Raw genomic sequence first — 72089 nt, 5'->3', positions numbered from 1 at the left:
TGTGAACACAAATAGATACAGTGCATTTGGAAGTAGTAACTCATGATGAAAATGTGGAGTGATAATTCTTTTTGTTGTGGTTCTCTCCCTTTCTAGAGTTGATGGTTTCTCCTTTTTTTAAGTCAGCTATGATGGAAACTTATGCACTTGATAGGATACTAAATTTTAGCTATGGAAACTGAAAAGTGAATAGAGTATTGGATTCAATGAAACCTATCTTTTTTGTTGTTGTTGTTTCAGTACTTAGGAATTCATGATCAAGTGAAATTCTTTTTTTTCCCCAAGTGAAAATTTGTGAAATTCTGTTAATCATAAACAGGTCTGTGCAAGTTTTAGATTGAAGTGGAATTCAGAAATAATCCACTGCTTAAAACTGTTGTGATACCCATACTGAGTAGTCAGAGAACCAGGTCTAGCTGACTCTTACCATGTGTGCTGGGGATGCATGCATTTCTTATGTTAAGGACATTTAAAAAGGTAATTTAGCCACCTTTGTGTACTAATTATAAATTATTCTTATCTACTCATTAAATCAGGGTGGGGCAACATACCTTCAAGTTGGTAATACTTATATAATCTACATGTTTTTTTACAGTAACAAAACTGCTCTGAGAAGACACGATTTATAATTCATACTTTTCACTAATTCAGTTCAGCCCTAGGCAATTCATTTTTTATTTGTAGGCATTACCATATTGAGAGGAAGTAAGAAATACAAGGACTAGCTTTAAAAAGTATTAGCTTTGAATCTATAGGGAGACAGTTACGTGGTTCAGAGTGTATTAAGTAGTAATAGTGTGCTTCAGAGGAAGAGAGCAGCTGGTCTTGTTGTAAGTTGTTGGAGGGAGTTGAAGGCTGAATCGTAGTCTGGTTAGCATGGTGTCATGCCAAAGATGACCTCAAGACTGTCACTTACAGGAAGAGAAGAGTCATTGCATCTGGAGACAGCAATTTTTCACTTTGTGATATCTTATGACAGGTTTCTAACTGAGAGTTTGAAAATGAATGTTTTTACAACATTAAGGAATTGACAGATATTACATGTAAATTCACTCTCATTATTCTTTCTGTGCACATAGATGTGCATGTTTGTGTACATTTGTAAGATGAAGACTGAAAGAGGCCTAATAGTCATGCCTTTTTGCTAATAAAAATGGGATAAGACTCTTAGCTGTTCTGGAGAGACCCAAGTTCCATGGATATGGGATGTGGCCTTTCCTATCCAAAGTAGGAGGGACCCTGCTTCTTACTGTTGAAGTTCACAGAATGTAGAAGTGAGGCAGTTGTCTCAAAAATGGAAAGACAGTTCAGATTATGAAAAAAAAAAAAGAGGGGCAAGAAAATACCAAAGGTGTTTCTGGAGTGTGTTGGAAGGAGTCAAGCGTTTTTTTTCCCCCAGCTCAGCTCTGGCTTATGGTGGTGCCTGGGATTGAACTTGGGACCTGGGAGCCTCAAGCATGAGAGTCTCTTTGCATACTCAATATATATATATATATTCTTCATTCCAGTGAGAATTCTGAGACTCAGTTCTATCAGGAAGAACTGAATAAGTAGTCTTTCCATGATTATTTCATTAGATGCAGAGAAAGCCTTTGACAAAATACAACATCCCTTTATGATAAAAACACTACAAAAAATGGGAATAGATAGAAAATTCCTTGATACGTGGAGTCTATATATAGCAACCTACTGCCAACATCATACTCAATGGTGAAAAACTGGAAGCATTTCCCCTCAGATCAGGTACTAGACAGGGCTGCCCACTATTGCCATTACTATTCAACATAGAGTTGGATGTTGTTGCCATAGCAATCAGGCAGGAGCAAGGAATTAAAGGGATACAGATTAGAAGAGAAGTCAAACTCTCACTATTTGCAGATAACATCATAGTATACATAAGAAATCCCTAAATAATCCAGCAGGAAGCTCTTGGAAATTATCAGGCAATATAGCAAGGTGTCAGGCTATAAAACGAACACATAAAAAGTCAGTGGCATTCCTCTATGCAAACACTAAGTTAGAAGAAATTGAGATCCAGAAATCAATTCCTTTTACTATAGCAACAAAAATAATAAAATATCTAGGAATAAACCTAACAAAAGAAGTGAAAGACTTATATACTGAAAGTCATGAGTCACTATTCAAGGAAATAGAAAAAGACAGAAAGAAGTTGAAAGATAGTCCATGTTCATGGGTTGGAAGAATTGACATAATCAAAATGAATATACTACCCAGAGCCATACACAAATGTAATGCAATACCCATCAAGATCCCACCTATTTTTTTAGAATATAAAAAAAGCTATAATTGCCAAAACAGTCCTGAGAAGAAAGAACAGAACTGGAGAGATCACATTCCTAGATCTCAAACTGTATTATAGGGCCATTATAATCAAAACTGCTTGGTACTGGAACATTAATAGACATACTGAGCAGTGAAATAGAACTGAGAGACCAGAAGTAAGTCCCCACACCTAGGTACATCTAATTTTTGACAATGGTGGTGCTCAGACTATTAAATGGGGAAAGGAGAGTTTCCTCAACAAATGATGTTGGAAAAATTAGGTTGAAACATGCAGAAGAATGAAACTGAACCATTACATTTCACCAAACACAGAAGTAAATCCCCAATGGATCAGGACTTGGCTGTTATACCAGAGAATATAAAATACTTAGAGGAAAATATTGGAAGAACTCTCTTCTGTTTAAATTTTAAAGGCATCTTCAATGATACAAGTCCAATTACAAAGAAGACTAAAACAAAAACAAACAAATGGGACTATAACTATATCAAATTAAAAAAAGCTTCTGCACAGGAAAAAAACAAGCAAGCAAGTAAGCAAACAAAAAACACCACCCAAAGAGGACCTTTTACAGAATGGTAGATGATCTTTATATGCCACACATCAGACAGGAGGTTAATAACCAAAATATATAAAAAGCTCACCAAATTCAGCAAAAACCAAAACAAACAAAATCAATCAAACAAACAAAAATGACCCCATCCAAAAATGGGGAGAGGATATGAACAGAATATTCATCACTGAAGAGAGCCAAAAGGCCAACAAGAAAATTCTCCAAATCACTGACTGTTAGAGAAATGCAAATAAGACAACAATGAGATACCATTTCACTCCTGTGAGAGTGTCATACTTCAGAAAATGTAGCAGCAACAAATGCTGGAGAGGTTGTGGGGACAAAGAAATCCCCCTGCACTGCTGGTGGGAATGTAAATTAGTCCAACTCCTATGAAGAGCAGTCTGGAGAACTCTCAAAGCTAGAAGTACAAGGCTGAATGCACAAGAACCTGGGTTCAAGCCCCTAGTCCCCATCTGCAGGGGGAAAGGTTCACAATTGTGTTGTATGCTTTACATTAGGTTGTTCTAGCTCTCCCCCTGCCAAGAAAATTGGATCAGTCCTGCTAGTTTCGCGGGCCGCTTGGCCCCGCCACAAGGAACCCCGAGGGGGTTCCAGAGTTCCAGAGTTCGAGAGTGCTTGGTGCCGTCACGGGGGAAAGAGGCAGCAGAGTTCTGTTTGGTGATTAGTTTGGTTTAGTTTATGAATCGTCGTTCCTGAATAAAGAAATACAGCTTCCCTGCCCAGCCGTGTGTCTGGTCGTCTCTGTTACCCGCCCGTGAAGCTAGCCCGGCCAGCTGGAGCCACCGAATTTTAACAACAAATGGCACTCAACGTGGGGCAGAGACTGCATCAGAATAACTCCTCAGCAACACAATTGGTGAAGCAGGGCTGAAAATATCTCTCTGTCTCTTTTCCTCACCCCTCCCCTCTCAATTTCTCTATCCAACAAATAAATAAATAAATATAAAGAAATTTTTTAAAAAAGAAAGAAAGCTAGAGGTGGACCTACCCTATGACCCTGCAGTTCCTCTCCTGGGGATATATCTTAAGGAACCCAACACACCCATCCAAAAGGATCTGTATACACATATATTCTTGGCAGCACAATTTGTAATAGCCAAAACCTGGAAGCAACCCAGGTGTCCAACAGCAGATGAGTGGCTGAGCAAGTTGTGGCCTATATACAGAATGGAATACTACTCAACTATTAAAAATGGTGAATTCACCTTCTTTACCCCATCTTGGATAGAGCTTGAGTATATCATGTAAAGTGAGATAAGTCAGAAACAGAGGGATGAATATGGGATGATCTTACAGCCAGCAGTTGAAAAACAAGATCAGAAGAGTAAACACATAGCAGAACTTGGACTGGAGTTGGTGTATTGCACCAAAGTAAAGGACTCTGGGGTGGCAGGGAGGGTTCAGGTCCTGGAACAGGATGGAAAAGGAGGACCTAGTGGGGGTTGCATTGTGGCATGGAAAACTGATAAATATTATGCACGTACGAACTATTGTATTTTACTGTAGACTGTAAACCATTAATCCCCCCAGTCAAGGAAAAAAAAATTAAGTATTTTGCTGAAGTTCTGTATCCTCTCTATAATCTGTATCTCACCAAAACAAAAGACCATGTCTTTTCCCCTTTCTTTAACACTTCGTTTAGTTTTTGACCATGAAAGTTACGATATGACCTTTTTTTTGAACAAATGAATAAACAGACAAAAGGAAGTATAAATGGATATTCCAATCTTCTACCTCTATATATCTTCTAGAGTTCTTTCTGAGAGATTTTAACTCTTCTTATTTACTTGTTATTATTTTGCACTTGGGTTGTCACTAAGGCTTCCCCATTAATTCTGCTGCTTCTGGAGGCCATCTTCCCCCTCTTTTCTTTTCTTTCTTTCTTTCTTTCTTTCTTTCTTTCTTTCTTTCTTTCTTTCTTTCTTTCTTTCTTTCTTATTTGTGAAAACAGAAAGAAATGGAGGGGGGAGGGGGAGAGGGAGAGAGAGAGAGGAGAGAGAGAGAGATATTTATCACTGCTTGCTGCTTGTGAACCCCTCTTCTACCTTTGTGAGAATCAGGGACTTGAACCTGGGTCCTTTTATACAGGGCATGATCTACTGGGGATACCACCACCCAGCCCTGAGATTCTAACTCTTTTTATAATATTTATTTATTTATTTATTTAATTTTTTTGTATTTATTTATTCTCTTTTGTTGCCCTTGTTTAATATTTATTTACTATTTATTCCCTTTTATTGCCCTTGTTGTTGTAGCCTTGTGGTTATTATTTTTGTTGCTGATGTTGTTCATTGTTGGAGAGGATAGAGAGAAATGGAGAGAGGAGGGGAAGACAGAGAGGGGGAGAGAAAGATAGACACCTGCACCCCTGCTTCACTGTTTGTGAAGCAATTCCCCTGCAGGTGGGGAGCCGGGGGGGCTCGAACCGAGATCCTTATGCTGGTCCTTGCGCTTTGCGCCACCTGTGCTTAACAAGCTGCGCTACCGCCCGCCTCCCAATTCTAGCTTTTAATTCGGAATGGGATTAGATAATATCAGTAAAATCAGTTTAATGTATTGTTCTTCTAAATTCTGCCTTTAGAAGTATAAGGCATTGATAGCCCCCCACCCCATCCTCTTTCTCTGTTTGAATGTATGTAAGCCATGTAGGTGGTGGAGTCATTCTGAATATTGTTGTGAAGAACTTGGCATTCCAGTCGGAAGCACCAGGTGTGTGCAGCAGCCTTTACAGGATTCTTTCTTAATTAAATTTGGTTCTGTCTTTGTTGTGTTTCACAAACCTAGGGAGAAAATGTATTAAAAAAATATGTATGAACTTACAGTTCAAACCTGGAGGAAATGAGTTCAAAGACAGCACATCAGGCTGTGGTGGTTTGAACATCTTTCAACTCCCTCCCAGTTACGTAACCTAAGGATACAGTGGGGCTGCAACCTAACCCCAAGTCCGTCTTCCCCAGACAGAGGTCGTTTCATAAAATCCTCTCAGGCCCTTCTTCTCAAGTTCTTCATACACTTTTCACTAGAAAAAAGAAATCATTCATATCTAACAAAGGGTCTTGGATTCTTTCGATAGTTTCCATTATAAGTTTTTGGCACAGCTATCACCTTCAGCTCAAGTTACTTTTGTGATCCTCCTTCTTTCATCTGCTGAAAATGGATTATTTCCTTATTAGCTTGAAACCGTTACTGTTCAGTGTGAGTATGAACAATGCTACCTTATGAACAATGCCACCTCTGGCCTATTCCTGAAAACCCATGCCTTCTGAGAAACTCCTCTTTCAAACCAGCTCTCCTGGGCTAGCAGATGACTCACCTGGTAGAATACACACATCACCCTGTGAGTTTGAGCCACCATGTGGGAGTGTCTGCAGGGGGATGTTTCACAAGTAGTGAAGCAGTGCAGCGGTGCATCTCCTCTCTGTGTGTCTCTCCCCCTCTCTACCTTTTTGTCCCTCATCTTCTCTCTAGAGGAAATAAAAATGGCTGCCAGAATGGTGGAGTCTTGCAGGTACCCAGTCCTTGCTGGAAAAAATATATATACCCCCCAAAAAACAAAACAAAACAAAACAAAAAACAAAACAAGTCTTGTGGTGGGAGTCAGGCTGTAGGGCAGTGGTTAAGCGTAGGTGGTGCAAAGCACAAGGACTGGCGTAAGGATCCCGGTTCAAGTACCCGGCTCCCACCTGCAGGGGAGTCGCTTCACAGACAGTGAAGCAGGTCTGCAAGTGTCTATCTTTCTCTTCCCCTCTCTGTCTCCCCCTCCCCTCTCCATTTCTCTCTATTCTATCCAGCAATGAAGACATCAATAACAACAACAATAACTACAACAATAAAACAAGGGCAATAAAAAGAGAAAATAAATAAATAAATAAATTTAATAAAAAACGTTTTGTAGTCCGGGAGGTGCACAGTGATAAAGCTATGCACTCTCAAGAATTTGATTCCCGGCAGTACATGTACGAGAGTGATGTCTGGTTCTTCCTCTCTCCTCCTATCCTTCTCATAAATAAATAAAATCTTTTAAAAAAAAGTCTCCAGTATTCCCGAGTGTGAGATGTCAGCATGATATCTGGAAAAGGCTGTTTATCTCCAATAGCATTCCTGATCTCTGTCGAGAAAGTTGAGCACTGACAGGTAGTTTGGGAAACAACAGAGAAGTTTCAGAGAAGTCTTGTGGGCCTGCCTCACTCAAGATACCTGAGTATCAGGAACTTGAAAAGGAGGTCCAAGAGGTAGGTCTCCACAGTCTATATATTATGTTTTAACCAGAATTCATCTGCTTTGAACAGTTTAATTACTAAAATTCAGTTTTTTCGTTCATTGAAAAAAAAAAGTCTCACTTGTAAATATTTTAGATATCATGATCACAGGCTATCTGAGATTTGAAACACTTCTTGAACTACTTAAGTCCAATCCATGATTATTATTCAAGGATCTGTGAATTCGGGTGAGAAAAATTACACTTTTGTGTTCACTGAGTTAGAACTGAAATTTGTCATTAAAATATTTTGGTTAGAGGGAAGTTACACTTATGTCAGCAATACCCATGACCGTGTCACCAAAAAGAAATCACAGCTATTTCTATAGCACGTAGCAGTTTTTGAAGATAAGCTATTTACATTTACCACTGTTTTTTTGAATTCTGGTAGTTGCAGTCTCTCCACTAGAGCTTGCTCTTTGGTGATGAATAACTGAGCACTTACATGATGACAACACAGTGCTTTAGATATATTGATGATTATATTTCTTTTCTTTTTTTTTAAATTAAAATTTTATTGCCAACAAGACTATTGCTAGAATTCAGTGTGCCTGCATGATGAATCCACCACTCTTGGAAACCCTAATTTTTTTCCTTTACTTTTTGGATAGAGGTGGAGAAAATTGAGAAGAAAATAAGAGAGAGAGAGAGAGAGAGAGAGAGAGAGAGAGAAGAGAGAGGAGACACCTGCAGCACTGCTTCACTGCTCATGAAGCTTCCCCCCTGCAGGTAGGGAGTGAGTGCTTCCAAGATCTCACACATGGTAATGTGTGCTCCACTTCTTGGCCCTTGATGATTAAATTTCAGTATTAGTTTCTTTGCTAGTTAAATGCATTTTCTTTTACGCTTCAAAAAACAGTGGAATTGTGAGAAAATATTCATAGGCTTTACCAGAATGTTGAATTGGGTTCATAGCATAAAAGGATTAAATGGCCCTGACAGTTATTTCATGTTTGTACTTTTTGGTTGTAGTGGCTAATGAATTATGATACTAAGTGAAAAGTCTTTGATTTTTAAGTCAGAATGTCTAGAGCTTAACCAACACAATGATTGCCACCTCAACATGCTTCACTTCAGACTGTGTCCAGAGACTTCACATGTGGAATGACAACCCTTCAACTTCATTACTCGGGTGAGACCTTTCCTTTCATAGTATACTCTAATGTCATCTCAGGTGGTTCACTTTCTAACAAAGTCCCCAAACCTAAATATACACCAGGTTCTGTGAGAGAGAGCATATGTTCACACGTATCCGTAAACTACTGCAAAATATATACCTGAAAGCAGAAGTACACTAGAGTTTGCAGTGAGTACCCCCCTAACACTTCCTCTCCACTATTCCAAGCTTTGGGTCCATGATTGCTCAACAATTTGTTTGGCTTTGTATGTTAACTCTCTTTTCAGTCACCAGGTTCCAGATGTCATCAGGATGCCGGCCAGGCTTCCCTGGACTGAAGACCCCACCAATGTGCCCTGGAGCTCTGCTTCCCTAGAGACCCACCCTACTAGGGAAAGAGAGAGGCATACTGGGAGTATGGACCAACCGGTCAACGCCCATGTTCAGCGGGGACCCACATAGTCAACGACTGCCACCTCTCCAGATTCAAAGGAGGTCTCGAAACTTTACATCAGGCTCAACCTGACGCTGTTGACTGGCTACGGAAGAAGGGCAAACGCTAGAAGAAGAAGCGGGGAAGCAATTACAGAAGCCAGACTTTCTACCTTCTGCAACCCACAATGACCCTGGGTCCATGCTCCCAGAGGGATAGAGAATGGGAAAGCTATCAGGGGAGGGGGTGGGAAATGGAGATTGGGTGGTGGGAATTGTGTGGAATTATATCCCTCCTACCCTATGGTTTTGTTAATTAATCCTTTCTTAAATAAAAAAGAAAAAAAAAAAAAGAATGTCTAGAGCTAAGGCCCAGCTTCCTCACCTGGCTCCAAAAGAGAAAGTCTTACTATTTTCCCTTCTTATGAAGAAACAAGACCTAGTCCATGGGATTGTTGGGAAACCCAGTAATTCACAGAAGAGCTCCCAATCTCTGCTTTCCCTGCTCATGTCTTTGACTGTAAACATGCATGAATATTTTAAAAAATATTTTATTTGTTTATTTTTCCCGGTTTTGTTGTTGTCATTACTGTTATTATTGCCTTTGTTGTTGTTGGATAGGACAGAGAGAAATCAAGAGAGGAGGGGAAGACAGAGAGGAGGAGAGAAAGACAGACACCTGTAGACCTGCTTCACCGCCCGTGAAGCGATTCCTCCTTCAAGTGGGGAGCTGGGGGCTGGAACCCAGATCCTTAATTTGTTCCCTGCGCTTTGCATCATCCTTAACCTGCTACACTACAGCCTAACCCGCTTGCATGAATGTTTATTTTCTAAAATAAAATATCTGTGCTCTTCCACTCTGGATTACAGCATGTCATCCTGTTCCTCATCACAGAATGACCCTTGTACACTTGGTGACTACACCATACTTATTATTCTAATTCAGCCACAGAGAATCTTTGATATTTCTTGGCAAGATAATTTACTGTTTCTCTTTAGATCTTTGCTCACACAGTTGTTTGAGCTTGAGATATCTGCTCTATTTCTTTTTTTTTTTTTAATTCAGAAAATCCCTACTCACATCGTGAGCCCTGTCTCTCTAGTTTTCCTGCACCCATCAACAAACCCTTACACCTAGGCACTCCTAGGCTAACACGTTAACATGTTCGTTAACATGTTCACACGTGATAGATCAATTCATTTTATTTCATGTCTCATCTTACATTATGCTTTTTTCAAATTCCTAGTAGAAATTTTGTGTTTGGTAGGAAGCTTGCACACTTGCAAGAACATATTGATATTACAATCTTATTTTCATTATTTTTCTTTTATTTTGAAATTCCAGATACCACTGAAAGCCATCAAACATAACAAGATACATGGCAAGTTCTCGAGAACGGAGGAGAGGGGACTTTTCTGAGGATGGCCATTTTCCCTGAGAAGTTTCAGTTGACTTTCCCCTTCTGGAAGACATTTGCAATAAAGTCTTCACCTCTTCCTTTCCTTTTCGACCCCATAGATTTTTCCAAGGCAAGAAGGAGGCTGCCAGACTAATGCAAAACCAAGAAGGGAGAGATTTTTCTCTCCTGGACTGCTCTTGGGTTCAGATTCTTACTTCATAGAGGTGGTTCACTGACCGGTCCCTGGCTGATGATCACATTGTTCTGTGCCTCATCCAGCTGGGCTTTCCATACGCACAGAGCTGATGGCAGAAGGGCTACTGGGCAGACCTCTGGGGTGTGGAAGGGTGACAATGAGCTTTGTATTGTGAACCTTGTCATAAACCTTGTCTGAGCTGTACTATCTACATTTTATAGAGGAGGAAACAGAGATTCAGAAGAGCTGTTCACCTTGCTCAGATTCCAGAGGTGGCCCTGGAATTTGAACCCAGGTCAACAGGACTCCACAATCCTTTTTCTTTTCTTTTCTTTTCTTTCTTTTTCTTTTTCTTTTTCTTTTTTGCCTCCAGGGTTATTGCTGGGGCTCAGGGCCTGCACTATGAGCCACTGCTCCTATGGCCTTTTTTTCTTTCTTCTTTTCTTTCTTTCTTTCTTTCTTTCTTTCTTTCTTTCTTTCTTTCTTTCTTCCTTCCTGTCTGTCTGTCTGTCTGTCTGTCTGTCTTTCTTTCTTCTCTTTTTCTTTTTTTTTTGATAGGACAGAGAGCAATTGAGAGGTGAGGGGGAAGATAGCTAGAGAAAGACAGACACCTGCAGACCTGCTTCACTGCTTGTGAAGTGACCCCCCTGCAGGTGGGGAGCCGGGGGCTCCAACCAGGATCCTTGAATGGGTCCTTGCTCTTCACACTATATGCACTTAATCCTGTGACCCCCCCCCCCAGCCCTCACAACCCTTTTTCTTTGAGGCTACTTCATTCATTTAATTAGAGGGAGATAGAGTGAGGGTGAGAGAGCACAAAGCACTATTCTGCCATCCCTGAAGTTTAGCTTGATTTGTCTTTGGTGCTTTCATGTGGTGCTGGACCTGCCCCACACCAGGGAAGTACACCTCTGCTGAGCCACCTGACCACCCACTAGGCTCATTTTAAAGATAACTATTATCTGCTTTTTTTTTTATTTAAGAAAGGATTAATGAACAAAAACATAAGGTAGGAGGGGTACTACCTATTATCTGCTTTTACCAGAGGATCCTTAAAAGGATTCTTTAAAAAAAAAAATCTTCCAGACTGTGTCCAGAGACGTCAGGCATGGATTGTCAACCCTTCAGCTTCATTACCCAGGTAAGACCTTTCCTTTCATAGGATGCTATAATTCCATTTCAGGAGGTTCACTTCCTAACAAAGTCCCAAAGCCTAGATACAGACTAGGTCCCATGAGATAGGGCATATGTTCACATGTATCCATAAATTAGGGCAAAATATATACTTGAAAGCAAAAGTGCACAATAGTCTGCAGTGAGTCAGTATATGCAGCAAGTACAAAGACCTAAAAAGACACAATAAAGTTCCTAATGAAATAGAGTCTACTTAGACTTAGATACCCGCCTCACCTACTTCCTATTATACTTCCCTCACTCACTCCAAAGCTAACCTTATCAAAGTAAGGACTGCAAAAGCTGAATAAGGGCAAGAGACTGGCATACTTTAAAGATGACTCATTAGTCACTATTAGGCCACCCCATCAGCTGGGGCCCTAGTCAGAGAGTCCTGAGATTCCCAAACAGACACGATGGGCCTAGGCCTTGAATAAATCCCTCTCTCCATTGTTACTGGTCATCTCTATCAGGAATAACACGGTAGACCCCTTTGTGAGCCCCATACGATCTTTCCCTCAACCTCGATCAACAACAGCACAGAATGTTCCATCCTCTGAAGGGAAGCTGGACAATATACTCTGTGTTCCACCTGAGGAAGATGGGTCCTGAAATTAGGGCAGCATTTAAAATTCCTACTCATGACCACAGAATGTGAGCTCAGATCTACTGGGATCACATAGGCTCCTAAACTGAATATGGGCCCCAGATCATATCAAATCAGTGGGGTTTACAATAAACAATATTTATACCCCTTTCCCATATTTGGGAGCTACTCTCTTCCCTGATCCAGCTTTCTGGTCCTTTTTCCAGCCATGACATCATCTCCCCAGACAATAACTTGGGTTCATCTGCATATCAGATATCAGGCTCAGAAACAAACAAACAAACAAACAAAAAAACAATTCCCACCACCGGAACTCCGTATCCCATCCCCTCTCTTGATATGGAGTTCTGGCGGTGGGAATTGTGTGGAGTTGCACCCCTCTTATCCTATGGTTTTTGCCAGTGTTTCCTTTTTATAAATAGAAATTAAAAAAATATTTCTTTGATAAATTAAGGATTATAGGAAGCCATTTATAATATATTATTATCTTATTGGCTTATAAAATGCTGTCACACAATCACTCTCCATTTATAAACAAAGAAGGGGCGGGTAACAGAGTGGTTAAGTGACTTGCCCAAGGGGGAGATTTGTTCACTCATAAAGATGGGCCTGAACTTTTTCTACTTTGCATTCTGACTTCAAAGGCAGAAAACATATGCTCAAGGGGGAGATCTCACTAAATTTCATGTCAGATTGTCCTCTTGCTAATTTAATCCTGTCATTCCTAGTTATATCCCTCTGGAAATCCATCACCAATACTTTCTCTTTTGATATTTGTAAGCTAAAAACATTCCCTGCACCAACCACCACCCTCCTTCACAAACAAACAACTCAACATGCTCCCCTCAAGTACATACCACACATCCCACCCCAGTCTGGTCCTCTGACCACTCAGCTTCCCTTCCAGTTAGAATTTATTCAGAGCCTTCCCTTCTAGAAGGAAGGGAGAAGGGAGGTGGCTATCTTTGTCTGTGTGGTCATGTCCCAATTAGAGCCAAGGGCTCCCCAAAGAGGGAGGATTATTTGAGTTTCATAAATGCTGCCCTCCAAAAACCCACTCGACATTAATGTTTCATGGCCAGTCTCTTCAAGGCCAGGGCTGGAACATTCAGCTGTGAGGGTGTTTATATTTGTGGAACTCTCTTGAACATTTGCTGCGGGTTTCAAACAGCTGCTATGCTGATGCTCTGGGGAGAAGAAGATCATGAATATTCAGGTGAAGCCACCAGAATGAACAGCCGTTAATAGAATAAATGCCTAAACAGTTGTGTAAGGCTTATTAAGACCTATTGGGGCTGAGATAATAAATTCCCACTTTGACATGCTGCTACTATACTTTTGGACCACCTCTTCCGAACTGAAGGGAAAAAAAAAAAAAAAAAAAACACCACGATGTTCGTTCTCTGAGCAAACACAAAGAAACACCTGGAAGCCTTGGCAAGGGGATCAGATTTGGCAGAGATCTTCTCGTGAACCCGTGCATCCTCGGGAAAATGAGGTGCTCTTCATTGTTTCTGTTGTCAAGGTTATCTCAGTCTACTACAGGGCGGAGTGGGCAGCACTCTCAAACTGGAAGAAAAAAAAATCTGTCCCAACTCCATCACACTCCTTGTCTGAGAGCCCACACCAACCTCTGAGGCCCCAAGAGCAACCCTCAGCATCCTGACTGCTAGCGTCTACCGCCTGGGACCTCTCCTGTAAGCCCCTTCCCACCAAATATACATAGACACCGGGCTCTTTTCCCGTCTGCTCTGTAAACTCGTGGCGGGAACACGATGCAAAGATCGCAAATGTAAAAGTGACCTTTCCAAGTGGCAACACCTGGTGTGTTAAAACGTCCATTGCCGACTGGGTTGGAAATACATACGCCCTGAATGTGGAGAGTGCGGAGAGATGGTGACAAGGAGTTGTTTTCTCCTTTGGATGTTAGCTGTCACATTGTGTTAGACCCAGTCAGACTGCTTGGTTCTGGCACCCAGAAAGATAAAAACATGCACCCACACCCGGGAGAAATGGAGGCAATCCACCAGGTTTGTATCTAGAGGCAGGCACAGTAATATTTGATCAGGAACCTGCTGTCAATTCAGATAAAGGGCATTTGATTTCAAATAAAGGCGACTAACTTAATGAAGGCAACATGAACCTTATAAGAACCATACTTTGCTCTTCCAAAGCTGTCAGGGAGAGCTCACTCACACTAGGCTACTTTACTTCTTTTCTTTCCCTGCTGCTGAAGATACTATGAAACCTTGCTGAAGACTCTGGGTCATCAGAAGTTTGGGAAATAACACAACAGAGGAATGCAGAGCTCGCAGTGTGGTTTGTAGGCGTTTTATGTTTTTGGATAATACAGATCTGAAGTTGAGTACCTCTCTTTCACTCATGCGTGTTATTCCTTTGGCGTTGTGGTATAATTGCCTCCGTGTGATGCAGGTATTTTTTTTTTTTTTTTACCTTCTAACAAGGTGATTCGGAGGATTAAAACTATGTAATCCACCTGGTAAAGGAATTCACGGTTATTCCTCAATTAGTACTATGTATTCATTCAGTAAATCACTCATTTCACAGTTGAACCTCAGTTTACTTTTCTTCCTCCCTGTTTCTTCTAACAATGATTTGGACAGGGTTAGCTTTGGGAAAAAAAAAATTCCCTTGTAAAGTGAAGATTAACTTCTTTTTTAGGAAATTTCAGATGCCTTCTTTCCTTTGACAAACTGGTGAAATCAACAATTTGCTTAAAAGCCAGGCAGATGAAAAGGAAAACATCTTAGGGGCTCCTTTCCATCAGTCCTCTGTACCCTACTCTCTATCACAGTTATGGGTGACCTGGTTATCAATATAAGAACCAAATCTGTTTCAGAACCTTTTGTTTCATGGTCAGAGTTCCGGAGGAAAGAACAGATGGAATACATTAATTAGTCAAAGCACGCTTAACTGGAAGGATATATATATATATATATATATATATATATATACACATTTTCCCCAAGACTGGCCAAAGGATTGGGGGAACATGCAAGGTACAAGGTAGCAGAAGTGCCTCAGGGAGTCTGAGGGTGAGGACTAGGCATAGCTCTGTATTTTGAATAAAGATCTGTGGGTTTTTATTCCCATTAAGAAGTAAGTCAGGAGGGGTCTGACAGCCAGTGCTTTTTTTTTTTCTTTCCCAGAGATGGGTCAGAGAGTAACCCTGAAAATCTGTCTGAATGACAAAACTCTTTCAGAAGAAGGGGTAAGAAGCCTTTCTTTTCATGTGTTCTCAATAGGGAGGAGGCAGACATTTGTCTGTAATTATGCCTCCTGGCAGGGTTTGGATAGGGTTGGTTGATGCCTTTAAGAAACTGCTGGCAAAGCCTGCTTGGCCAACAGTGGGGGCCTGGCTCAGACAAGCCAGATCAGCACACCATTTCTCTTTCCTTCCCTTTTATTATTTATATTAAAAAATTATTTATCCCCTTTTGTTGCCCTTGTTGTTTTATTGTTGTAGTTATTATTGTTGTTGTTATTGATGTTATTGTTGTTGGATAGAACAGAGAGAAATGGAGAGAGGAGGGGAAGACAGAGAGGGGGAGAGAAAGACAGACACCTGCAGACTTGCTTCACCGCCTGTGAAGCGACTCTTCTGCAGGTGAGGAACCAGGGGCTCCAACCGGGACCCTTACACGCCAGTCCTTGCGCTTTGTGCCATCTGCACTTAACCTGCTGTGCTATCTTCCAACTCCCTTTCCTTCTCTTTTAAACTACACATGATTACAGGCTGATAGTCGACACTGACCATCATGTTCTGAGTTCTGATTTGAAAATGTTCTGAACTTGGAGGTCTCTCTGAACACAGTTTTGATTTTATTACACAACAGGTGTGCCCTTGGGCACATCTATACAGATCAGGAGACCCATCTCAGGCCTGGAATTGTGCGTTTGAGGCATTGACTGTACCTGCCCTCCCAATCTGGAGTCTCTGCCATTTGAAGCTAAACAACCATTTTGCTATTACTCTGAACAAAGAGTAAACAACACATGCTTTATTTTCCAACTCTGGAGAAGAAGAGTGATTTCCAATGAAAGCTTATACCAATTGGGGCCCCTCTTTTTTTTTTTCCAAGAGGGTTTGGGAATGAGTGATTTTTTTTTTCTTTCAGTCAGAAGCAGGGAATGCAGTAAATTGGATGTAGACACATAATAACCAATACAGGAAGGGACAGCAGAAATGATGGTGCCTAACCTACCAATACCAGTGAGGAAACTGGAGCTCAGAGGCTAAGTGATTGCTCCTGTGTTAAGGTAGACAGTACTAGAGCCAAAATTACCATTGTAAACAGGCTAATTCCCATGGGCTGAGAACGTCTTAGCTACATAGGATTTTATTACTCCAGTAAGCTTTCTCTTATCCAAGTGAAAAAACAAGGGGTTGGGACAGTGTAGATGACTCACTCAAGACCACTAAGTAGAGGACTTTTGTGTTAGTCTGATTCCAAAACTGAGTCCTTCCACATTGTACGTCTTCACCCATTTCTCACTGCTCCCTGTTGGTATGCTTCTAAGACCCCTTCTGTTTCATTGGTTTAATCCCCCCCTACTTAACACTGTATTCTATTTACATAACCACTGTTAACTAAGCACCGCCCTGCCTGCAGGGCATTGGTTTAATCCCCACTGGTTCATGATGTCTTTTTGCTCCGCCCCCTCTCGTAGTCACCCTGATTTCCACCACTGTCTTTTCACGCCACCCTCTCTATGTCACATCCTGTTTCCACCCTACTTGGCGAGTATATATATAAGGAAAGGATTGTGATTAGAGATAGCTTAGCTTAGATTGTGCTGCGTTCCACATGAATAAAGACTGAAATGCGTACCACTCAGCCATGAGTCCCTGGTCGTCTGTCTCCCACCCGTGAAGCTAGCCTGGCAACTCCCTACAGGAGAATAAACATCCATGAGTCCAAAAGGTGGATCCTTGCTCCCAAGTGACAACAGTGAGATTAAACCTCCTATTATTAAGTTGCCTAAGTGGATCCAGTGAGAGAGTAGGGAAAATGGGATGCAGATCACTAAACTGAACTTCATAGCAAGTGAGCCTATACCACTTGCTTAATCTCTTGTGATCTTTGACAAAAAAAAAAAAAAATCCTGACTTTGCAGTTGTGGTTAGAGGTAATTTAAAATATGTTCCAGATGTGACTAGAGGCTGGTGAGCTGGTCTGCGGGCATGAGGAAGCTGTGCCATGTGTGTGCTAGCACCCAGGGCTGGCTCAGGAAGTGGGTCTATCAGCTGGAAAGGTAACAAGCTTCCTTTTGCCTCTGGCCAGAGGAAGGAGAAGGGAGGGCACCCAGCTGCTGGTTTGAGTTGGGTGGCTGGGGAGGAGAGAGCAAGTCCTCTCCCCCTAAAAGAAATTATATATATATATATATTTAAAAGTGCAGTCTAATTCTTTTTTCTCTTTTTTTTTTCTGTGCAGCATGGCAAAGGATGTCTGATTTTTGGAATTAGGTAGACTTGGGTCTATACTTTACCATCCAGGCTGGTACTTGTCCCTTAATTTGATAAAAGTTTAATTCTTGTAAGCCTCAGTATACTCATCTGTAAAATAGGGAGTGATATTGGTCTTTTAGGTCTATGATGAACCATGGAGTAAATATGCAAAGACTCTAGGGCATAACATATTGGCTATTCAGTTTTCATTTGGGGACAGTAATAATAATTGAATGAATAATATAAGTTTCCTGCAATAGTGCACCCGTCAATGTTGCCCTTCTTTCCTTCTATTTATTCTCTCTCTGTATCTTCTTTCACCCACTCATCCTTTCTTCCTCCCTCCCTCCCTTCCTTCCGTCACTCTTTCTGAAGGTGGATCCCAAGGAATAGCCTTAGATTGTTCAGACTGGAGGTTATGGAGGGGAGGTAGCAGAAACTACAGGGAAAGGAACTTTGGGGAAGACAAGGAGACTTCCAAGAATGACCTAGAAAAGTTTTTTTATTTTTATTTTTATTTATTTTTTTTGCTTTGTGGTATGAAGGCTACTGTTATATCATAACTGAGAAGCCTTTGTAAAAGTATGTATTGCACTATGATGCTTTTGGTGTATGGGCTTTGATACCATCAATAATAATTTTGGAATAATAATAGCTCACAGTGATTTAATTACATTCAACTTTTTTTTCCATGATCTTTGTATCAGGTTATTCTATATTCCCTCTCCCTCTCCCTCTCCCTCTCCCTCTCCCTCTCCCTCTCCCTCTCCCTCTCCCTCTCCCTCTCCCTCTCCCTCTCCCTCTCCCTCTCTCTGCCTCCAGGGTTATTGCTGGGGCTTGGTGTCTGCACTATGAATTTTTCCCATTTTATTGGATAGGACAGAGAGACATTGAGAGAGAGAGGGGGGAGAAAGAGAGGGGGGAGAGAAAGATAAGAGTCTTGCTTCACCACTTCTGAAGCAATCCCCCTGCAGATGGGGAGTCAGGGCTCGAACTGGGATCTTTGCACTAGTCCTTGCGGTTAGTACTATGTGTGCTTAACCCGCTATACCACAGCTAGAATCTCCAGGTTATTTCCTAGAATGCTGAATTTATGGGATCTATGAAAGCACTCATCAACTGATATGTAGGGTTACCTTTCTTTGGAATTCAGAGAGATTTTTCTCTCAGTAAGATTTATACACTTTTCCCATATTTGGGAGTTACTCTCTTTCCTGATCCAGCTTTCTGGTCCTTTTTCAGCCATGATATCATCTCCCCAGACAATAACTTGGGTCCACCTGCATAACAAATGTCAGGCTCAGGAAAAAACTAGTATAGTCATGGGCCCTTTGGAATATAACTAAAATAGGTCTACAAAACAGAGACTCCCCAACTCTTCATCTGCACTATTCTAGCCTTTAGGTTCATGATGAGTCAACAATTTGTTTGGCTTTATATGTTAACTCTTTTTTCAGCCACCAGGTTCTAGATGCTACCATAATGCCAACCAGACTTCTCTGGACAGACAACCCCACCAGTGTGTCCTGGAGCCCCACTTCCTCAGAGCCCTGCCCCACTAGGGAAAGAGAGTGGCAGGCTGGGAGTATGGATCGACTTGTCAATGCCCATGTTCAGTGGGAAAGCAATTAAAGAAGCCAGACCTTCCACCTTCTGCATCCCACAATGACCCTGGGTCCATACTCCCAGAGGGATAAAGAATAGGGAAGCTATCAGGAGAGGGGATATGCAGTTCTGGTGGTAGGAATTGTGTGGAGTTGTACCCCTCTTATCCTATGGTTTTTGTCAATGTTTCCTTTTTATAAATAAAATTTTTAAAAACAGATTCAAGAGTGGGTTAAAATTGGCAGTTGTCTGTATGGTGAAGTTGTCTGTAAGGTGAAGTGTAGGTTGGCCAGCTCAAATATGGAACATCTGAAACTTTCTAAGTGAAGGGCAACATTTTCTGCAGTGACACATGGAGTTTGTTTAATACTTTAGTACCCAGAGGATAAAAGTTCAGCTTGTCTGTGATGGTAGTGAATTGATTATCAAATCCTGCTCTCTGGGTGTCTGGAGAGGGGGTCTGCATAGGTTGGAGAATTTTAGAGAAGTCTGGGCTAAGGGTTCTAACTCTGCCACTTGCCTTCTTGTAACTGTCCTCAGGTCTTTTAGTCTGCTGTGTCCCTCTGCCTTCAATGGAAGTCAACCTGGCCACAAGTGGAGCCGTTGGGAAGTGCTAGTAGGTTGTGATGAAAGAATATGATAAACTATAAAACGTGACGTGAATATACAGTATGATAAAGCTCTGTGCTCAGTATTGACTCCCAGACTTTCCTGTGGAGTGAACCTGGGCACCTCCCATGAGAGCTGTCTGAGTCTCAGCTTCTCTGAAGGGGAACAGCAGTATCTGAAGAGCGACACTGGTAAAAGTGTTTCATAACTGATATCTCACTATAAACATAAAGGTTTACTGCAACTTATTTTATTGCTTATGAATTCTAGTATTAAACTCACATAGATAAAGAGAAAATGAAGCCCTTATATTAAACACCACAGAGGCCAGAGAGCCTTTTAATGGCTTAGAACACTCATTTCCAGTAAGAGGAAGAATGTAACCCTTTCTGAAATGAAACACTCTTACAAACCATTTTATATGGATTTAGTTTTACTATGTGGTAGCTGGACAGAGTTCTTCTGTGGATCACACATGACTCACCCCACAAGATTTTCCAACAACAGTGAAAAGTTACAGCTATTTGATTTCCCCAATAAAGAGTTATTAGCAGTAATAATCCTGGAGTATATTAAGTTAGGTGCTGCAATCCCTGTTCTCAAGGGAGGCCCAGGATTGAGTATAGTAAACACTTCACAACAACTCACAGGCTAAATAAGACAGACACAGAGGCACAGGACATTGAGCCCTGACTGTGGCTACCTTGCTGTGTCAGTCCACAAGCCTGTGACTTGGTCATTCCAGCCAGGGTACTGTAGACCTGAACTTACATGGCCAGTTGGATAAAAGGTCCCTCAACCCCCTGAACACATGTCTCAAGCCAAACAAACCATCTTTTCCTTTATTCCCTGTGTAGTGGCAACATCCTCTCTCTAGCAGAAACTTAACATTTCAGCATCACAATTGACACAGTTCCCTCAATTTCTGAAGCTAATGAATACTCATTGCCAACCCCCTAGCCAGTCTTTGGCATTTGTCACTGCCTTGCCTTGCCTTGCCTTGCCTTGCCTTGCCTTGCCTTGCCTTGCCTTGCCTTGCCTTGCCTTGCCTTGCCTTGCCTTGCCTTGCCTTGCCTTGCCTTCCCTTGCCTTGCCTTCCCTTCCCTTGCCTTGCCTTCCCTTCCCTTGCCTTGCCTTCCCTTCCCTTGCCTTGCCTTCCCTTCCCTTGTCTTGCCTTCCCTTCCCTTCCCTTCCCTTCCCTTGTCTTGCCTTCCCTTCCCTTGTCTTGCCTTCCCTTCCCTTCCCTTCCCTTCCCTTCCCTTCCCTTCCCTTCCCTTCCCTTCCCTTCCCTTCCCTTCCCTTCCCTTCCCTTCCCTTCTCTTCTCTTCTCCTCCCTTCCTTCCCTTCCCTTCCCTTCCCTTCCCTTCCCTTCCCTTCCCTTCCCTTCCCTTCCCTTCCCTTCCCTTCCCTTCCCTTCCGTTTTCTTTCCTTCCCTTCCATAGATAACACGTTGCCTGCCTGCCTTCTTTCTTTCTTCCATCCCATCTTTCCTGCCTTCCATTGTTCATGCAAATTTTTTTTTTATACATATCACACCTCTGCCCCTACTCCCAGGAGAACCAAAACTCTCTTCAAATGAACCAAAATGTCTCTTCAAAGAAAAGACCCTAAACTGGGGGGTAAATGTCTTTTTTTTTCCACCTATATGCCTACAGAACTTTCTGTAATTTATTTTTTTTTAATTTCTTTAATGAAGGATTAATGGTTTACAGTCTATAGTAAAATACAATAGTTTGTTTATGCATAACATTTCCACATAACAATAAAACCTCCACTAGGTCCTCCTCTGCCATCATGCTTCAGGACTTGAACCCTTTCCCCCATACTCCAAAGTCTTTTACTTTGGTGCAATACACCAACTCCAGTCCAAATTCTGCTTAGTGTTTTCCCTTCTGATCTTGTTTTGCAACTTCTGCCTATGAGTGAGATCATCCCATATTAATCCTTATGTTTCTGACTTATCTCACTTAACATGATATCTTTGAGATCCATCCAAGAAGGTGGATTCACCATGAACCTGAGGCTTTGGAGCCTCAGGAATAAAAGTTTCTTTGCATAGCTTATTTTAACCCTTATTACCCTTGAAATATAAATGTCACAGGTAGGGGGCAACATAAAAGATATCTCAGAGAATTCTCTCTAAAGCATATTATCCCATACTATTCTTTACCATAGAATCTCATTATTTCCTTATAATAGAGTTAACTTTTATATATTTCACTTGTACACACTGGTTGTTTAATACTTGCCTGACCTGCTACACTACAAATTCTCTTTGGGCTTAGATGCATCTGTGTCTGTTAGTCACCAGTGCTTATCAAATGTGCCTGTTTCACAGTATATGTTAAATAATTAATAACTAAACAAACAAACAAAAGAATGAAATATCTGCAACCCTATTTAAGTTGTCAACTTCTTGTGGATGTCTTTGCATTTCACCATTCCTTTGAACAAAGTTCTGAAAGTTGGAGTCCAACCAACAATAACTACCTTAGTTTTTTTTTTTTTTTCTAAATTAGATTTTAATTATAGGTATTTCTTTCTACCAAGCAAGGAAACTTCTGTGGTTGATTGCTTGTTGACCTCTGGGTTTGTTCATGAAAGAAAAGTTAGGGAAAAGCACAAGGCTCGATAGTATTTTCTTGCAACCTAGTTGGTTTTCAAATAAGAAGTTCTCAACATTGTTTCTGTCCCCCACAAAATAGTATTTTCATGGAAATAATATCAACAAAGTGGATGTGAGCAGTAGAAAGATAATTAACAAATTTCTGACATGAGTCTGTTTATACTGCTACTGTCAAGGGTAATTATGTTAGCTTAAGAAATAACTTTTGCTTACTTCTAAGTGTTCACAAATGAAAATGTCAGACATGGATTCTGGCTCTGAAATTAACACATGTAGAAATTTCTGTACGTGCCTTTGTTATGAATGACTCATAACTTTAACAAGGGCATGGCATACTTTATTTGTAAATTAACTGATCAGACAAATTGTTCAACCATTCATCTATTTGTTTATTATATTTTGTTCTTTCATTTTTCATTCACTCAATTGTTTGTTCACTTGACAATGACCAGAGTGGTGATGGTGCATTTCCTCGAGTAAAGACTGTGCACAAAAGTACAACATATGTGCCAGTACCAACCCTGGTGTGTGCTTAGAATGTTTAAAAGAATCATGAAAGACTTCAAGGAGAAGTCAATATGAAAACAAATTTTTTCCTTTGATGAATAAAGAGAAAGTCAGACTCCACTCAGGAAGTTTATATTGCCTTCCCTTATTGGGTTGATTTGGTCACCAATCATATTATGTATGCATATTGTATTTATATGTATTGATAAATACCCAGGTGAAAAGAGGGTACAGTTACAGTCTGGCCTTTAAATTTGTGAGTTGATTTATCCAGAGGAGGTGGGTGTCCCTGGGAGCACCCAACTCAGATCACAGACATAGAGAACAGATCCTTAACATGCTTCCATGAAGACCTAAATTGTTAATTTTCAATTCTCTTGGATTTTCTGCCTTGGTTTGCATCATGTCCTCTCTCCCTCTCTTTTCCCTCATTGACTTGATACTCTGAACATAATTTAAACTTGACCGTGGTATTTAAGTAGGTGGTGTCAACTTGAGTATGTTGTTCCACAGAGAGCATGGTCAAGTTTTCCATTAATTCAGTTCACTAGTGAAGATCAATAAGATTGGGGAGAACGAGGATGACTGATGTAAAATTTGAAATTGGGTTATTAATTTGGAGGCAGGTTAATGAAGAGAAAGTTTAGGAGCACAGATGCAATCCAACTACTTTATCAGCTGTTAATCTCCTTCATTCCCCTGACACCTGATTGGTGATCAGTGTTCTCAATCTCATTTCTTAAACATCTCAACTCTGTCTCTCCCTTCTCATCATATGTACAGTATTTATGTGTATTTAGGTCTTTATTATTCTGTTACATTGTTATTTGATAGAAATAACTTGAGATGGGAGGGGAAGATAGAGACAGAGAGACACTGAAGCCCTGCTTCACCACTCATAAAGCTTTCCCCCTGCAGGTGGGGACCATGGGCTTGTCTCTGGGTCCTTGTGCACTTAACCAGGTGTGCCACCACCTGCCCCCTATGACTCTATAAATTCATAACAAAGTCATTTCATTATTCTAGCACTTTACTTTTACCTCCTTTACTGAACCCATAAAGATATTGCCAAACACAAATTAGAGTAGGTTAGTCTAATTTTTACTATACTTTCAATGACTACCAATGTCTTTTAGAACAAAATCTAATCTTTGTAGTCTGGATTCCTGTCTACCTCTGTCTTCACCCCTCATTTCTCTGCCTCCCATTCTTGCTTCAATAATGTTGCTGATGTTCTTTTAATTCTTTCACATAGCTGTCTCTATGGCTGCTGTTCATTGCTACTTGTTCTGAGGGTTGGGACATGTGCCATTTGGGGAATTTTTTTTTTTTCCCTCCAGGGTTATTGCTGGGGCCCGGTGCCTGCTCTACAAATCCATTGCTCCTGGAGGCCATTTTCCCCCTTTTTGTTGCCCTTGTTGTTGTATTTATTGTTATTATTTTCATTGCTGTTATTGTTGCTGGATAGGACAGAGAGAAATCAAGAGAGGAGGCAAGCCAGAGATGGGGAGAGAAAGACAGACACCTGCAGATCCGCTTCACCGCCAGTGAAAGGACCCCCCTGCAGGTAGGGAACCGGGGGCTAGAACAGAGATCCTTGTGTGGGTCCTTGTGCTTTGTGCCATGTGCGCTTAACTCACTGTGCTACCGCCCGACTCCCTGAGGAATTTTTACTAGGTTCCCCCTTTCTGAGTTCTCATAGTACATTAGTTGAATCATAATTTCTGGAATGACTCCAGGAATCTGTATGTTTAAAAACTAGTTTTCTACTTATTTCCTGTGAACTATAGGTAGGCTCTACAATGACATGAGGTACCTTAGAAGGATAATTGTCTCATTTTTCTGGAAGGTCTAGAAGATTATTTGTGAGTTGAAGTTGGTGATACCAGGCATGTTAGTCTGAGTTTCTCACCACCTAAGTAGCAAATATTTAGAATAGCACAGGGGATAAACCCTCAATAAAATTTGCTGAAATGAATGGGTCCAAACATTTTACTCATGGAAAAAAATAATAATAATAACACAGGTAAGTGACGTGAAGCGTTTGCTCTTTATATGTTTAGAAACAACTGCTTGATTTACATAACCAAAAAGTTAGACCAGGTTGAAAATTTGTTTTGAACTTAAATTTCCTTTCATATGTTCAAATAATACCATGATTTGAAGCCTTTAATTTTCTTCTCTAACTTTTTTATAGAAGCCACATTTTTTGAGCATTACAAACTGCAAATAAAGATATATTCCTTGAAGTGCACTTCAAGTTGACCTGAAAAAGGGAAAAAGGGCTTGAAATTGAGGAACCACAGTTATAATTACCTTAATCAATTTGCAAAACACTCACTAGGAAGGAGGATGCAAAGTTATATAAACACGGCATGTACAACATAAACAATTTATTTCATTTGGCAGAAGATATCTTTAGGGAGGGTAGGAGAGGGGCTTGTTTCTCTCTCTGGTTTGGCATATTTTATCTTGAGCATTTTACAAAGCACTGGTATTTCTGAGAATATAGTTCTGTCCACCTTGACACTTTCCTGTCCAGGCTTTTCCTTCCTAATAAATAAACTACAAGCATCAGAAAGAATCAAGAAATCCTTGTCAGGTTAGGGAATTCCTTAACAACATGAAATAAGAGGGCTTTCTGGATTTTATTACTGGACTTTGCAGAAGGTTGCTTTGATTCCTACTGAATATACTTTTAAAAAGTTGGATACTTAGGCAATTATTTTTTTAAACTATCTGATTTTAACACATCTTAATGATTTTTGTATTTAAAGAAGATGATTAAATGTTGGGATGCTTCTAAGACCCCTTCTGTTTCATTGGTTTAATCCCCCCTGCTTAACACTGTATTTTATTTACATAACCACTGTATTCTATTTATATAACCACTACAGGGCATTGGTTTAATCCCCACTGGTTCATGATGTGTTTCTGCTCCGCCACCTCTTGTAGTACACCCTGATTTGCACCAGTCACTTTTTGCTCCACCCTCTCTGCGTCACATCCTGTTTCTGCCCTACTTGGCGAGTATATATAGGATTGTGTTTTTTAGTTTAGTTTAGGTTTTAGTTTAGTTTTAGCATAGCTTGGTGTAGACTGTGCTGCGTCCTGCATGAATAAAGAGATACTGTGTACAACCCAGCCATGAGTCCCTGGTCGTCTATTACCCACCCATGAAGCCAGCCTGGCAATTAAAATGCTGTCTTCACCTAATTTGGTGTCCAGGTCTATAGAACAATTGTATTGCTAAATATCATCTTCTTGCAAAAGGATCCCTTCCTTTAGGGAGGAGGGATCATTATGTATTGTGAGTTGAACAGTGACTCCCCCAAGTCCGTGTCTATGTTGAACCTGTGTATATGATCCTATTTAGGAATGAGTCTTTGCAGTTGTAATTAACAGATTTTTTCCAAAAACAGAGGCAGAGAGAAATTGAGAGGAAAGGAAGAATGGGGCCAGGGAGAGAGAGAGAGCAAAAGAAATACCAGCAGCACTATTACTTATGACTCTTCTCCTCTGCAGTTGGGGACCTGGGGCTTGAGGGGTCTTACACATGGTAAGTGCTCCATGGCTTGCCCTTAGCTGAAGAATTTTAATGCGAGTCATTCATGATTTCTCAGGGTAGACACTAAATCCAGTGGCAAATATCTTCTTAGACAAGAAGACAGACATAGAGGAGAAGAGGACATGAAGACAGAAGCAGAGATTGGAGTGATGCTTTTACCAGGCAGCAAGCATCTAGTGCTGTCAGCTAAGTCACCAGAAGCTGGGAGAAAGACCTATATGAGACTGTGCCCTCAGAGTCTGTAGCCAGAACTAGCCCTGCTGATAAGACAACTTGACTTCAGACTTTTGACCTCCAGAATTATGAGAAAATGTATTTTCATTGTTTGAAGTCATTCAGATTGTGGCGATTTTTTAGAACAGCTCTAGGAAACAAGTACACTATGCTTCAAATCCTATGTCTTCAGTTACTGCCACCCCAGTTTCCTCTAAGACATAGGAAGAAGCGAGAGGTCTCCTGCTGTAATGTTCTGAAGTGCTTTCTGTCTCTAATGGTTCATTATTCTGTAAGTTAAGTGAGTTCCTTATTATCCACTTATTTATTTATTTATTTATTATTATTATTTGCTTCCAGGGTTATAGTGGGTCCCAGTGCCTGCATTATGAATCCACGGCTCCTGGCAGCCATTCCCCCCCCCTTTTTTTTTTCCTTTGTGGTTGTATTTATTGTTACTGTTTTTTCATTGCTGTGGTTGTTGCTGATAGGACAGAGAGAAATCCAGAGAGGAGGGGAAGACAGAGAGGGGGAGAGAAAGACAGACACCTGCAGACCTGCTTCACCTCTCGAGAAGCGACCCCTGGCTCAAACCGGGATCTTTACACCAGTCCTTGTGCTTTGCGCCATGTGCACTTAACAAGCTGTGCTACTGTGCAGCCTCCTCCCATTATTTATTTTATTTACTTACTGTCTTGCAGTGCCAGGGTTCAAAGCCAGGACCTCATGTGCTCTGTTGCTGAGTGACAACCTTGGTTAGTGGATAACTTTTTGTCTTTGCATCTTTCATAGTTTTTTTTTTTTTTTGCAAATCATTAATGCTTAACGAATTATGGGAGGCAGGATAACATACTTATTGGGAGAAGAGAACTCAGAATTAAAAAGATCTACTTAGCCCTGGGTCCTGTAGTTGCTCCTAGCTTTTGTTTCTGCACCACAGTAAATTATAGTGTAGGCCAAGTGAATTTATATGCTCTAGGGACCTAGCTGAGTGCCTAGTACATAGACTATATCTCAGAAATGACAGATAGTAGTGGACTGAATTGCAGAAAGGCAAAATTTTAGTATCCTAACAGTTGGTACTAATTTAGCAACCTCTTATCTCCCAAGGAGTATTGTCCAAATAGTTGAATCTGAATATATATATTCCAGTAAGGGAGATAAAGAGAGAGCAAAACAAAGAGGTAGAGAATTGTAGGAGGGGTGGTGGTGGTTGAGCTGGAGAGGTAGAGGAAGTTGAGCTAGTGTAAAGGAAAGGAATGAACTGTAACAAGACTGAGTGAAGTGATGTTGAAATCTGCCAGTGAGATAGTCTAGACTTTTCCATTTAATGCTGAGCTCGAGGTTGTGGACATTGTGTTTCTGTGACATCACTTCTTCCCCTTTCTTCCCTACCTGCAGAAATTTCTTGCAAAATAAATAAATAAATAAATAAATAAATAAATAAATAATCGACGGCACTTATAAATGCTTTGCCTGGAGTTTGAAACCAATAGAAATGATCTCTGTCATGAACCTGTGGACACAGGCCTTAGCCAAGAAAGCACTTATAAATGGCACTTGGAGACCAGGATGGCTGTGAGAACACAGTCCCTTCAAGAATCCACAGAAATCTTCAGACTCCAACAGCAAAGGGATTCACATTGATTGTGCAGAGCCGAGGTAACCTTACTGCGGTTTTGTTTAGCTTTGTTGCCTTACGGTCATTCTTCTGCACATGATAAATGCTCAGCAGAAAATTCTGAATAACCCAGGAGAACAATAAAAGAGCATATCTATGTGACTCAGACTCTAATTATATAGGGATTTGCTGAAGGGAGAGACCCCATGAGCTGAGGGTCGGCAGAAAGGCTTTGTTAAAAGGTGTCACTTCTGATGTTTTAGAGACCTGACCCAGTAGTGAGTTTTCTGTTGTCAGAGGGCTGTGGCACACACAAAGAGAATGTTAGTGTAGCTATCCAGCTCTGCCCCCTCTAAGGACTTTGGATACTTTTTGGTTTGGACATGGACACAAATAGACTGTAGTCAGAAAAGGATCAGGTTGTTGCCTTAGGTAAGGGAAGAAAGATACATGAAATCATTCTGTAGAGGATTGAAGGATGCTAGGGGGCCAGGTGCAGGTGGTCTGTAAAGGATCAAGAGGAGGGAGATTGTAAAGAGGTAGTGTATGTAGAGAGGATGGGATTGAGCCACAGAATGGCCCATTTGCTCGTTGCCTAGGCAAGGGCACCTTGGACGCCTCTCAGTTGGAAGATATTATCTCCAGATGGAGTCTTCTGCCTGCTGGCAAAGTCAACAGCATTATTTGGTAATATTTTGATGTGCTGTTTATAGGAAGGGGGGATTATTGACATGTCTTTGACATCATACACAGACAACCCTTACTTTTTCTTCTGAAAGGGGACTAGGGTGATGAAGATGGTAAAACTTGGAAAGACATTCAGGGACATAGATCTGACAGGCCCGAGCAGGTGCCCAACACCGTGTGTCCTGGCTGGAACATCCAGGCCCAGGCTCTATTTGCATTCAGTCTGCATCGCTCCTTGGTGAAGCTGGACTCTCTTGTCCTGCTGAGAAATCTGGCAAAAGCTCCAGACGAGGGGTGACAATCAACGAGAAAACACTGCAGAGGGCAGGAATGGGAGGGGAAAGCTTCGGGAGAATTACCCTGGGCTTTCCTGTCATACATCTGCCTGCTCATCTTCTCCATTTGGGAAACAACAACTTGAGCAAAGCCAAGCACAGAGGTTCACATTATTTTAGTGACCTCTGGGAAAAAAATAAAAATAAAAACACTCGCCTGTTGTTACTCAGAAATCTGTTCCGTCTCCATGCTGGGCAGCATTTATTTTAAGCCTTTAGCTTCCCGACATAGTCACAAGTTCATTCCATTCTCTCTCTCCCTCTCTCCCTCCCTCTCCCTTCCTCTCTCTCTCTCTCTCTCCCCCCTCTCTCCCCTTCTCTCTTTCTCTATCCCTCTCTCTCTCATTCTCTTTCTCTCTCTCTCCCCCTCTCCCCCCTCCCCTCTCTTTTTCTCTCTCCCTCTCACATGAAATCACTTTAGTCAGCACAAATTTGGAGGCAGCACCAAACCCAGTAATAGCATATCTCATGCTGCTATCAATTTTCCGCCAGAAGAACATTTCGGGACACAAAGTCCTTTGTCTATTTCCAGAAGCTCGATTCAATGACATAATGACATTACATGAATGACTACAACACTATAGCATGTTCTGCACCGTTTCAAATTGTAACCTAAAAAAAAAAAAAAAAAAAAAAAGGGAAGAACTTGGCTCATGGCCAGAGTGTAATGATTTCAGTTCTTAAGAAAATCCAGCAACCATTACACCACATTCAATATTTTCTTGCTGTGGAAATTTAAGAATCCACTCTAATCAAATAGCAATCCCCCCCACCTCCTTCCTTCATTTTGCTATGGTTCCTGTTACTAGCAGGCCTCCCACGTCTATTTTGGCTTAAAAAAATAAATAAGTTTCCAATATATTTTTAAAAAATTGGGATGAATCAGACAATTGTATATTTTAGAAAATGAAGGCAAAATGTAAAACAGGCTAATCATGATTCCAAATTCAATCTTCAGGGCCCTAATTGATCCCATCCCAAAGGTAACATTCGATCTTAATTGACATGCTGAGATGGTTACAATTATGTAAAATAAAACTGGCCCTGTTGGAAACTTCATGTTTTCTTGTTGAACAGGAGATGGCTAGTTTTTTTTTTAATTTTTTTTTTTTATAATAGTTGATTGCAAAAGGATGCAACCACTTTGCTCCTATTTCCTATTCTGGTTTGGCCCTTGCACACATGCAATGAGGTCCCCTTTCCTTTCAATAAAATATGTACATCAAGGGGGATTCAGTGTCATTGTATTTTCCTGGAAGTTGGAGGGGGAGTGGTGGAAGAGGTCAACAGCCTAAATGTCCATTTTTCAAGACTGTTCAGAAGAGAGAGAAAGAGAGTGCAGGTGAATATTTTCCTATGTACTAGCAGGACGGTTTTCTCCTGCGATTGTGACTACACGCAGGACTTGTGCTCAGACCGGACGGGAAACAGATGGCAGTGAATGAGTGGACACAGAGTGGGAGGGGACTGCGAGGTGCTGCGCCCACAGGATTGAGGCAGACTCTCCTTGGCCTTCCTTGTACATCTGCATGATGAGACCTACAAGGAGCCCTCACCCCATCCTGTGAAACCTCAGTCCTCCTTCTCTCTTCCCACAGCACCCCAATCAGAAGGTGAGACCCAGCTGGGGCAATGCTGAGTGCTGAGGAGGCAGGAAGGCAGGAGGCCTGTTTATGCAATCAGGAGAGGCCGAGGCAGCCTTCGATGGGCTGGAACACCTGTGCCTCTTGGCATCTTGCCGCCTTCCATGGGCGAATCAAGCGAGCCCCCTGTGTGTGGTGATTGGTATGAATTGCTCTCAGCAACGCCAGTCAGAGGGTGCGTTTGTACCATTAGCTCCTGCTCCAACCTGCTCTCTCTATACCTTCCAGGAATGTCTGTCCAAAACCCCAATTTCCTTTAGAATCTTGTCAAGTCTTTCCTGGTTGTGACAATAGACTTTAAAAATTTTTTATTTATTATTGAATAGAGACAGAGAGAAATTGAGAGAGGATGGGGAGATAGACTGGGAGACAGAGAGACACCTGCAGTCCTACTTCACCACTTGTGAAGCTTTCCCCTTACAGGTGGGGATCACTGCAATGTTTGTGGTTAACTTGGTGTGCCAACTCCTGGCCCCACAATGGATTTTCTAAACCAGCCCCTCTGTCCTTTGTCATGCCACTTGCAAGCCACATAGCCACTGGAATAACATAAACCTGTTTATGTGACTTCTCTACTTCAGCCCTTCCATGGCTCCTGAGGAGACTCAACATGAATTGCTTATTTATTGTGTTAATTCTTTGTTTCATGTTCCTTTGGCTGCCGGTTAACTTCTGGCTTTATGGTAGCTTGCACAGAGCCAGGCACTGGTTGGGGAATGCATTTTATTTGGTTGACTTATGTTTATCTGTTACAACAAAACAAAACAAAACAAAACAAAACAAAACAAAACAAAACTCTTTTCCTTGAGCACCAAGACAGATTCATCCCTCCACATGGCACTATGCAACATGCTTAGATATTTATCCTTGAAAAAGGTATCAGTGCTGTAGTCGACATTTATCATCCACTTTTCTTCCCATGGATAGAGAGCACAGGGAAAGAAGCACCCACGTCACCAGCAAAGTGAGCAACATGACATGATCAGCTCCTCAGGACTGTGGACAGTATGAATTTGAGAAGCATAGAATATTACATATCTATCTATATATATGATATCTCTATCTATTGATCTCTCTCTCTCTCTCTCTCTCTCTCTATATATATATATATATATGTATCAGCAGTATATATAATTGCCACCAGGGTTAATTCATGGGCTTGGTGCAGGCACTACAATTTACTCCTGGTGACCCTTTCTTTCTTTCTTTTTCTCTCTTTCTTTCTCTCTTTCCTTCTCTTTCTCTTTCCTTCTCTCTCTCTCTTTCTTTCAGGTGAGAGATAGAGAGAAAGGGAGAGGGAGAGAAAGAGAAAGACACCTGCAGATCTGCTTTACTGCTCATGAAGCAGATTCCTTGCAGCAGGTGGGGGGCTCCAAGCCAGGTCCATGCTCTTGGTGATATGTGTGCTTAACTGGGTGATCACATCCTGACCCCTGAGAATATTATGTATATATATGCCTCCAGGGTTATCGCTGGGACTTAGTGCCTTCACTACAAATCCACTACTTCTGGAGGCCATTTTTCCCATTTTTGTTGCCCTTGTTGTTGTTATTGCTTTTGTTGGATAGGACAGAGAGAAATAGAGAGAGGAGGGAAAAACAGAAAAGGGGAGAGAAAGATAGGTACCTGCAGGCCTGCTTCACTGCTTGTGAAGTGACTCCCCTGTAGGTGGGGAGCTGGGGGCTTAAGATGGTATCCTTATGCTGCTCCTTGAGCTTTGCACCATGTGCTCTTAACCCGCTGCACTACCACCCAGTCCCCAAGAATATTAAATTTTGTTCCTGTCTTTGTAGAATCTCAAGACCTCAGGGTCATAGGGTCTTAGGTCATCATGATCAGCAGATGCATTTTACAGAAAAGGAAAGGAAAAGTCTGCAGGGGTTATATCACTTCCTAGATAGCCAGGACTCACTGAGGTCTAGGCAGGACCCAGGTGAGAACTAGATCCTTTGACCCTGGGCTCTTGTATGGGGTTGAATGGAAGTTCTGGTTGTTTGAGAAATAAGCAAATTCTCTATGGTACTTCCTTTAACTCCAGTTCATATTTACACCCATTCTCTGTATTCATTTCTTGTTGTTGTTGTTGTTGTTCTTTTTTTTTTTTTTAATACCATTTTTGCTCAAGGCCTCCTCAGAAAGTCATGTTTCAAAGAAATATTCTGGGATTAGAGGAGAGAATCAGTCTGAGAGTCAGAAAGAGCTAGAGTCATATCCGAGCTCTACAACTCCCTGGCATTATGGACTTTGACAATTTACTTAAGTGGGCCTCAGTATCATCCTAACAGCCCCAGGGAGTAGTGATAAAGACTAGATGAGGGGAGTTGGGCAGTAGCACAGTGGGTTAACCGCACATGGTACAAAGCACAAGGACCAGTAAGGATCCTGGTTGGAGACCCAGGCTCCCCACTAGCTCTCTACCTGCAGGAGGTTGCTTCACAGGTGGTGAAGTAGGTCTGTAGGGGTCAAAAATAAACAAACAAAAAACAAAAGATTAGATGAGAAGCTTATGAAAAGCCCCTGCTTAATAGACATTCAGCACCTTTCCCTTCCCACTCTAGTACTCAGAAAAATGTACCTATGCTCAATTTCTGTGGTCTATTCTGTAACACATCATTTATTTCTTTGTATTTATTTCCTTCTTTTCCTTATTTGTAAGCACATTTTTCAAGAGACACGCATATTTTAACAGAATAATTTTTGAATAATCTATTATTATTATTTTGATTAATGTGTTTCATAGTATATATTATATAATTTTATAACATTGTATATTTTTGACAATAATCCTGACCACCATTTTTTTCTTGTTTTGGAGTAGAGCTTGAGCCATCACAAGAAAGAGTTAGAGAGGAGAGACAGAAAGGAGAGATATTTGCAGCACTGCTCTACCACTAATGAAGCTTCCTCATGTCCCCCATCTATGGATGAGGACTGGGGGCTTGAATTCAGATCATTGCAATGGTAACATGTGCTTTATGAGGTGAGACACCATCTGGCCCCATATATTTTATATCATGTCAAATAAAATAATGTGGTTCTTTTGTTAAAAAATAAATAAAATACTAGAGCTTTTATCTGTTTTAATCCAGAGTATACAGTAATTAGACATGGTTTTGAAGTCCCAAGCAACCAATGACATGCCTTGGGGTCAACTACATTAACTTTGAAACTCTGTAAAATGGAGTCATGTTATTTCCATTTCCCCATCTTGATGTGTGGATGACATCGAATGATGGATTCCTCTGGCATAGAGAAGTTGCTTAGGGCATGCTGATACCTTCTCACTACCTGACACACTCTGAGACAATTGAGTGGAATTCCCACAATTATTGCTTGGACTATACTGAAATTCTAAACCATAAAAGACTGCTTTTAAAGTGGTGTTTGGTTGATGAGAAACAGAAGAATTTACCAACAAAAGTGCCCCGAATTCTGTTAAGCACTCAGAAATGAAGATCCTAGATTTATCCAGTGGGTTGCCTGTGCTTCTTCAGAGGTCTTGTTATCAGCAGAAGACTTTCATTTCATCTCAGGCAGAACAGTAGAGGTAAGCCACAGAGGTGCCCCCAAAGCTGAGGTGCTGATGAATAGGTTTTGCTTTTGAATGGGGCTGGTAGGATATTCTTTCGAGAAAACATGATGGGAAGTGATCCTTCAGCTGAAGGCTACCAGAATTCAGAGAAGAGCACGTTGGTGAAAAGGCAGAGAAGATGGAATCTTCTTGGCCTTCTGAAACACTCTCAGAGTTTATGCAAATGTAAATTTATTAGTCAGGTTTAAATTTGGTGGAATACAACTTACTGAAAATGTTCATAACTGACAGTTACTGGTACTATTAATTCTAGGAATAATTCTAGGAATTAATTCTAGGAATAAATGTCTTCAAAGTCACTGTTCGGATTCTACCACATTGGTGATAGTACTATAGGAGGAAGAGATTGTTGAAGAGCATCCAAATTAGAAATCAAACAAGGCCCAAGAGGTGGTGAAGTCAGCTGAGCACATACATTACCATGCACCAAGATCTGAGTTCAAACCCCTGTCCTCACCTGCATGGGGAAGCTTCACAAGTAGTGCATGTGTCTCTCTTTCCCCCTCTCTGTTTTTTCTCCCCTCTCAATTTCTCTTTGTTTTAACAAGTAAAAGAAAAAAAAAAAGGAAATAAAAGAAGAGAAAAGACAAGGAGGGGGGAAGGCAAAGGAAAGGGATGGAATAGAATAGAAAGAAAAGGAAAAGAAAGGAAGGGAAGAGAAGGGAAGAAGAAGGGAAGGGAAGGGAAGGGAAGGGAAGGGAAGGGAAGGGAAGGGAAGGGAAGGGAAGGGAAGGGAAAAATGCCCACCCAAATCTATGGATTTGTCATGCAGACATTGAACCCCAGTGATAACCCTGGTAGAAAAACAGACAAACAAAACAACAGCAACAAATCCAGGAAATCATCTCCCATATTTTAAAATTCCCACCGAAGAATATAGAACTGTAGTTCTGAGCACTGTGTTCACTAAATATGGCCACACCACTCCTAATACTTCATTTAAAATCATTCTTCAGTATATATTCCTGCTGTTAGGACTTCATGTCTGCATGATTCCACTGCTTTTTTTCCAGACTATTTATTTATTTATTTATTTATTTATGAGAAAGAAACAGATTGAGAAGGAGACACACCCCAGCACTGCCCCAAAGATCATGGAGTTTCCGCTTAGCACCATATATGGTGCTCCCATGTGGTGCTGAGGGCTCAGAGTCAGGTCCTCGAGCATGGTGAAGTATGCATACTAGCTGCTGGGCAATGTTATTAACCCGACTCCCCCTTTCACTAATAGTTTTAGCTTACTCTGTGCCAGCTTGTCTCTGGGCAGTGGTACAGTAGGGGCAAATGGTTATCTGTGACTAAAGCGTTCTCTCTCTCCCCATGTATTCAGTCCAAGTTTTCAAGTAAAGCACTTATCTTTGGGGTGAGTCTGAACACTGAAGCAGAAATAACATCCTGCTCTGCTTCCCGTTCCCTGTAACTGTTACCACAGTCATCTACCAGACGGTCATGTATACACTCAAGGATTTTGTCTTGCATAGAAGTCAGTGAGTATCAAGACAATCACAGTAGAGCCTGATCAAACCTAGGACAGAATAATCCATGAAGTGTTCTTGGGAAACAGAAAAGGGAGGTTGAAACCTGATTGTAGTGTTGGGAAGACTTCTTGGAAGAAGTGATGGGACGCCTGTCTGAAGAACAATTGTAAGAGAGTGAGTCAGGGAACGTGAAGACTAATGTTCACTGTCACTTCTGTAAATGTTCAGGTTATTGTAGTGATGGACAAAGAATAATTTCTTCTTTTATTCTAGTGGAGTGGTAATGACAGGTAGAGTGAACATCACACAAGAGGAACCAGACCAGAGGTGAGCTTAGGAAACAACATGGAATTCAATATGGCTACAACTTAGAGGAGTTAAGCTGGAGATGGTGAGTTGGAGTAAGATAGGGATGAGAAAGGGGTGTGTGTGTGTGTGTGTGTGTGTGTGTGTGCGTGCATTCTTGAATGGACTTATGCACCAGGTGAAGATGGGTAAACTTTGCTCTGATGATGGCAGGATAACACTAAGGACCATTAAGCAACAAAGTGATAAATTTCTCTTTTAGGTCCCTCTAACTACAGGAATAAAAATGAAATGAACGGAGAAAAGCAGTGTAACTCAGGACACATTAGGTAATTTTTCTAGGTTCCTTTATTTGTAAAATGGGAACTTTGTCCACCTAATAAGATTGTTGTGGTATTAAATAAATCAATTAGCTCTACTGTGAATCTGTGTACTTCTCGGTTAAGATAGTAATTTTTCTCTTTTTTTCTTTTATGTCACCAGGATTCAAAGGAGGTCTCGAAACTTTACATCAGGCTCAGCCTGACGCTGTTGACTGGCTATGGAAGAAGGGCAAACGCTAGAAGAAGAATCATTGTGGTGTGGTGACCGCACAATGAATCCACTGCCCCTAGTGGCCATTTAAAAAATTTTTTTTTCACTTGATAAGACAGAAGATAATTGAGAGAGGAGTGGGAGATAGGAAAAGAGAAAAAGTGACATTTGTAACTTTTCCCCCAGTTGTGAAGCCTCCCTCCTGCAGGTGGGAACCAGTTGCTTGAGCTTGGTCCTTGTGCACAATAACCTGAATGTGTGCACAACCAGGTGTGCCTGCCTCTACTTACACTCCGGTAGTTTTATTTGTTTGTTTTGTTGTTACTTTCACAGACTTAAATCCTTTCAGGGCCTCACATTTGCATGATTCCACTGTTCTTGTCTGATTTATTTCTTCTTCAATTTCATGGTATGTCAGGGGCTGGAATCTGGATCCTTGTGTGTAGTAAAGTGTATACTCTTACCCAGTGAGCTATCTCACAGTCCAAGTTATTAGTGTCTCTGTCTCTGTCTCTGTCTCTCTCTCTCCCAGACAGGGCTATCTCTGGAGTTATATTCCTACAGGATGATGCCACTGCTCCTGGCATTTATTTCCCCCTTTCTATTAATACAAGGCGAAAGACGGAGACATAGACATAGGGTGGGAGAGACAGAGAGAAGGGGAAACAGCTGCAGCATTTTTGCATTACTTGTGAAACTCCCTCCTTGCAGGTGGGGACTGGTTTTTTGCACCCAGATTCTCATGCGTGTGTGCGATAATGTGTACTCTACAGGATAGACCACCACTCAACATCCCCCACCAGGAAATGATACTAGTTCATGTTTGAGTGGCATATGAAATTTGTGTTGATATCTTCAGAAGCACCAGGACATTTGGGGAAAATATATATAACTTTTCTTCTTTTTTTTTTTTGGAAACCCCAAGCAAGTATTTGTGCTAAGACCATATTCATTTTAGCTACATGTCAAAAATAATATCTTTTACACCCACCTACCTGTCTGTCTACTCTCCTAGCGACAATATGCTTCTTGTCTATTAACTCACCTATTAACTAGCTCCCCCCAAACTCACCCCAATTCATCTAGCCCTCTATAATTTCTTTTTCTTTCTTCCTGGAGCCCAAACTGGTGAAGTAAAAACAGACAAACAAACCCAGGAAATTATCTTCCAGTATTTAGAATTTCCATTGAAAAAAAAAGTGTATCAATACAGCTGTAGACCGTATTGACCTTTGCCTTGTTTTATTGAAAGTTTCTTGACAGTTACCTATACTGCCAATAGAATCATCTTGCACCAGTACAATCAGCTTCGCCAGTGACAACTTCTGTTTGAGATAAAGATTTATGACTTTAGGATTTAATTAGAACTATTTTTAGAAAACAGAAACAGCCCAAATCCTTTTAGCTTAACCTAAATCTCTTGTATTTTTCCCCTTAACTATTCAGATTGGTTTAGATGCTTGAAAGATCTGTCTTCAAATCATTAAAAACCGTTTCTAAGACTTTGAGAATTAATGGTGTTTCTGGTGGGTGGCACAGAATTTTGCTGGTGGATTTGGTGTGGAACTATATATCTATAAACTTGTAAACATTATTAAATCACTAGTAAAATTTAACTAAATGAAAAAAGAAGAAAATTAAAATTATTTTCCTGAAATAGTATATTTGTTATCCATTTTTATTTTTATCCCCAGCTTTGACTAGAAGAATATTTCTTTTTTATAATAATGATTTTTAATTTTTTTATTATTTACTCTCTTTTGTTGTCCTTATTGTTTTATTGTTGTAGTTATTATTGATGTCGTTGTTGTTGGATAGGACAGAGAGAAATGGAGAAAGGAGGAAAGACAGAAAGGGGGAGAGAAAGATAGACACCTGCAGGCCTGCTTCACCATCTGTGAAGTGACTCCCCTGCAGGTGGGGAGCTGGGGCCTTGAACTGGGATCCTTATGCGGGTCCTTAGAAGGATATTTCTAGTGAGCCACTGAGGCTCCTACATGACTGAGCTTGCTGTTCTGATTTTTTATTATAGCGTGATATTATAGGATGGAAACTGGGCTAAAAATGATTTTGAAAACAGGTTGAAGTTGTTTCTAGTCTGGAGCTGTAAATATAGAAACCTCTAGTATACAGGGAATTTGACGTTCTGGCACAGAGACAGAGGCCACCTTTAGCAAAATCACGTGGAGAGAAACACCTGGGAACCTTAATGACCAGCTTGGCTTCCTGTCCCTGTAGTGCCCTAATCCCCCAGGTGCAGCCACTTAATGTGCACCTGTGAGCTCAGCTTTACCCCAGAATCTGGATTCAATCCTCTCTCTATTACCAGGGGTTTAAAGAACTCTGGGCCATTAGTTCAATCAACCCGGTGACGACCCAATGACTCAGATTTGCTTTTGACTTCCTCTGGTTTTTCTAGGGCTTATAACCATCCTGACTCCCTAGTGCTATGTCTGAAGTTTAGTTTCCTGAGAGCTTGGCCCCTACCCCCTTCAGTACAGAGCACTGTCATGTCAGGGAATGAATATTGTCAGTGGTGTTGAGAGATAGCACTAAAACCAGGATGGTGCAGCTAAAGCTTCTAATACCAGCTACATCTATGTTACATGTCTCCCCTTTCAAATATCTTTTTTTACTTTGTTCTCTTCAATTGACATGATTCTGATCTCTGTATGTTGGTTCACTGTGATATTTTTATTTGAAACTTTGGTGAATCAGTCATGGTACTAAACCCTATGAATACAAAGATGAATAAGACACAATCCCACCCAGTCTCACAAAGAATACGAATTTGGGAGCCAATGATCCTCCTCAAGTGATGAAATTCATGCAAAATCCCAAAGAACAGGAGTATCTTGGGTGACTTAGGGGTGAATGACTGAACAATTGAGCTGCAGTTGGCCACACAGACAAGTCGGATGAGTACTTCTGTGAAACTGCAATCCAAAGGGCATGCCTCATGGGAGGCATTTCAAATAATCTGTTAAGGTTGGTGTGTGGGAGGGATGAGAGGTGAGGTTGGTGGGGCAAGTGGTGGCTCAGTGAGGACCCTGTTTATAATAATAAATTTGGAGCTGTTATGAGAAAAGAAGAATGTTAAATAACATCAATCCCACTGTTTCCCCATTCCAAAATTAATCTGAATAATTCATACAAATCCTCCCATGTATGTCCCAGAACACATTTCCTAGCATAATCCTGAGCTTTCTGCCATCCACTGTCACATGTTTGGAAGTTGCTGGCTTAAAGTGAATTTACTGGGTTTCTCACAGCTTTGGGTGGGCTACTGTGTTTTGTGACTGGGATATCCCCAGAAACACTTCCCAAGTCCGTCTGATTAGCACCTCTCTTCAGTTCCACTATGGGAAGTCATACCTCACATCCTATCCACTTCAGACCATTTATGAAAAGCCAATAATCCTTGGTTCAATGAAGCCACCCGCTGCAGAGACGTGTGTATGTTCTGTTGCTTGTACCCATCCTGTTTTACTCTATCTTAGATATCACTCTCAATCTCCTTGGTATTGCACAAGACCCAAGCTGCCAAGTGCTGAAGGTGAAACACAGGTAAAAGGGTTAAAGGGGAAAGCAGCTAATTCTGCCAGGAAGGGAGTAGCACCAACAGTGGGCGGGGTGAACTGGGGAAGAACCTTTAGAAGGGTTCCGACACTCATAGTGAAATCTGTATAACTGTTTGCTGAATTATAGTCTTGGTTTAGAGACTTTAGACCTGGGGTTAAAACATTCAAATAAATTAGCCTGGGAGATTTGGACTCTCAAGTGTGAGATCCTGTGTTTGATCCCTGATACCACATATGTCATAGTGATCGATATTCTTGTTTTCTCCCTGCTTCCTTCTCATTAAACAACAGCAACACAAAAAACAGTCAAGCAAAATGGCTAGTAAATCAGTGTGTCTTAGGTCCTGGACAGGAAAACATGACTTCCTTCCTTCCTTCCTTCCTTCCTTCCTTCCTTCCTTCCTTCCTTCCTTCCTTCCTTCCTTCCTTTATCTCCTCCATCTCTCTTTTTTCTCTCTCTTTCTTTCTTCCTCTCTCTCTGTTTCTCTCCTCCTTTCTTTCTTATTGAGGGGATTAATGGTTTATAGTAAATACAATTGTTGGTACATGTTCTCTCACTCTCTCACTTCCACTTCAGTATAAGACAGGTTCCCAGTTATTGTATTAAATTAAATTCAGGTGTTATCTCTGGTGCTTAGTTCTCTGTTGATAGGTTTCTGGATGGCGTTCACATTAAAAATATCATTCAAACAACGAGGATTCTGCTCTTTTGTTTGATCTTCATTAAAACACTGTATTACTTTTATAATCCAGAAACAACAATAAAAATGTCTTTCCCCGGGAGTCGGGCTATAGCGCAGCAGGTTAAGCGCAGGTGGTGCAAAGCACATGGACCGGCATAAGGATCCCGGTTTGAACCCCGGCTCCCCACCTTCAGGGGAGTCACTTCACAGGTGGTGAAGCAGGTCTTCAGGTGTCTGTCTTTCTCTCCTCCTCTCTGTCTTCCCCTCCTCTCTCCATTTCTCTCTGTCCTATCCAACAATGACAACAACAATAATAACTACAACAATAAAACAACAAGGGGAACAAAAGGGAATAAATAAATATTAAAAAATGTCTTTCCCCTTATTTTCTCAGAAATTTTATAGGCAGAAAGAATAGAAGGCTGAGGGGATAACCTTTATTTGGTAACTTAAATTAATTGTCTTGCATTTGGTAGAAGAGGAAGAGGAGGAGGAGGAGGAGGATGAAGAGAAGAGAATGGCTGAAGTCTTTAAACCTGGCATTCTAGTCATAGTATCTGGCAGGCAAAAAAGAAAAAAGAATATAATTTTTAATGCCTTCCAGTCTCCAAAGTGTTCTAGAAATACCTAATGAGTAAAGAAGCATTAGAGAAGTTCAAGAAGCATTATTGCATTTGTTCTTTTCCCTTTATTTTCTTTTATCATTTTGCTGGGGGGTTCATGGTTTACAGCACAGCTGTTGATACATGGGCACAATTTCTCATCTCCCTATGATAGACGCATTCAAAATACTCTCACCCCTAACTGAGGTCATTCCTCTTGTGACTTGCAGATGGGGAGGGGGAGTCAGAAACAGCATTGATGCCTAGGTAGGTAGGTTACTCCACAGGGTGAGAAGCCAGTTAGCAGAGCTGAAACCGAATCCAGAAACCTGTGCTTAACCTGGACCCGGGCCAGCCAGGTCTTGTAGGGTCTTCTGCCAACCTGGGTGATGCCGTGCCAAGGATCACACACATGTTGCTTCTCACGAACGGTGTTATTGTTTGGAGCATAAGGTTGCCTTGAACAGATCTCTACTACCCGGAACAAAAGTAACTGGGGAAAAAAATCTCCTCACACTCTTGCACCCTTCCCTCCAGCCCTGTTGTGACTTTGCACTGAGGGTGCAGTTTAATTGATGCAATGTGCTACACAGCCCTACAAAATTGAAAAGTAACAACCTTCACTTACCATTTGGAGATGTGATGGAAGTGCCAGAAGTTAAACTCTGAGGACTAAATGAAATAACAGAAGCTCCCTATCCTCTCTTGAAGACGTTCATTAGTTTCTGCTTTCTCACATTCTGTTTGCTGTGGCCCTCAGCCAAAAATGGCGGTGGCAAAGATAATAAGTGAGAGTAAAAAAAAGTATGTGCAAGTCGGGCTGTAGCGCAGCGGGTTAAGCACAGGTGGCACAAAGCACAAGGACCGGCATAAGGATCCCGGTTCGAACCCTGGCTCCCCACCTGCAGGGGAGTCGCTTCACAGGCGGTGAAGCAGGTCTGCAGGTGTCTGTCTTTCTCTCCTCCTCTCTGTCTTCCCCTCCTCTCTCCATTTCTCTCTGTCCTATCCAACAACGACAACAACAATAATAACTACAACAATAAAACAACAAGGAAAACAAACGGGAATAAATAAATAAAATAAATATTAAAAAAAAAGAAAAAAAGTAAAAAAAAAAAGTATGTGCAGAGTGACTGGGCTGTGTGGCACCCCCAAACATCTGGGGGGAGTAGCTCAGGTAGGAAGAAGCTGGGAGTGAGGCAAGAGGAGAAGGAGGAGGGGGATGGAGGGTAGAGATAGACCCGAGTGAGACAGAGAAGAAGGAAAAGAGATGCATAGTCTGAGACACGTGCAGGGGGCAGAGTGTATGTGAGTATGGATGGGAACACACACTCAGAGACAGAAAGGTATACGCTGAGATGGAAAGGGGAAGAGAAGAAGAGAAAGAAGGAAGGGAAGTGAGAGGTAGGAAGGAGAGAAAGACAAAAGAGAGAAGCACAAAAAAGTGAATGTGTTCTTAGCAGATAGCCACAGCTGCTCAGTGGATTCAAAGGTCAAGGCCATACTTTGCAGAGGGACAGGCACAAGGTCAAGTGGTTCAGGTTGTTCCCAGAGTACACTCGCCCTACAGCAATGTTTAGACAAAAGGGGGAACCAGGTTTAATGGAAATTTTCAAGGCAGTTATGAGGACGGCAAGAAGAAGAAAGCATGTCTCAAATATGGTCCATCTGGGAGCTGCCTGTTTCCCTTGATGGTGACTAAAGTTACAGAGAGCAATCCCTCCAGCCCCGGTACTCTCTTACCAGATACACTGAGGGGTCCCTGAGACCACACTTTCTTTTCATTCTACCCTTGTTTCCTCCCACACAAGACCCAGTCAGGGTAGGAGCTTGCTAAGTAGGTGCTGACTGATAGGACACAGGGTGGCACTATCTCCTCCCTTCCTGCTGTTTCTCGTGATGACAGATAGTTTTACTCCTCTGTTTAGCAAATCCCAAGTATCTACCATGTGCCAGGAACCAGAGGACAGGCACTGTCTCTTTCCCCGGAGGACTTGCATTTTTTCCTGGGAGTGACAGAACATCTGAGCTCCCACCCCAAGTTGAGCTTGGGGGCTCAGTTAGCTGCAATGCAGGCCAAGTGTGAAACAGTGTTCTCTGTACGAATCTCTTTCGAAAAATGCCACAAAGTGCAGGCAGATTTGGGTCTGAAAGGAAATGTCAGAGAGCAAAAAATAAAAGAAAGGGAAAAGAAAGGCATTTACTCTCGTGCCAGGCACTGTCACATATGTTATTTCATTGAATCTGCACAGTAACCCTGGCAGGTGGATATTTTTATCCTCCTCAATCTTTAAAAAAAAAAAAAAAGGCCTTTTCTTTTAAGATAAGGAAATGAAAGTTCAGTGAGGTCAGGGAACCAGTCAAGGTCCCCTCAGCTAGTCAGTGTCACCAGTTTCAGCCTATCTTTATCCTGCCCCCAATTCCTCCCAAGACCTCCTGAAATTTATCATCCACAGAATAGACAAAGGGGCCGGCTGCCACCCACCCCTCCATAAATGTAGTTTTCAACAATGAGGTTTTTCTCTGCAAGTTAGCGATTTTATGGCTCTCAGCAAAAATCTGTGACACCAGATGTTAAATGCAGCAGGAGAAAGTTATTTTCATCACTGGTGAAATCTTGCACAGTGCACTGAATCTGGTCACATATCTGACTCCAGGCAACATGTGATCTGATTTCTATTCACAGAAAGAGGCCAGGCCAGGGCTGCCAGGGATGTGAATGGCTGTTCGGGCCTCTGAGTATTGGAAAGGGGGCAGCTAGGGCTGTGACTTCTCTTGTGACTTGACTGGTAAACAACACCTGGCATGTCCATGGGACCAGGCGTCTTGCCCAGAAACCTTGTAATTACTTGCTGAGGCCCTGACAATAGAACTCTTGGAACTTCTCTATGCTGTGGCCATCAACCTCTCCAGGCCTAAGTGTCTGTGTTATGTTGTCCCCTCCTCTTTGTACTTCTCTCTTCTGTCTCATCAGTATGGTCCTTCATGTCCAGGTTCCTGGGCCATTGGGAACCATTGGGTTGTAATATCTGCAAATGTATTTTTTTGGGGGGGGGAGATGTCAATATATGCCTGCCGATATATTGACAATCTCAGTTTTATATCCAGGATGGTCAGGTGGTTTCCTTTTCATTATAAATGGGAGTCTCACTGGTAGCTGCGTCACAGAGGTATTAGAAGATTAAATGAGGTGCTGCTTACTTAGGTACCCAGGAACACAGTATTAAATAAATGAATGGTTTTATTACAGTGTGACTGCTATTACTGCAGGATCCTCACTCTTTGCCTAGATGGAGTCTGTTCCCAAACTTCTGCTTCATGCTCACTTAGCTCACTCGCTACAACTCGAGAATACTTGACACCTGATGCAACGTTCAGGTCCCCAAAGCCACCAGGGAACTTTATCTGAACCCATTTGACTCCTCCAATGCTTGCCTGTCTAGCCATTTCCTGCAGTCCAGTGATGCCTGCCTTGTCTGCCTGCCCCAACATCACCATCATTGTCCTCAATTCCTGTGTTCACCTATCTTAGATTAGTTGCCCATTGCAATGAGAAAATCGAGAAAGCAGTATCTTTGGGGCCATGTCAGTCTCTCCCTTTCTCTCTCTCTCTCTCTCTCTCTCTCTCTCTCTCTCTGTGTGTGTGTGCGCACGTGGAGAGCACTGGTTGCTCAGTCTTGCAAGTATACTTTGAGGAATTCAAAAGCTTGGTTCTCAGGTCTGTAAATTTAGAAGCATGATATTTGTTTTTAAGCCCAGAATGGAGTAGGTTTTCAGGGCAGATTCCTGGAAGCTCGGCTTCTAAGAGCAGGGCCAATTTAGTCTCAGTGAGAAACAGAGCTGCCAAAGGTATAGGAAAGCTGGGATTAACACATGGTCTCTTTGTAGGAAACCTGTGGGAGAAGTCTGTGGGCTACTTGCTGAAGAATGAGTCTGAAAAGGAGGTCAAGCACCCTGAGGGAGGGCGAGGCCTAATGAATCCTCTGCCCACAGCAAAGCACCGCTCCACAGGCTCAGCACTAGGAGTCCAGAAATAGTTAACGTACTGACTTTCTCTTGAGCAGGAATGAGTTAAAACGGTCATTTTTTTTTCACATTAGGGCTATTTATTCATTTACTGCCGAGCATGCACCTTGCATGTGTAGAACTTTTACCATACCTGGACTGTTCTTTCATTCAGATCTACGTGTGTATGCATGTATTTATTATGTGTCTGTCTATCTATCTATCTATCTATCTATCTATCTATCTATCTATCTATCTATCTATCTATTGTCTATCTTTCTTCCTATCTATCTAAGGAGACCACAGCACTGGAAGTCAGACCTTCCACCTTCTGCTCCCCATAAAGATCCTGGGTCCATACTCCCAGAGGGATAAAGAATAGGGGAGAGGATGGGATACAGAATTCTGGTGGTGGGAATTGTGTGGAATTGTACCCTCTTGTCCTTGTTTTATTGATATTTTTTATTTTATAAATAAATTAATAAAAAAAGAACTCTGGCACAATCTGGTGGGGATGTACATTGGTACAACTTCTATGGAAAACATTATGGAGAGCTCTCTTAAAGGAATGCATGGAAATACATTATGATTCAATAAGACAGTTCATATATATATATAATATACATATATATCCAGAGGAAATGAAAACACTAATTCAAATGGGTATATGCCGCCCTTACATTATTCATACTAGCCAAAGACTGGAGCAACCTAAATGGCCATTGATAGATGACTGGGTAGAGTTTATGGGGCAGCCTGGAAGGCTCAGTGGATAAAGTCTAAAATCCTCCTAGGAGGTCCTGAATTCCATCTCTGCCATCACAAGTGCCAGAGTGATGTTGTTGGTCTTGCTCTTCCTCTTTCTCTTGTTCATAAGTCAATAAGTCTTTTCTTTTTAAAATCAGCACCTTTTCTATTGTGTGTTGCAAATAAAGCATGCATAAATAAATACCAACATGTTTTAGATGGGTAACGGGTAAATGTGTGTATCCTTCCACTATTAAAGTTTACTATACTGATTTGAAGACTGAGAGAGCAAAATATCTTTGCCATTTTAATAGATACAATTTGCCTAATAATATAATTTATATATATATAATTTTCCCAATAATACAATATATATAATTTGCCTAATATATATAAAATTTGCCTTTAGGGTTACTGCTGGGGCTTGGTGCCAGCACTACAAATCATCTGCTTCTGGAGGCCATTTTTTCCATTTTATTGGATAGGTCAGAGAGAAATTTAGAGTGGAGGGGGAGGTAGAGAGGGAAAGAGAAAGACAGACACCTGCAAACCTGCTTCATTATTTGTGAAGCAAACATCCTGCCCCATCCTGTAGGTGGGGAATCCTCGGGGGTTTAAACCTGGATCCTTCTGTGGATCCTAGCCAGGTCCTTGAGCTTTGTATTGTACTATGTGTGTTTAACTTGGTGCATCACTGCCTGACTCCCAGTAAATATTTTTAAGACATTATAGGACGTATTGAATGAAATACTTACTACTCAAAAAATATAATATTATGTATTTTTGGGGGACAAAATGGGTGACATTTTGTCACAAGACATCTACTGGATGGTTTTTCTTATATGTGAAGTAGAGACAATTAAGATACATGAATTTTTTTTTTCCTCCAGGGTCATCACTGAGGCTTGGTGTCTGCACTATGAATCCACTGCTCCTGGAGGCCATTTCCCCTCCCATTTTTCCTGTCCTAGTTGTCTTTGTTGTTGTTATTGTTATTATTGCTGTTGTTGGATAGGACAGAGAGAAATAGAGAGAAGAAGGGAAGACAGAGAGCGGGAGAGAAAGACACCTGCAGACCTGCTTCACCTACTGGTGGGGATCTGGGGGCTCGAACTAGGATTCTTTCACCAGTCCTTGTGCTTCACACTGTGTGTGCTTAACTCATTGCCCTACTCTCTGCCCACCCTCCCATCCATGAACTTTTAACAGAATAAAATAAAACAAAACAAACTCTTAGACTTTGTGGAAATGATGGTGGCTATCAGAGAATGGGAGGGGCACAGCACTTTGGTGGTAAATGCAAGCGTGAAGCTGTACTCCTGTGCTCATATTCTCTTATAAACCGCTACTAAATCACTAATAGCATATTTAAAAAAATTAAACATTATTTTTCTGAAATGTGCTTGGACAAGTATTTACTGAATGAGACCACAGCCTAGGCTCTGGGATAAGACCGGTGTATAGTACTTGCATAATCCTTCCCTGGCAGTTCCATTAGGTGAACTAGGCAGAGAAACAATTACAAAACCGTGTGGAATGGTGTTAAGAGAGGGGTTGACAAAGTATTATGGGAGCTATAGGGAAGCTGTCTAATCTATATTCAGGCTTCCCAGAAGGGGTTTCTGGGAGAGGTGAAATCAGCTTTCAGGGCTTGAAAGGTCCATTGGAGTAGGAGGAGTATTTACTTGTGTTCATACATGCTTATACATTTGTGTGAACACGTTTGTGTGTGTATATATGTGTGCCCATGAGTATTTGCATGCCTGTGTCTGCATGGACAGGTGTGTTTGTGTACCTATGTGTGCTTGTTCGCATAGATATGGTATGTTTGAATATCATATATTTCTGTGCATGTGTTTGGCACAATTAAATTCAGGTAAGAGTTACCAGAGGTGATGCCAGGAAAGTGTGCAGGAATAAGACTGCAAAGTTTTTTTTTTTTTTGTCATCACTGAGATTCACTCTATTTTCTCTTTCTTCCTCTCTTTATTGGGGGGATTAATAGTTTACAGTAAATACATCTGTAAAATCTCTCCAATTTCTGTAGAACACTCTTACTACCAGCCTAAATCCTCCTACACCATAATGCACCTGGACCTGAAAGCTTCCCCACCCCCCTACCCGAGTCCTTTGCTTTGATTCATACACCAAACCACATTTAAGTCCTGTTTTGTATTTCCCCTTTCTGTTCTGATTTCCCAAATTCTATCCATGAATAAGATCAGGGGATCGCCTTCCTTCCTTTTTTCCTTCCTTCCTTCCTTCTTTCTTTCCTTCCTTCCTTCCTTCCTTCCTTCCTTCCTTCCTTCCTTTCTTCCTTATTTCCTTCCTTCTTTCCTTCCTTCCTTCCTTCCTTCCTTCCTTCCTTCCTTCTTTCCTTCCTTCCTTCTTTCCTTCTTTCCTTCCTTCCTTCCTTCCTTATTTCCTTCCTTCCTTCCTTCCTTCCTTATTTCCTTCTTTCCTTCCTTCCTTATTTCCTTCCTTCTTTCCTTCCTTCCTTCCTTCCTTCCTTCCTTCCTTCTTTCCTTCCTTCCTTCTTTCCTTATTTCCTTCCTTCCTTCCTTCCTTCCTTCCTTCCTTCCTTCCTTCCTTCCTATTTCCTTCCTTATTTCCTTCCTTCCTTATTTCCTTCCTTCCTTCCTTCCTTCCTTCCTTCCTTCCTTCCTTCCTCCCTTCCTTCCTTCCTTCCTTCTTTCCTATTTAGATAGAGACTTAGAGATAGACAGACAAACACCACAACATCAGAGCTTCATCCAATGCTGAGGCAGGGGGGCAGCCTTGAACCTGGGTCTTATATATGGCAAGGTAGCATACCATCCAAGTGAGCTATTTTGCAGACCCAAGACTGCAAAATTCTAAACCTAGCTAAGGAGACAGGACCTTTACTGACTGCAAAGGAACCTACAGAATAGTTCTGAGCGTGTCAGGAAGTAATCCTATTTGTGGTTTAGCGAGATCATTTTACTAAGAACTTTGGGTGAATCCCAACATTTTCTACTAATAAATTTGTAGATAATGTATCTTGGTTTCTGCTTACATGTGATTAAACTTTCTCCAAGAACTACACCTTTTTCTAGAGTATTTCACTGTTGTTTTCTGATTTCTTATAGGAGGGGCATATTCTGGGGAACACTCTTATCTCATGATACGACACCTTATATTCCTTCATCTCTTCCTGACTGGTTTATTCAAATGACCATAATACCTCTAACCTGAAACTAGTAACAAAATACTGAAGTAATGCCCACACAGAGAAAGAAGTATTTTCATTAGGTTTCAGATTCTTCATCTTTTTCCTTTTTTTTTTTTTTTTTTGAGAGAGCAAACATGGTCATAATAAAGATGACTTTAAAAAATCAGGAAAGATTAAGTGTGTGTTACTGCTGAATGGCTTTTGTGTTGTGGAGAAGTCCAATGTGTGACTGAGGAGACATCATTGATTATTTCATCAATGGAAAAGGCTCTGGGGAAGGACAGAGATAATCCTGTTAGGGAAATCAGCATGTCCTAATTGACTTCTAAGTTGTGGGAGTGTTCTATTTTTTCTCCTTCACTTGCTACCATCAGCTTGAGAGGAAGCAGAGCTCCACACTTCTTGCCTGGAACTAGGTTTTCCTCTAGCTGAGGAACGGGAAAATCTGACAGCAAAAGGACAGAATGCCACTTTCTTTTCACTTGTAGAATCATTCTTCACTGTGGTCCTGACTATAAAGATATGGAGAGATGCTTTCCCTAAATGTCTCATCTTTTGTCAGCTATTAGCCACTAAAAAGAGCACTTATGTTTGTGTGCTTGATGTATGGAAATAACAGAAATGTCACATTTGATGGGATTTAACTCTTGACAACTCTGGAAAGCAGTTGAATTTGCCCTTGTGGCTTATCAACCTTCCAGGCTGTGGGAATCCCCACCTGTGAACTTTACTCTCCCCGACTCGCTGCCCACAAGGGATTGCCTTCATTTTCCTGCCTTTTCTTTCTTTCCTACTTTCTTCTTTGTTATTTTTTCTCTCCCTCCTCTGCCATACTCACCCTTCCTTCTTTCCTTCCTTCCCTCCTTCCTTCCTTCTTTCCTTTTCTTCTTTCCTTCCTTCTTTCCTTTTCTTCTTTCCTTCCTTCCTTCCTTCCTTCCTTCCTTCCTTCCTTCTTTCTTTCCTCCTTTCCTTTCTTCCTTCTTTTTTTAAAACCTCATTTCATGAAAATAATTAGAAACACATATAAACATTTCTAGAGCACCAATGATGAACAAGACACAGATAGTTATCCATAAGACAGTGTTGTTAAAATTCGGAGGCTCCAGCTGGCCGGGCTAGCTTCACGGGCCGGGTAACAGAGACGACCAGAGACATACGGCTGGGCAGGGAAGCTGTATTTCTTTATTCAGGAACAACGATTCATAAACTAAACCAAACTAATCACCAAACAGAACTCTGCTGCCTCTTTCCCCCACGGCAGCGCCAAGCACTCTCGAACTCTGGAACTCAGGAACCCTCTCAGGGTTCCCAGGGGCGGGGCCAAGTGGGCCCACGAAACTAGCAGGACTGATCCAATTCTCTTGGGGGGGGAGAGCTAGGACAACCCAATGTAAAGCATACAACAAGACAGAATATTCTGAGAGCCACAAAAGGGCAAGAGAAGGTGTTTGCATTCAAAGAACAACAACTATAGGCCAGCTACTTCCCATACTTTATTTCCATAATCCACATGGAAACTTCTGAGGTGGGATTTTGAGTCTTCACTAAATTAATGAAGAAATGCGACGTAGGAGAGATAAACAACCTGGTCATTGTCACAGGGCTCACCTGTGACCAGCAGGTATGTGTCACTCTAAAATAAATGTGTATTTTATTAGACTTAGTATGGGGGAATATACCCAGCTTTACTTGGGGGAAGAGGGCTACGTGCAAAAACTTCATAGAGGAGTATTATCAGAGGCAAATGTTGAAGGGTAAGATACTATTTTGATATTTGAAAATGAGGATTCCACATTGGAGTACGATTTGTTTATTTTTAGAGTTTCGACTTTGCATGTGTAATTTCATTGCCCTGCTGCCTTTTCATTTAGGTAGAATAGACAGAGAGAGAATATATGTCACAGCACAGGAGCTTCCTCTGGTGCTATATGGTCCTGGGATTGAGACCTGAGCTGGGTGCATGACAAGATATAAGCCCTATATGGTAAGCTATCTTTCTGACTCTGGGAGCTATATATATTTAATGAGAGAGAGAGAGTGGAAACATACAAGGAAACTTGCATATTGAATAAGAGGTGATGTCAAATGAGGACATTTGCTGTGTTAATGGATTTTCTGGGTAGCAAGGTAAACAGGGGAGAGAAGACATCTTTGCAACCACCCATAGACTTGGGTTCAACCCCAGCTCTCCCATTCATTATCTTTCTTGTGTGATCTTGGACAAAAGTGACCATCCAGAGGCTCAGTTGTCATATCTGTATAATGGGAACAGCACTGGTGACATATGTGGTGATATTTGTGGAGACTAAGTGAACAAATGTTCTGACAGGGCTGGAATAGGGGAGGTCCGTTGATGCCAGCAGTTCTTGAAATAAAAAGCCACCCTTTAAGGTCCAAATGAACAAGTTCCGTCAGGAGAAAATTGAGGGGATTCTCAGACTCACTCTGGGTGTGGCTGATGGCTTCCAGAAGCAAACAACATTTCCTCTAATGACACATCACTTGGCCAGGTCTGGACATATAACTGCTTCTATCTTTCACTGCATAGTGGCTAAAAGCTTTTACAGGCATCTCTTCCTAAGAAGGCGATTTTTGAAATGTTTACTATTTCTGGTTCCTGCTAAGAGGACTGTATGCTCCCATTTTGCATTCATTGTTTGGTATGGGAGCAAGAGGTCAAGTAGAGCTCCTCAAGGGGGATATGCAAATGCTTTGGTGCATGGTGGCCAATGCCATAGGTGCAACAGAAGGCCTCTGATGTTTACAATCCAAGAAGTCTGAGGCAGAGGGCTTAAATGTAGCCTTATAAAATTCCTATACCAAAAAAATAAATTAATTAAAAAAAAAAATCCTGTACCACTGCCCTGGTTTACAGTGTATGGTCTGGATCCAAAAGGTGGGGCAGGCACTGTACAAGCTGAAGAAAGGAAACATTATCGAGGCCTGGGCGGTAGCATAGCAGGTTAAGCACACATGGTGCGAAACTTGAGGAAGGGTGTATGGATCCTTGTTCGAGCCCCCCCTCCCCCCCCCTGCTCCCCACCTGCGGGAGTGGGGGATGGGAGGGGTTGCTTCAGCTTCACAAGCGGTGAAACAGGTCTGTAGATGTCTATCTTTTTCTCTCTCTCTCTCTCTGCCTTCCCCTCCTCTCTCCATTTCTCTCTGTCCTAGCCAACAAGAATGACATCATAACAACAACAATAATAATAACCACAACAACGATAAAACCAGGGCAACAAAAGGGAAAAAAATAGCCTCCAGGAGCAGTGGATTTGTGGTGCAGGCACCGAGCCCCAGCAATAACCCTGGAGGCAAAATAAATAAATAAACAAAAATAAAGGAAACATCATGATGGTCACTTTCATCCAATACTAACTTTCATCTCTCATTCTAAAGCAGAGTCAGATCATGCACCCCTCAAAACCCAGTGTAGCTCAAGAATGTCTTTCCCTCTTCAGGTTCTTATCTCACCTCTGCATTCTCTTTCTTTCTTTTAAGTTGTTATCTTTACTTATGTATTATATAGAGACAGCCATAAATTGAGAGAAGGGAGGATATAGAAAGGAAAGAGATAGAGAGAAGACACCTGCAGCATTGCTTCACCACTCGTGAAGCTTTTCCCCTGCTGGTGGGGACTGGGGGTTTGAACTCAGGTCCTTGAGCATTATAAGATGTGTGCTCAACCAGGTGTGCCACCACCGCCCCCTTCTTTTTTTTTAATTGTCACCAGGGTTATCACTGGGGATCAGTGCCAGCATAACTACTCCTGGCAGCCATTATTTTTTCCTTCTTTTCTTGTCTTTCTCTTCTTTTCTTAATTTGATAGGAAGGAAATTTGAGGGAGGGTATAGAAAGGGAGAGAGACACCCGCAGTATTTGCTTCACCACTCATGAAGCTTGCACACACCCCACCCCCCATAGATGGGGAACCAGGGACTCGAACCTGGATCTTTTCATGTGGTAACATATGCATTAAACCAGGTGTGTCACCACCCAGCCTCCCTTACCTCATCTCTTACTACTTGACCCATGCACACAGGGCTGTAACCACAGTCATCCATCTGCTTTTCTAGAATATTCCACTCCTGCTCCTGCCTGAGGGCGTTACTCCAGCTGTTCCTTCCTGGCCACCTTGCTGTATTCCATAATACTCCTCCTCATGCTTGGCACTCCTCTCTACATTACCTTCTTACTATTATTTTTTCCCATAGCTAAGTTCCATGACTTACTCCTGATTATCAAGCTGGTTAGTTATATTACTTACTTATAACTATGACTTATTTAGAATGAAATTCTAAGATTTATGGGTCAAATTGTATTTCCCCTCCCACCTCCTTTTCTCCTTGTTTGGAGAAAAGGTCTTTCCAGAGGTGATCAAGCTAAAAAGCTGAAATCACCAGGGTGAACTCTAACTCCACAGGAATGGCATCATTACAAAAAAAACAAAGGGGGTGGGGCATGAAAATCCCACATAGAGGGCAGATGAGGCTCAGAGATGAAGCCTATAGGCTCAGGAGACATGGCCCTTTCCTCATGGTCCTCGGACATAACCAAGCCTGATGCCCACTGAGCTTATGATTTTCACTGCAGGATGAGAAGTCTGAGTGGTGTGTGCAAACCAGCCAACATGTGGACACTCCGTAGCTATAACAGACTAACGCACATTCTTCCAGACCGTTGACTCCACAGGTGAGATTACTTCCTGCTTCGTTTATAGCTGTGGGCCTAGTACCACAGCCACATCAGCACAAAGTTGAGGTTTAATGTCTATCGTCAAATAGGCTTTATGGAAGACAGAAAATGAATGAAATTACTCTTCTGGTGTGCCTGTTAAGAATGAAACTGGGCTCACCTCTCCAGAGCCCTACCCCACTAGGGAAAGAGAGAAAGAAGCTGGGGGTATGGATTGACCTGCTGACACCCATGTCCAGAGGAGAAGCAATTACAGAAGCCAGAATTTCCATCTTCTGCACCCCATAAAGATTTTTGGTCTATACTCTCAGAGGGATAAAGAATGGGGAAGCTTCTAATGGAGGGGATGAGACACAGAACTCTGATGGTGGGAATTATATGGAATTGTACCCCTCTTACCCCACAATCTTGTTAATCAGTATTAAATCACTAATAAAAGTTTAAAGGAAAAAAAAAGAATTAAACCAGGGACAGAGAAAATAGTTCAGTAGGTCTAGTGCATTCTTTCCTACGCATGTGGCCCAGGTTTGAAACCCAGTCACATACTGAGGAGGTGCTGGTACAACACTTTTTCTACTTTCCTCCTTTTTTTTTTTTCCCCTCCAGGGTTATCGATGGGGCTCAGTGCCTACACTATGAATCCACTGTTCCTATAGTCTCTTTCTTCCCCCTTGGTTGCCCTTGTTGTTTATCATCATCTTCATTATTATTATTGTGGCTGTCACTTGTTGATAGGACAGAGTGAAATTGAGAGAGAGAAGGGGAACACAGAGAAGGAGAGAGAAAGACAGGCACCTGCAGGCCTGCTTTGCCGCTTGTGAAGTGACCCCCCCTGCAGGTGGAGGGCTGGGGACTTGAACCAGGATCCTTGCGCGGTCCTTGTGCTTCACACCACGTGCAGTTAACCTACTGCGCTACCATCCGATGCCCCTACTTCCCTCTTTCTACCCCTTTATTTGAATCAGAAAGTTGTCTGGGAGTGGTGAAAAGCATGTTTGTGTCAGGTCCAAGCTCCCAAAAAAAAAAAAAAAAAAAAAAACAACTGGGGAGAACAGGTCAGGGTCATTATTTACTTAGTTCATCTGTGTGACAGAGTGAAGAGACTGGGCCTTCAGGTGCCATCTTCACTTAGAGCAGGTTTCAGAAACCTGAGCCTTTCTTTAGAAGGCCTGTAAAGATGAGGAGGGAGCAGCCCCACATCAGTGTTCAGAGAGAGTAGCTCCAGATGGAGCATTTAGCACAGGGCTCAGGATCCAGTTACACTCCACCGCACGACAACCAGCACTAATAAGGCTCGACGGCCTAATAGGCTGTCCTGTGGTGAGGCTGTGTTGGGAAGAGGTTACCAGTAATAAGATTATTCTCTCGACAGTTAGCCTGGCAGGGGCTGCAGTGTTGGAAGTAGCAGTGACTGGGCAAGGTGTGTTAGGTGGGACTCCCAAGTCAGTTTCCAAAAAGCAAAGAGCCACCTTCCCCCTTTACTAACTAAAGAACAGAATAATTTTCCAGAGAAAATTCCCTTCCCTTCCCTTCCCTTCCCTTCCCTTCCCTTCCCTTCCCTTCCCTTCCCTTCCCTTCCCTTCCCTTCCCTTCCCTTTCCTCCTCTTCCCTCTTCTCCCCTCCTCTCCCCTCCCTTTCTGTTTCCCTTTCGTCAGTCATTCCTATTATTTATTTATTTATTTTCCCTTTTGTTGCCCATGTTTTTTTATTGTTGTTGTAGTTATTGTTGTTGTTATTGATGTCATCCTTGTTAGATAGGACAGAGAGAGGAGGGGAAGACTGAGAGGGGGAGAGGAAGATAGACACCTGCAGATCTGCTTCACTGCCTGTGAAGCAACTCCCCTGCAGGTGGGGAGCCAGGGGCTCCAATCGGAATCCTGACGCTGGTCCTTGTGCTTCGCACCACATACGCTTAACCCACTGCGCTACCATCTAAATACCTGTCACTCCTTTTCTTTCCTTCTGAATTCTTTTGTTTAAGAACTATTTTTATGCTAAAAATTTTTGATTTGTAATTACTATTTTGTTACAAAATTGCAGGATCACAACCTATAACACCATACCTATCACAACGGTTCTGTATTTCCACACTCCCAACCCATAAAGATAACCACCAGAGTTCTCACAAGTCTTACAAATAGTTTGCTTGCTTTTGCTTTGTTTGATTTTTTTATTATTATATTTTTAGGAGCTGGGTGGTGGCAACCCTGGTTAATCCATGTATTAGGTTTATGCCCCGAGTCCCTACCTGCAGGGGGCACATTTCATGAGTGGTGAAATAAGACTTCAGATGTCTCTGTCTCTCCCTCTCTGTCTCTCCCTCTCTGTCTCTCCCTCTCTGTCTCTCCCTCTCTGTCTCTCCCTCTCTGTCTTTCCCTCCCTCTCCATTTCTTTCTGTTCTAGCAAATAAAATAATGTTGAAAAAAAAAACCTTAAATTTTTATGAGAATGAGAGAGAGCGAGAGAACATTGCCCCATCATATGCAGTGCCAAGGACCTAGCACAGGGCCTCATTCAAGCAGGACATGTGTTCTGTCTGCTGAGCCCAGGCTCCTCTCTTTCTTTCCCTTGACTGTTCACTTGTCCTGATTCCAGCAGCGAAGAGCTGATAGTGTTATCACAGCAAAGTGATTTTTAGGAGCACCTTCTCTATGGCAAGCACTATACTAGCAGGAGGAGACAAAAGGTTAGACATGCATTTGAAAGGACTCAGCAGGATGGAGGGAAGTGGAAGAAAATGAAATGATAAGGAATATAAAGTGGGGGGTCAGGTGGTGGTGCAACACAGTACTAAGTGCAAGGACCATCACAAGGGTCTGGGTTCGATTCCCTGCTTCCCACTTGCAGAGAGGAAGCTTCATAAGCAGCGGAGCATGTTTTCAGGTGTCTCCCTCTCTTCTCCCTATCTCCCCCTCCTCTATCATTTTCCTTTTGTCTTATCAAATAAAATGGGAACTTTGCCCACCAGGAGCCGTGGATTCATAGTGCAGGCATGGAGCCCCAGCGATAACCCTGGAGGCAGTAATAATAGTAAGTGTCTAGTAGGAGCACATCAAATCAGTGGGGTCTACAATCAACAATATTTATACACGTTTCCCATATTTGGGAGCTACTCTCTTCCCTGATCCAGCTTTTTGGTCCTTCTTCCAGCCATGACATCATCTCCCCAGACAATAATTAGGATCCACCTGCATATCAGATTTCAGGCTCAGGGAAAAACAATCAAACAAACAAAAACTAGTATAGTCACAGGCCCTTTGGAATATAACTAAAATATGCCTAACAGCTATCTACAAAATGGACACCCCCCCCCAACTCTTCATCTGCACTATTCCAGCCTTTAGGTCCATGATTTGTTAACAATTTGTTTGGCTTTATATGTTAACTCTCTTTTCAGCCACCAGGTTACAGATGCTAGCATGTTGCCAAGCAGACTTCCCTGGACAGACAACCCCACCAATGTGTCCTAGAGTTCTGATTCCCCAGATCCCTTCCCCATTAGGGAAAGAGAGAGACAGGCTGGGAGTATGGGTCGACACATCAACGTGCATGTTCAACAGGGAAGCAATTACAGAAGCCAGACCTTCCACCTTCTTCATCCCACAATGACCCTGGGTCCATACTCCCAGAGGGATAATGAATAGACAAGCTATCAGGGGAGGGGATGGGATACAGAGGTCTGGTGGTGGGAACTGTGTGGAGTTGTACCCCTTTTATCCTTATGGTTTAGTCAGTGTTTCCTTTTTTAAAAATATTTTATTCCCTTTTGTTGCCCTTGTTGTATTATTGTTTTAGTTATTGATGTCGTCATTGTCGGATAGGACAGAGAGAAATGGAGAGAGGATGGAAAGACAGAGAGGGGGAGAGAAAGACAGACACCTGAAGACCTGTTTCACCACCTGTGAAGTGACTCCCCTGCAGGTGGGGAGCCGGGGACTTGAACCAGGATCCTTACGCCGGTCCTTGTGCTTTGCACCACGTGCGCTTACAATGTTTCCTTTTCATAAATAAAAAATTAAAAAGACAATAATAGGAAAGTATCAGGGGAGGGGATGGGATAGGGAGTACTGGTGGTGGGAACTGTGTGGAATTGTATCCTTCTTATCCTATGCTCTTGTCAATATTTTCATTTTATAAATAAAAACTACTAAAAAATAATAAATGTTTAGTACAGGGTATGACTTAGAGTGAGCTGTGCATGTCATAAAGTTACTGAGTTTTAGCGGAAGGAGACTGGGAGAAGGCTGAAGTGGTTAGGGAAGGGGACAGGCACAAATGGTGAAGCTCTGAGGAGTTCTGGCCTGAGAACATGGTGAGGGCAATCTGATTGAGACTGAAGTCGGTGTAGACTATTGAGACAAAGGCACAGCACTGGGGAGAGTGTGGAGTCTGGGAGGACCTATAGATGGAGGCCAAGGTCTGTCCTGAGGACATTGTATGCACTACTCTTTGAAATATCATTTGCCCTCATGGGGTAAATTGCATGATAATCTCCATTTTACTTCTGGAATTTTTTTTTTTCTGCTGTCAGGGCTTAACTGGAACTTACCCTCTGTGTGATTTCACAATTCCTGGTGGAGTGTTTTTCATTTCTAGATAAAGGGAGAGAGGAGGAGAGATGCCACAGCACTGCACCACTGCTTGTGAAACACCCCCTTGAATGGTATTCTTACGTGGTGGCTGGGAACTAGGGCCTGGGTTCTTTGCACATCGTAAGGTGTAGGCTGTACAGGGTGAGCTATCTCCTGGCTCCCACCTCTGTTTATAATTGAGAAAATGGAAATTCAGATGGGGAGTGAGTGAGTCTCAAGGGTAGCAGGAGAAAGAGTGGGACTCAACCTTGGCCCATTGGTTCTAAAGTCTATACCTCAAGTGCTTACTCTCCCTCTCTTTCTCTTCATTCGGTGCTTTGTGTTCAGGGTGTGGGAATACAGTTCTTTTATCTGGAGATGGAATTCCTCCTGGGGAGTGCAAAATACTTCCTTAGTACTTTCCCCAGCTGTCATTTCAAAACCTTTCACACGGTTCCGATTCCTGAGATGAATGGCTGGAATTTCACTAACCAGTCTTGTGAGTAGGTATGGACATTCTTGGGCTGTAACAAATATCCCAAGCTGGAGGAGGCCAGGTGGTGGTTCACCTGGTTGAGAGCACATATTACAATGTGTAAGGATGCAGGTTCAAGCCCCTAGTCCCCACCTGCAAGGGGGAAAGCTTCATAAAGGGTGAGACAGTGCTGCAGGTGTCTCTTTGCCTCTCTCCCTTCCCTCTCAGTTTCTGGCTGACTCTATCCAATAATATATATTCCAAGATGGAGACTGAAAATGACTAAAGTATACTGGGCCACATGCCTGGAGGCTGAAAGTCTGAAGTCAAGGTCTTGGCAGGCTCAAGCTCCTCTGAACTTGTAGGGGAGGGTCTTTCCCTGACCTTTTCCAGCTTCTGATGTATCCTTGACAGTTCTTGGTCTGCAGTTAAAATCACTCCAATCTTGGACTCCATAAAGCATTCTCGTATCCTTCCTGTCTTGACACTGTATTTCTTCTTCTTCATCCTCCTTCTTTCTATTTTATCTATTAGTATTTTAATTTTTGCAGAGTTAGGGCTCCACCCATACATGATCTCACAGCTCAGAGCTGCTTTTTTTTTTCTTCCCCATTCAGATACAGAAGGAGACAGCACAATACCAGAACTTTCTCAGGTGCCAAAGCATCTTTCATATAGTGCCAAGGCTTGAACTGGAGTCACATAAACAGGAAACTTTGCATTCTCCAGGGGAGTAGTCTCTATTCCAGTCCTATTCCCGTCTGCCCCCAACTCATTTAAAAAAGATAGCTAGGTAGGTAGATTCCACAGCAACAACACAGCAACTAAGTTTTCTTCTGTGTAGTTGGGGCTGGGCTTGAATCTGGGTCACACACATGACAAAGCAGGACACTATTCAAGCAAGTTGTTTCACTGCTTTTGTTTTCTTCTTCTTCTTCTTCTTTTTTCTTTTCTTCTTTTTCTCTGCCTCCAGGGTTATCGCTGGGGCTCAGTCCCTACACCATGAATCCACTGCTCTTGGAGGTCACTCCCCCCCCCTTTGTTGCCCTTGATGTAGCCTTGTCGTGGTTATTATTGTTGTTGTTGATGTCCTTTGTTGTTGGATAGAACAGAGAGAAATGGAGAGAGGAGGGGAAGACAGAGAGGGGGAGAGAAAGACAGACACCTGCAGACCTGCTTCACTGCCCGTGAAGTGACTCCCCTGCAGGTGGGGAGCCACGTGCGCTCAACGCTACGCTATCGCCCGACTCCCTGTTTCCCTCTGCTTATAAGTGCACTGGTCACATTGCATTAGGGTTCAACCCAGGAACAGAGTGTTGAAACGGTAACATTTAGTTTTAGGTGGATACAAACCCAGGGCAGCGTACCTTAGTCAAGATTTACTATTGACTGGGGCTTCAAAGTGGACTAGATTTGGAGAGTCTGTAAACTTCCAGCAGTTTCTTTGTAGTGACTTTTTGCTTTTGTCCTAAGTGTCCAGGCTCTTTCTTGCCTCCTGGCTTGTGTCTAATTCACCATAGGGACTGCCTCTGTTTTGCTTTGTGCTGGAATCTTTGTCTTTCTTCAAGTCCCACTATCAACTTGAATCTTTCTTAATCTGAGCCCTACTGGTTATTTCTTTCTCTAGTTTCTAAACCAGAATGGTGCTACTGTGAGGTTAGCCAATCTAACTTAAAAAAAAATAATTGTTAGGGCTGGGTGGTGGCACATGTGGTTGAGTGCACATGTTACAAAGTGTAAGAACCTGGGCTTGAACCCCGAGTACTCACTTTCAGGGGGAAAAGCTTTGCAAGAGATAAAGCAATGCTATTTTATTTCTCTCTCTCTCCCTCTATATCTCCCCTTTCCCTCTTGATTTCTGGCTGTCTCTATCCAATAAATGAATAAATACAGATACTTTAAAATATATATAAATTAATCATTTATTTCTTTTTTTTATAAAGTTTTTTTTAATTTTAATTTATTTTTATGATTTCCTTTTGTTGCCCTTGTTGTTTTATTGTTGTAGTTATTATTGATGTCGTTGTTGTGGGATAGGACAGAGAGAAATGGAGAGAGGAGGGGAAGACAGAGAGGGGGAGAGAAAGACAGACACCTGCAGACCTGCTTCACCACCTGTGAAGGGACCTGCCTGCAGGTGGTGAGCCGGGGGCTCGAACCGGGATCCTGAGGCCGGTCCTTGAGCTTAGCGCCACCTGCGCTTAACCCGCTGCGTTTCAGCCCGACTCCCTAATCATTTATTTCTAATAAGATAGAGAAAAAAAGCACAGAGATAAAGAAAGAAAAAGCATGACCTACTAGAACACTCTTCAGCTTTGGCTTATGGTGATGCTGGGAAGTGAATCTTGTACCCCAGAGTCTCAAGTTTGAAAGCTTTTTTTCATAACCACTATGGTTTCTTCCTAGCCCAGTCTAGCTAACTTTTTTTCTTATTAGTCTGCAGATTTCTACTTGTCCCCTGGTACTATAGGCTGAGCTTCTGATTCTTAGAGTGAGAAGCCAACTGTGACAACATTCAACCTCTCTATAAAGCATTGCAAGGGAGATGATTTTTGCTTGTTTCAGATTCTGTTAATACTGTCAGGGTCCCTTGGAACAATGTAAGCACTCCATCTAGTACAGGGAGGACTGAGTCCTGGTCTGGTAAAGCCTAAACTTACAGGAAGCCAAGCCAAGCAGAGGACCACCTAAGAGGACCTTGTATACAGTACTCTTTCTCCTTTTGTTGAATTGCATTTTGACTTATCTGGATAATTGCTTAAACTTTTCACCTGACCTAGCCTGTGCCTACCCAGCCCAAATCACTAGAGGTTTGGCTAATCTGAGGACAGATAGACTGGAAGCCAGACTGATTACAGAAGCTAGAAGGAAAACCTTAGGGCCCCTTTGTTCCAGGTTTCCTCAGAGAGACTCCTCCCCTGGAGGATCACGTTGCAGGCTCTGCTCTAGGGGAACAGAATGCTTCTCTCTCCTCCCCAAAGGCTGGCAGGAGCCCCAGAATACTGTCATTCTGTCCCTGACAGCTGTTTACCTTGCTGACAGCACATCCTCTCTGGGGCCCTGGTGTTTCCTCCTCCTCCTCCTCCTCCTCCTCCTCCTCCTCCTCCTCCTCCTCCTCCTCCCCCCTAAGTGCTTCTCTCGAGACTTTCCAGGGATGGTGGTGCAGCAGGATTGAATAAAGTGGGATGTTGCCTTCTCTTTGTTCCTGAGAGTGACAGTCCCATTGTTCATAACACTTGGGGAAGTTCATAAGAAAATAAAATCTGGAACCCGAGAATTCTAGCTTGGATGATTTTATCCCAGTGCCTCTTGTTACAGTAAAGAGAAATTAAGGCATTGAGGTAAGATGCTAAAAATAAACTAGTATAGCCCTTTGGAATATAACTAAAATATGCCTACTAGCTGTCTACAAAAGGGAGACACTCCCCTCTCCCCAACTCTTCATCTGCACTACTCCAGCCTCTAGGTTCATGATTAGTCAACAACTTGTTTGGCTTTATATGTTAACTCTCTTTTCAGCCACCAGGTTTCAGATGCTAGCATAATGCCAACCAGACTTTCCTGGCAAACAACCTCACCAATGTGTCCTGGAGCTCTGATTCCCCAGAGCCCTTCCCCACTAGGGAAAGAGAGAGACAGGCTGGGAGTATGGATCGACCAGTCAACGCCCATGTTCAGTGGGGAAGCAATTACAGAAGCCAGACCTTCCACCTTCTGCATCCCACAATGACCATACTCCCAGGGGGATAAAGATTAGGCAAGCTATCAGAGGAGGGGAGGGGATGGGATATGGAGTTCTGGTTGTGTGGAGTTGTACCCCTCTTATCCCATGGTTTTGTCAGTGTTTTCTTTTTATAAATAAAATAAAATAATTTAAAAATTAACATTAATTAAAAAAAGATGCTAAAAATGTACTTTGTGAGGATTCTGTGATTCATCTGAGTATAGGATATAGTTTTTCTGTCATCTAGACTGGACACCCTGTGGTGTTCCAAGCCACTTGAGTAATCATCAAGTCAGGGAAGCAGGTAGGTGCAGGGAACCATCAAAAGCAACTGAGGCAGGTGCATCCTTGCGTAGAGGGTTAAAATCCACTTCAACTGGATTCTACTCACTCTGCAGCCACATTATGTTACTTTACTTCTCTTGACCTTGAACTCAGTTCTCTAAGCAACACTGGCCATTCATTTATTTGATAAGACTATGTATTTTCTTCCATGGAGTTGTCAGCTTATTGAGATTTCATATTCCATTATAAAATCTAGTCACCTAGACTGGTGGGTTTATGAGGGCTGGCATGGCTGCCTTGGTAACTGCTATATAATCTGGGGTAGACAAGGCAGGAACTCAGTTCAAATTTGCTAAATAAATAAGTAAATGTCATAAAACATATGTGTTTTAAGATATGGGGGAGACCTCTTGGTCTCCTTGTTGAAACTGTTTATGGCAAGCATGTTATTGAGAATCTAAGTCTCTGTTCAAATGGGTCTGTGTGATTAGACTCATACTTTGATGTCAGAGGAAGAATTGCTGACTTGAAGCTATTCACACTGTAAGTGACAGAGCCTAGACCATCTTCTAACACCATACACCAAGGTCAAATCAAAATGGATGAAAGATTGAGATATTAGACTAGAAACTCTAAAATTTGTAGGAGAAATTGTCGTCGAAACTTTGCAGGATCTTCACATCAAAGATATATTTGGAGACTCAGTACCCTGGGCACAGGAAATGAAAATGAGAGTAAATAAATGGAATTTCATGAAACAGAAGAGTTCTACACACCAAAAGCAAATTTCACAAGTATAATCACAGTACACAGTAAATGGGAGATTTTCGAACATCGCACATCAGACAAGTGACTGATATCAAATTTCTACCCAGAATTGGTACAGATCTACCAAAAAAAAAAAATAGCCCAATAGAAAAGTGGGCCAAAGAACTAAATAGACAGTTTCCTAAAGAAGGGATACATTTCTTGGCAAACAGACACATGAAGAAATGCTTCATTTATCATTAAAGAAACACAAATTAAAACTACATTGAGATACCATCTCATACCTGAGAGAACAGCTCACATCAACAAACCCTGAAATGACAGGCATTAGAGAGGTTCTGGAGAAAAAGAAACTCTGCTACAATGCTGGTGGGAATGCAAACTGGTATAGGCCCTTTGGTCGTCTTTGGGAAAACAGAAAAAGGGAAGCACCTTCTGATCTAGCAATAGCACTCTTAGGCATTTAGCCAACTGACACCCCAACACTAATTAGAAGAGGCATTTACACCCCTATGTTCATGGCTGCATTGTTCACAATAGCCAAAGAGTGGAAGCAGCCTACATACCTATCAACAAATGACTGGCTAAAAAAGGTATGGAATACATATTCCATGGAATATCACTCTGCAATCAAAAAAGGTAACATTGTATCCTTTGGGACAAAATAGATGCAACTGGAGATGATTATGCTCAGTGAAATAGGTAAAGAGATGACAGACGAGCCAAAGATGGTTTCATTCATATATGGAATCTAGAGATCTGGTTTACAGGAACTTTCAAAAATAATACAAACAAAACAGAAAGCAAATAAACTATTTGTAAGACTTGTGAGAACTCTGGTGGCTATGTTGTGAGGTTGGAGGGTGGGGACACAGAACTTTGGTGGTGGGTGTGGTGTGGAACCAGACATTGTAATCTTATAACAAACTATTAATAACAAATAAAAATATTATTTTTAAAATTATGTTTTATTTATTTATTACTGGATAGAGACAGAGAGAAATTGAGAGAGGCGGGGGAGACAGGGCGAGAGACAGAGAGACATCTGCAGCTCTGCTTCACCACTTGTGAAGCTTTCCCCCTGCAGATAGGGGCTTTGAACATGGTCCTTGCACACTATAATGTGTGCACTTAGCCAGGTGCATCCCACAAATAAAAATCATTTTAAAAACCAACCAATGAAACAAACAAACAACAACAACAACAAACCCCAAAAAACCTGGGCTGGGAAGCCAACTTGCCTGATTCCAAAGGAGAAATGTTTTCAGTGTTTCATAATGACCTTTTGATATATCAGAAACCTTTGTGTATCAGAAATATCACTCTGTCTCCTATGTGCATCAAATAGTTCAGGCTTCGACTTTCCCAGGATCATATACTTTTTCATAGAAGAACCAGGTTTGATAAAACTTCACTCTTAGAGTTCAATATTCCAGTTCCACACTCAGGGTAACTCATAGGGTATACATACTTTGGGACCTCTCCCCCCCCCCCCAGGCTCCTGGGCTTCACACCAGAAGAGCCAGGAGCCCTCTTGGGGGTTGGGGGTGGGGAGAAGCCATTATAACATCCATTCATCATGAATCCTGTTTTTTATTTTACCCTTAGTAATAGAGAACAAAGCTCATTTCACCAAAATGTTCTCCTAGTGCCAGGGGGTCCAGTGAAACTCCCGTTTTCAATCACTTACACATAGTTAAGTGGAGACAGTTAAAACACCCTAATTACGGAGCGGGTGGGTCCGGCTGACACCTGTAAGACATTTGGTGTAGTGCAGGAAGTAATGCTTCCTTTCCAGTTTACATCACCATTTAATCTAATTATTCCTTGTAGTTTAGCTTTCACGTATTCCATCAAAGAAGAGATTTCTCATTTCCGTGCGAAACTGTATACATCCACAGTAATCCTTTTTTTTTTTTTCCTGGCCTCTAAAAGTAACCTGAGATTGTCTAACCTTCTACCCTACTGTATTTGCTGGTTAATGTATAAACTTGGAAGAACTTTCTTGACAGAGAAGTCAAGAGGAGCTCACCTGTGGGAATAGCATTTACATTTGAGAGAATCTGAGAGCTCAAAGGGGCCTTTCATGTTGTCTGCATCGTGTTCTGTGTTTTCTAACCTAGGAAACTGAGGCCCAGACCAGAGAAATCTGTTACTTGGAGCACTCAAGCCTGTGCTCTATTTGTGTGCTTAGACTCCTCAAAAACAAAAACTAACCAAACAAAACAAAAACAACAAACAAACAAACAAACAAAAACACACCGTCTTTATTCCTGGATCAAACTCCTGCCCTCAAGTAACTTACATCCAAACAACAAGAGAGAAATGGCTGCAATTAAAAATAACATTTAAAAGTTAGTGAATCCCAAATGTGATTCACAGTGTAATGTTGTTTAAATTTAAAATTTCATTAGTGTTATTTTTCCTTTCTTGTGGAGTATATTCATGATTTCACCGTTCTAGGCCACTTTTTCATTCAGATAGAGAGGAAGAGAGAAACACAGAGAGGGAGACGCACCTCAGCTCTGCAGCTTCCTCCCATGGAACACCTTCCTTGTGGTGGTGCTGAGACTCGAACTTGGGCAGTACATGACAAGGTGTGCACTCTATCTGGTAAGCTATCTCTCTGGCCCAACAGTGCACAAAGCAAAGTATAGAATTTTTTAAACTTTATTTATTTATTATTGGATAGAGACAGAGAGAAATTGAGAAGGAAGAGGAAGATAGAGAGGGAAAGAGACAGAGACACACCTGCAGCCCCATTTTACCACTTTGTGAAGCTTTCCCCCTGCAGGTGGGGGGACCAAAAGATTTAACCTGGGTTCATGTGCACTGTAATGTGTGTGTTTAACCAGGTGTGCCATGATCTGGCTCCCCTCAAACTGTAGATTTTTTTTTCTTTGTGTGTAATGCCTATGGAAAATTCTCTGAGGAAGAGATGTTTAAATATGAGTGACAAAGAATGAGTGAAGACGTTTTCACTAGGTGAAGGACAGAGAAAGAACATTCTAGATGAAAGGAATAGGCAGGTTTCTGGAGCCAAGAGAGATGTCTAGAACAGCTGGAGCTGGCAAGTTAGGAGAGAATGTCACCAAAACAAGAGGCTGAGCCAGGTTAGTGGCCCATCAGTGGAACCATGCAATCCAAGTTAAGAACATTTTCAGTGCCATGAATGGCACTTCTCTCTTTACTGTTTTTTGTACTCTAGGAGATTGACTTGTGTAAGTGACATTCACAAGGCTTCCTTGCTCACTTGCTTCTTGGGTTTGACTATTAGGAGACACCATTCAAGGGTGGTGGGGTTAGATTTCATTCCCTGGAATGATTGCCTTCCTGCTGGGTGGTGGGTTCATAAGATAGTGTGCAACGGTAGGCTCCAGCTCTTGCTAGCTGAACATCTCCCATGGTTTTTTTCTGCTTTCCCTTTAAGTGTAGGGTGCTAACACATCTCTAGTCTTGTGGGTTTCAGGTCACATCCAATCTCTTTGTTAGTCTCACCACACCCTGCCCACTCCTTTGTAAATAGCTCCTCCATTAAAGTCTCTTCAATTATTCTATCTGAGTTTTCCATCTTCTTTTTGAAGGGTTTTGTAAAAAAAAAAGGGGGGGGGGCACTGACTCTAAAGAGCAGCCATCAATAGAAGGCTGTTAAAGTAAGAACATCAGTTCTATCCATCAATGACATAACTGCCAAAGATCAGATTAAGGGGGAGGCAGCTAGGGGCTCAGCGAGGACCTTCTAAAGCTCCATGAAAGGGTATTAACGAAAAGACAGACAGCTCTCTGCTTACTGTCAGGTCCAGAGATCTTAAAGTTATTTATTTATTTAAGATTTAATTTCATGGAAGAGTCAGAGAGACCAGAGAGTCACTTAGCTATAGTACATAGTAATGCTAGAGATGGAATCTAGGATCTGTGGGGTCTCAGGCAAAAAAGTCTATTGACTTTCTACTATAATGCCCCTTTCCTTGCCCTCTAAAGTCATCTTATGAAAATATTACTAAAGGGGAAATGAAGGAGGAAGAAAAAGACAGATAGACAGATGATCTGTAAACAATGTGCTATCACATGCAAGAATCAGTTCAGAAGATGGTAGTACTGATTGATAAATTTTCTTTTTTGTTGTTTTTAATTTTTATTTATAAAAAGGAAACACTGACAAAAACCATAAGATAAGAGGGGTATAACTCCACACAATTCCCACCACCAGAACTCTGTTTCCCATCCCCTCCCCTGAGAGCTTTCCTGTTCTTTATTCCTCTGGGAGTAAGGACCCAAGGTCATTGTGGGATGCAGAAGGTGGAAGGTCTGGCTTCTGTAATTGCTTCCCCACTGAACATGGGCGTTGACAGGTCGATCCATACTCCCAGCCTGTCTCTCTCTTTCCCTAGTGGGATGGGGCTCTGGGGAAGCAGGGCTCCAGGACACATTGGTGGGGTCATCTGCTGATCTTCACATGCCATACATCAGACAAGAGACTAATAACCAAAATATATAAAGAGCTCACCAAAATTAGAAAAAAAAAAAAGCAAATGACCCCATCCAAAAATGGGCAGAGGATATGAACAGAATATTCACTACAGAAGAGATCCAAAAGAGTAACAAACACATGAAAACTTGCTCCAGGTCACTGATTGTCAGAGAGATGCAAATAATGACTAATAAATTTTCAACTTGAAAACATACATAATTTCCTTCTAGATCATGTTTTATGAGGTCTTTGTCTTGCAGTTTAAGAGTTTTATAATCTTTGAAAGTGCTGCAAACTAAAACTCAGTTGTGAATTTACAAGTTCCCTATTTCATTTTATAAGTTCCCTTTGTCGAGTTTACTTGACAGTGTAATTTTTCAGTTACTCCTATGTAACTGATATTTCTTGCAATTATTATTTTTTTTTGAAAATTTTGCTTTTGATATCAAATATGCAAGGCAACAAATAAGCAATTTGGGGCAGGGGTGGTGGGGGTGGTTGTTAAAGTGACTGGTTAGAGCTGTCATGATGAGGCAGTTCAACCCCAAACACAGCTTTGTCATAACAATATCGTTGTTAATAAAATTTTGTTGCTCAGACCAGGAAGTTATGAAAAAAAACCATTAGAGAACATTTTGTATGCCTAACATCTTATATAAATGTTAAGCCACGGCCTGGGGAGACTGTATCATGGTTCTGCAAAAGACTCATGACTATCATGACTGAGGCTCTGAGGTCCCAAATTCAATCCGCAGAACCACCATAAACCAGAGCTGAGCCACGCTCTGGTCTTTCTCTTTGTGTCTTTCTTTCTGTATCTCTTTCTTATTAAAATAAAAAATAAACAAAATATTTTTTAAAAATGTTAAACCATACCCCGGTGTGGACATTTTTATTTATTAGCTCTGGGACCTCACAGCTCATGGAGTGTCGTGGGAGAGGCTTCTACTGAGTGATCACTGAAATGAATTATTGTGGACTTGTCACTTCTGAGGTGGTGCTGTCTTTTTTTTTTTTTTTTTTTAATAGCTGATTGAAAACAATTGCTATAACCATAGTAATAAAGCAAGGCATGAGAATTAAGAAATGTGTACCAGCTGAAAATTCATTCTAGAGAGACTTTGGCATTCACCTTTGTCTGAGTGATGGCAGAATGTTAAGCAAGGCCTCTTAGGTCCTTCATGGGGTCATCAGACTGCCATTCCTTACGCACGCACGCACACGCACGCTCCAAAAAGTCAGACATTGAGGCTTGTGGATGTTGGTGTGGCAATGAAGGCAGCGGATGTGTTCACAAAATATTTTTGGTAACTCAGTCTGAGAACTCAGTCAGCACCTTCTTATTTTGTGCACGGGACACCAGAATAACAACAATGGTCTCTCCCTCTCTCTCTCTCTCTTTGTTTCATGCCAAGCACATTATAGACTTTAAGTCTAAATTTCACAAAATTTCTACTTGGCAGGAGTTGTGATTCTTAGTGTGTAGATAAGAAGACTGAAATCTAGAGAAGCCATGCAACTGATGAGTAACAGAGTGGAACTTATCTTCATGATGTCAATAAAAAGATAAAAATAAAACACAAACATGTAGCAGCTCATGGAGCCTTCAGTTCATGGAGTCTTTGTGGTGTGGATTATTTAGCCTACGACAATGGTCATGAAGCATCAAGGGGACTCTTGACTCTCTACTAAATAATCTCTTACTGTGGAAGTCTGAATCCATTAGCTTTGATATTCCAGAAAAACAAATACAAGAACATCTGGCTGGTATTTTCTTTTTATTTTTTAGAAAATTTATTTCTTTAATATTTATCTACTATTGGATAGAGAGAGAGGGAAATATTCAGAGAGACACACCTGCATCCCTGCTTCACCCCTTGTGAAGCTTTCTCCCTGCAGGTGGGGACCAGGGCCTTGAACCTGGGTCCTTGCACACTGTAATGTGTGCATTTAACCAGGTGCACCACGGCTTGGCTCCCTCAGTTGATATTTTCTTTTTTTTTAAATCACTTTATTGGGGCCTTAATGGTTTACAGTATGGTTGTTGACACATGGGTACAATTTCTTATCTCCATATGACAGGTGTCTTCTGAGCACTCTCCTCTCCAACTTAAATACTTCCCCCCACCTCCCCCATCACGCACCAGGTTGGTATTTTCAAGACTGTGAGTGTACATAGGCCTAGAAAGCTGATCTTAAAATTGCAAGAACAGAGTTGGGCGGTAGCGCAGTGGGTTAAGCGCACGTGGTGTGAAGAGCAAGGACCGGCTTAAGGATCCCGGTTTGAGCCCCCAGCTCCCACCTCCAGGGGAGGGTTGCTTCACAGGGGGTAAAGCAGGTCTTCAGGTGTCTGTATTTCTCTCCCCCCTCTGTCTTCCCCTCCTCTCGCCATTTCTCTCTGTTCTATTGAACAATGACGATAACAACAAGGGCAATGAAAGAGAAGAAATAAATATAAAAAAAATTGCAAGAACAAAGTTCAGAAAGGTCGACACATATTCTAAATCCTGGTTATGTCTGATTTTTTTTTAAAGAGATAGCATTTGACTTTGGTGTCCTTTCACAGCATTTATTATCTTCAGATATCTGAAGATAATATCTTTAAAGGTAGATATTTAATGGGGGGATTCCAGGCACTGCAACAGGCTACAGAGGTACTGTGTGGGGTGTTAAGTCATAAAGGATCTTCCATACATTCTTCATATGAAGATAGTTTTTGAGTTTCCTTTGTGGTAGTCATGTTTCTCTTTTTACTTTACAGAAGCATTCGTTTTTATGGCCTGATTTTTTTCTTTTAATATTTATTTATTTATTCTCTTTTGTTATCCTTGTTGTTTTATTGTTGTAGTTATTGTTGTTATTGATGTCGTCGTTGTTGGGTAGGACAGAGAGAAATGGAGAGAGGAGGGGAAGACAGAGAGGGGGAGAGAAAGACAGACACCTGCAGACCTGCTTCACCGCTTGTGAAACGACTCCCCTGCAGGTGGGGAGACTGGGGCACCAATTGGTATCCTTACGCCAGTCCTTGAGCTTCGCGTCATGTGCGCTTAACCTGATTTTTTTTTTCATTAGCTAGAGCAGAGAGAAATTGAGAGTGGAGTAAAAGATAGAGTGGGAGAGGAGGAAAAAGAAACACTTGCAGATCAGCTTCATTGCTTGTGAAGCTTCCCTCCTGCAGGTAGCGAGAAGGGGCTCAAACCCTGGTCCTTCCGCAGGGTAAAGTGTGTTCTCTACTGGGTGCACCGCCACCTGATTCTTCTACTGCCTAATCTTACTGTACAAAAGCACATCCCATGGAGAACCAAGTCAACCTAAGTGTCCACTGCATTTACTTGGGACCTTCAGTCTTGTTAGTTCATTGGTACTCAGAGAACACCATCACTCCTATGTTGTCCGTTACCCAGTCCAATGGGAAGGCTTCAGTTGATGAAACATA

This window comes from Erinaceus europaeus, chromosome 13 (genome assembly GCF_950295315.1).
Source record: "Erinaceus europaeus chromosome 13, mEriEur2.1, whole genome shotgun sequence".
In the NCBI taxonomy this organism is placed as follows: domain Eukaryota; kingdom Metazoa; phylum Chordata; class Mammalia; order Eulipotyphla; family Erinaceidae; genus Erinaceus; species Erinaceus europaeus.
This window is presented reverse-complemented; position numbering follows the sequence as displayed.